The sequence below is a fragment of the Vigna radiata genome, unplaced genomic scaffold (genome assembly GCF_000741045.1).
Source record: "Vigna radiata var. radiata cultivar VC1973A unplaced genomic scaffold, Vradiata_ver6 scaffold_7, whole genome shotgun sequence".
Classification (NCBI taxonomy): Eukaryota; Viridiplantae; Streptophyta; class Magnoliopsida; order Fabales; family Fabaceae; genus Vigna; species Vigna radiata.
Window position 1 is genome coordinate 1207320 of NW_014543262.1, and position 72089 is coordinate 1279408.

Here is a 72089-nt window from a genome sequence, read left to right on the forward strand (position 1 = left end):
TTGGATTGGGAGCTATGACATGCAACATATTTATATATTAAAAAAAGATTTACTATGAATTGATTCACGAATAAATATGTTTTTAGTTTTAAAATTTTATAGTAAAATTAAAATTTATTTATATTAAAAAATTTTGATATATTTTGGTTATTAAATTTTAAAATATTAATTTATATAGTTATTTTAATTTAATTATGTTAAACATTCAACCAAATTTAACGTAATTAGATTAAATGACTATATTAATTTGTTTTTAAAGTTTAGACATAAAAAGGTATCAAAGTTTATAATTTGGTCACAAATTCAAAAACTAAAAACATATTTAACCAGATGAAAAAATTATTCTTATAAGATTAGATTAAAAAAATTAAAATTTTGATACGGATTAATTTTAAATCTGATTACTAAAAACCTAACTCACCCAGATTGAGTCTATGAAGAGTCAGATTGGTTCTTCAACTCACACAATTTTTTATTAGTGAAATAAAACAAAACATTACAATCAAGAAAAAATACATGCAAAAATCAAAGTTTAAAACTAGAAGTAGTAGCATAAAAAACGTTAGATAAGTAAATAGTTTTATTTCTGTAGTTGAAACGGAAACAATATTCTTCATTATGGAAAACTATATTTGTGAGTGATTTCACTGTCACTACAAAAAAAACGTCATTTAGGGGTTTTTTTTTTACGTTTTGCGGGGGTTTTCGCCCTCCGCTAAATAATTTCCGGGGGTTTTTTAAACCCCCGCAGTTTGAGTCGCCACAATCTATCTGCGGGGGTTTTCTGCGACCCCCGGTATCACATTCAATTTGCGGAGGTTTTTCTGCGGAGGGTAAAAACCTCCTATATTACTGGCTATTATTTTGTGGGAGTTTTTAACCTCCTTTATTTTGTGGGACTGGATTCCATAACAATGGATGTTATTGTCTATAATAACTACCTATTTCCACTAACTTCTTTCTTTTCTTCTTAATTTTTTTCTTCAATCTTAAAATTAAGTAAATTTAAATTCTTTTTAAAATTATTAAATACCAAACAAAGATGATTCCTCATAATAAAAAATGATACCATAGAACAAAAGCCCGTAAATATTATACAATTACAGCAGTAAGCTAGAAGAAAAGTAGTTAAAACAACTTTAATCAAAATTTATACTCAATTGATCTAGTTTCCACACTTTTTTTTTCACTTAACATAATGACATGATAGGCTAGAAGTCAATACAATTGCAGAAATAGTTTCAAAGAAAGAAATGTTACTCAATTCATAATAAATTAAGTATAGTTTTATCCAAAACAATATCATAAACTCCTTAAATTCCCTAAATATTACTTCCACCAGATGATTGTCTTGTACCCAAAGGAGACTCTGGTTCATTTGCATCACCAGCTTGCTGAAATAATATAAAAAGAAATTAATAAAATAAACTCAATTACATGTGCTCACATTTTTAAAATAACATATACAAAATTAATCAAATAGAATTCTTTTAAAAGTCATTATTCAAATTATAGTAGTTTTCATATAAGGCAGCTAGGACAAAAAATTAGAATATGATAATGGTTTAACGTTGCCTTCAGACCATATTTTTTGAAGTTTAAACATAATGTCCAATAGGTCCAACAAAGTATGATTTCTGTTATCTTGGTAATTTTTTTATTTTTCCAAATAGGCTTTTGAACAAGACATGACTTTAAATCTTCCAAAGGTCAACTTCAGAGCTACCTAACATAAAGAAAAAGTTTTGAAATATTCATTTAAGAGGGTGCCAAAGGAAAAAAAAAAATCAATTCCACCTCTCATGTATTGGTTCTCCTTATGATTCCAGAAGAAGGGATGCTTTGGGGAAAATTAGTGCAGTTAGTAACTTCGGTTATGCCTAAAGGGGAAGGAAGCCAATCTTTTCTTATACAGTTTTGCCTTTACCCCCTTTAATAAGCAATTGTCTAAACTTGACATATTCAATGAACATAATTTATAATTATTTATTTGGAAACTCCAAACACTATTCCCATAATTGACCTTAAATATATTGACCCTTGGAGTCTAAGTGTGTAGTAATTCTTTTGCAACATGGATTATAGTACTGTTTATATCATCAGATAATTCTATAAAAGTTTAATCATTCCTACAAGTTTTCCAGGTCAATAAAATGTAATTAGTTACTTCATATGATTAAATAAAATATATTGGAAAATCACGACTTATCAACATTTGTTAAACTCATTTCTTAAACTCAATTACACGTGCACATAATAATTACAATATATCATAGTACTTATACTTATTTAGTAACTTACTTGTGGTTGAGGATCAAAGAAGGTAGCCAATTCATCAGGAATCTTTCCTTCTTTCATTATCATGTATGCTTTCAGTGCACTTTCTAAATTCATGTACTTCTCTTCCCATTGATTAGTAGATGTTGATGATGTGGCAGTACTAGATGAACCAATGCTTAAATCTGAAAGTCGCATTCTTGTATTTCTGAATGAGTTAGTAGGAGCTGCTCTCAAACCCATGCATCGCACTCTCCCGGAATGCTCTGGGCCTAACACTCTACCAACAACATCATGAGGGGAAACCTGTGATTCTTCAGTAGTGCTTTGACTCAAACCCACTTCAATTTGTTCCTATAGTATAACAATTTGTAATTAAAGATCTAAATATTGAAGCATAATGTTTGAAAATATCATATTATAGTAAAACTAACCGCTATAACCTTTGCCGCCTCATTTACAAATGAGCCATCTTTTCTTTTACGAGTTTCAATATATAACTCTCCACGACTAGGCAGCTGTCCACTTTCCAAAAGCTAAATAAAAGGATAAGTTAAAATAAATAGTAAATTTTGAAAAATACTAAAACTCGTCATGTGTACTAATATCACTACCATCTCTTGTCTTCTTCTTGAGATGGGTTTAGAGCCACCAGTATGAGGAATTACTTGTTTCTTGCGATTTTCTCTATTTTTTTTACAAATCTCCTATGAAAAAAAACAATTGTAAGTTGACATAACAATCAAAATAATAATATACACAAACAATTCATAGCCTTAACAATAATGAAACTTGTACCATTGTCTCCGGTTTTAGACGATATGTAACAAAGTGAGCCCATTGAGTTCTATCTATACCGGTCGGCACATTGCATATGATTTGATCTTTTGTTTTTGTTGGATCATAGAACTCATTCCATAAACTTTGTCTATGTGCAGCCCACTTCTTACCCAAAGTTAATTTGCAATATCGTTGGGCAGTAGCTTCAGTAGTCTTAAAACAAAACCGAAGCTTTTGAAAAAAAGAAAACATGGTTAGTGAGTAAAAAGTAAGTGTGCGGAATTTGAATACATGAATGATATATACCTGTAACACTTCCTTAAAGCATTCTAAAAAGTAGGTGTTAGGCATGCCTGTTTTTCCAGACCACCTTTCAAAATTAATAGGAAATAAATTATCATCTGTTGCTAATATCCCACAATATCCCGCAAGTACTCCTTGTCCTTCGCCTATAGCCATGCCTACCTCATCAAACTCTACGATGATGCGTTGCCCATTAGGTAAGTTATTTACTTCTCTGACCTTCACCTTTATTTTCTTGATAACTCCTTCTAGGTCTTTAACAATAAAAAAACTTACTCAACCATAAGTAAAACTTAAAAAATTATGCATGCAAAAAAATAAATGACATATACCAATTGCATCGACATTCCAATATGATGAAGATTCACGTCCAACATGTTTTTTGGATGTTGTAGGTTGCTCTATGTTTTCTGTGGGCATCGATGTTGTAGGTTGCTCTATGTTTTCTGTTGAGTTCAATGAATCATGTGATGGGGTTTCATTTGTTGGTGAAGGACTTATTAAAACATGTGATTGTACTTCAATGGATTCAGACATTGTAGGATTTGTTGATGGTGTAGGATTTGTTGATGGTGATTGGTCTTCAATCAATGGAGAAATCACTGTAGCATTTGTTGATGATGATTTTTGTAGATTTCGGAATCGCTTGACCTTTGGCATGGCTACATATTTATGACAAATATTAAAAGAAAGATAATCATTATTGTTATACTGTTTATATGGAAATTAATCATGCTTGAAGTAGGGAAATTAATTGTTGGGATGACATAATCAAGATCAACTTTTCATCAAGGTTTTTTTTATGAGAGAAATGACGAAAATATAAGAAGCCAAATCATGTTAGTTCAAAGATAGTCTTTTCCTAGGGCCCTGGCTCAGAAGTTAGGAAGGAGGCAATGAAGATTTGATTCTAATAAACACCGTCAGACAAATGATGACGCAGAGAACAACAAATGAACAGTGGATTTCCTCCGTAAAGTTCCCTTACATGATGAAGGAAAGCTATTTACAAAATAAGTAATATATACACGCGCACACACAAACATAAATTACAGAGTTCTTTCAGCGCTCCACCATTACTCCAAAGGTAATATGAATTGAACAGGCCCTAGACAAAATATCTGCAAATATTTCACTTCATTCATACCTTTTTATGAATTTTTTAGAGAATGAACCATATCAGGACAGAGCCAAAGCTATCTACAAAGACCTGAGAAGCAATTTAATTAGGTATCGTTTGATTTCATTGGATACCTTACATATATATATATATATATATATATATATATATATATATATATCGGTTGGTTTTCAAAAATAATTTGTCTTACTGCAGAAATATAGTACGCAATTATCAAGAGACTGGATTTTTATGGGAACAGTATGATCAGAATAGCGGTGAGGGAAAAGGGTCGTATCCATTTACTGGCTGGACATCTCTTGTTGTATTAATCATGGCGGAAGAATATGACAGAGTTTAGCACATTATCCAATTCTCATAATGCTATTATACTGCAACAAACCATAGTAAACCTCCACCAATTCCCTAGGTGCGTAATGAATAATGTAGCCATCATATCAATAGAACATACATAGCCCTCTCGATAACGGGCATCACAAGCTATTCAATGACATCAACATACGGTCCAATCTATTGTTCCAATCGCAAGCTTGGCAAATTTATTCTAGGTATAAATATAGTGTACATGCTTGTAAAGAAGTATGTTCATGTTTCAAATTATGTATGTTAATAAAAGAAATTTGATTAATGTGGATATATCTTGATGCACTTTTGAAGTATTAAAACACACACCACTCAATAAAATGCATAAACTTGATGAATTAGACACTTTCCAGTCAATATTCATTTGACCTACAAAAACTGAAAGAAAACCAAATGTCGAACTCAAGTTACTCGTTGATGAAAAACATGATTGAGACTAGGAAGAAGATAACCCACTAAAGTGACGCCATATGAACTCAATAAAACGCTACACCAAATAAAAGCACAAAGAGTTGTAGAACGATGTACCTGCGTGACGTTATGAGCTCCGCTGTCTGCCGGTCCGCAGAACCCCCATTGCAGCTTCGTCCACCGACTGCGAATCTGAAAGGAAAAGGAAACACGGGCAATCCAAAGGAGAAATGAAAGAAATGAATGACAACGGGAAATAGAAGAAGGAAGAAAGGAAGATTGCGTACCTGCGAGGGAGAAAGCGGATGGAATGAAGGGGGAACTGATTTTGCGGATGGAATTAAGGGGGGAACTGATTTTAGGGTTCAGTGGAAGGGAGAAATTGAATCAGAAAACTTTTAGAGGAAAATATACTTTTAGAAAAATAATGGGTTTAGGCATATGGGTTTAAGATATGGAGGGAATAAAATTTTAGGATTGTTAATAGAAAACTTACTCTAAAATTTTTAGAGGGAAAAATGTAAAAGAATTAGAAAATGAAGAAAAAAAAAATATTATTATTTGAGGAGGTTATAAACCTCTCTTAAAAGGAATTAAAACTCCCACAAACATTGTCAGTTAGATAATTTAAATTAAACATCTTAAGTTGTGTTAATTTGAGGGGGTTTTTTATACCCTCCACAAAATAACCCCCTCTAAATAAGATTTTTTTTGTAGTGTGTTAGTGCAGTCTTTGGGTGTGCAGCTGGATGGGTTGGTCTGTGATTTTAGCATTTTTAATTATTCTGGTGTTAATTTATAATCATTTAGTGAATTATTTTAATAAAATATGAAATTTTTGGCTTTGAGACATTATATGTTTAACGTGTTAAAAGTAATTGGATTGATGACTAATAGTGATTGTAACTTGTAAAGATAACGAAGTTAAAAAATAAATAAAATTAAGTAAAACGTTATTCTATTACCTTAACATCCTGGTGGAGGGAGATGGGATCATTCTCTTACTTCTTATTCTATAGTTGCATAACCATGAATTCCTATATATTGGGAGGAAGAAGTTCATGTTATACATCATATGCTAAATTATATTTTGTTTTTTCAACGGAAGAAATCACTCGAATCTTGAAATATATAATCAACAAGATGCAACAACAACCAGTTGATAAGTACCACAGAATCATTTTAGCTTGAATGATTTCCTAAGACTTGATCCAAGTTTAATGGAGAGACTACTCCTGAGGAGGTCGACTTATGACTAAGGCAAAATGAGAAGATTTTTTAGGTGATAACTTGTTCAAAAGAATAAAAATTAATTTATGCATAATTTCTTTTGCTGGACGAAGCCGAATATTAGTGGGAAAGTATGCAACAGATGATTGTTCGTGGTGAAACTATGAATTGGGAGAAGTTTAAGATAAGGTTTTTGGAAAAATATTTCCTAAACGATGCAAAATTTGCAAGAGAGGTAGAGGTTTTGACCTTACAACAAAGAAGGCTATTAGTACAGGAGTATGTGGTAAAATTTAACTATCTGTCGAGGTTTTACACCCAGAATATTATAGAAGAATGAAGATGTCGAAATTTTGAGGAAGGGCAAAGACATGAGCTAAAGAAGGTACTTATGCCATTAGAAATACAAGAGGATCCAACGGTGGTAGAAAAAGCCAAAATGATAGAATTGTTGGAGGTTGATACGAATAGGGTTTTCAGACCTTTGAAAGGAGAATCATCAATGAAATTCCACAAAAAGCCTTATGATAAACCACAAATATCCTATTGAGGAACAATGACGTGTTTTCAGTGTGGAGGAGCACATTTTAGACGCGACTACCCTAAACTGATTGGAGAAAAAACTGAAGTAAAAAGATGTTTCATTGCAATGAGTCGGGACACTTTGCTAATTTTTTTCCCAAGAAGAAGAAAGTGGGTGAACCACAACAACATGATTCTGTTGAAGTAAAACCTCAGACAACAGGAAGAGAATACTCACTATAGCACTGTATATATTTCACTGTAACATTATATATATTTTAATGTAATATTTTACTATAGCATTATACATAAAAAAAAGTTTCTTTATTTCTAAAAAATCTAACATCTTAATTACAATTATTTTCAAGGATCTTACAACCTAAATGTTTCACATTCACCTACATATTAGAGTAAACAATTCAATATCTCAACATTTAAGAAATAAAATTTAATCAATAAAAAACAATATAATATCAATTCAAACCTCTTTCCCTTGTAAGTGAATCTCTTATTTCAAATAATGTATTTCAAATACAATTGCCAATGTAATATGGTTTTGAATCTATGCTCTTCCTACATCACCATAAAACAAAAAATAACAACAAATAATGATATTAGTGATCCATGAAAATTAATACTATGGATGAGTAAAATGAACAAGACAACAACAAAACCTATTGGAAGAGCTCACTTAACATTATACTATTTCTTTTTGCCCCTTTTATGTTCGATGAGAGATCTCACTAATGCAAAAAACAACATATAACATCACGCGTTCAACATCCAATCACTGAATAACTAATGTTAAAAATGACCGGTGGCATTTTTGTAAATAAATGCAATTATTAAACGTTGTTTATAATTGTAATTCGACGTAAAAGGATATAAAACGTTAAATGTCCCAACATTAGACGTTAAAAGGTTAGTGAATTCAATAAAAAATTGAGCGAAAGATTGAAAATTCATTCACTTTATCTTAGCATGAGAGACCATATTCTCTTCTCATACTTTTCTCGAACGAAGTTTAACCATCATCACAAGTAATCTTATTATTTTTGTGTTCTTGTCTTTCATAGGTGCATCTTGTTTTCTCTCTCACGGGTGACGACACTTTATTCCGATGAACCCACCTTTTGAACGTTAGTTTTCTTTTTCATTTTGAAGAACTTATTTGTTGTTTTTTTTTTGTTGAACTTATTAATGGTTGTTGTTTGGTTGAACTTGTTTGTTGTTATTTTTTTATTGAACTTATTTGTTGTTGTTTGATTGAACTTGTTTGTTGTTGGTTATTGTTATTTGTTGCTTATCATAGTTCATGCTTTCTAAAATAATAAAAACTGAAATTTGTTGTTTTTCTACTTTTCAAATCTCGTAGAGTTGTAAAAAGAATCATAATTAATTAAAAAAAATTGACTAACATCGTATATTAACAAAATTCGATGTCAAATTTTTTAAAATTCGATATCAATTTAACATCTCCTAATATAACGTCATTCACAAATTCGCCGTTAAAAACTAAAATATTTGACGTTATACGCGATTCTTACACTAATGTGTCCGCATACAACTTTTTCCACTGTCCTCAAACCAAGGCCCCAAATATATATGAAAATATAATACTTCATCCAAGTTGTTGTCGAGTCCCATATAGTTTTCTCCTTTTTTATTAAAAAAAAATCAACTATTAACTAATTTACTTTGTTGTTTGTGCAATCAATTGTAATTATTGTTCTTCCCACTACAACAATCAGAAGGACGAATCATCAACCAATGACTTTCACAATGACTCACACTATTACTAACGAATCATACACGAGAGGAATCTTAATCAAGTCATCAGAACAATTCGACTTATTTCACTCCCAGGAAATAACAATCACAACGCCAAACAATTACCCATGAAATAAACCTAAGACAATCGCCTCAACAATTTCACAGCTTCCCTCCATAGCCACTACAGAAACCTTTACCCAATCACCTTCACCTTTAAAGAACCATAACCCACAACAACTCAATTAATCTTTTCTCTTGTTTCGCATAAAGAGTAAGACGTTCTCTCTTTTGAGGTAATATTCTCAACATTTTTCATATTAGTCTTTAATTTCTTTTTCTTTTACTACTACTTTTACTAACTAATGGACTCATAATACCATGTCACTGTGTCATTTGAATATCTCACATTAATGCAAATGCCCTGTCAAATTATTATTTTCCTTAGTTACATGGTCATCATTCCCACTTATTTGTAAGATTATTTTACACATTACCATGGAAATACAAAATATTGAATGATACTTAATTTTTAAAGAATATTATATTATAAGCAAAATAATTTAGACAATAAGAAATATAGTTTTAAAAAGTCAAACTCTTGATTAAAAACAAATTTATATTAATATAATAGAACAATGCCTCTACTGTAACATCCCAAAATATGTGTATAATTCATATCAAGTGGAATGCAACCTATTATAATAATAGAAAGCAGTTAAGAGTAGTAGCAGATAAAGTGTATATAATACGGTCATCCAAAATATGATATAAGCTCTACATATCAGCATAGAGTCTTTCAAAAGGGAAAAGAGTAAAGAAGACTAAGTTATACACAACGAAAGAACTGAGCTACACTACTCTGCAGCATCAGTAGTATCAGGAACATCTGGAACGTCTAGTAGCTGCTCCAATGGGGCCTCAGAAACTTCTGCTCACATCCAATTAGGATGATCATTGCAAAAGAAAACAAGCACAAACAAGACAGACGGCAAACAAAGCAAGGGTAAGCTAGAATTCAAAAAGGAAACAAGTTAACTAAGAGATTATCAAACTAAAAGAGGCATTCAAGAATTGCAAGCATGGAAGAACAATTTAGTTAAGTTATGAGTTGTGGTTTTTATTAAGTAGTGTTAGACTTAGACTCGTCCGGACCCAGAATGAATATCGAGCTATGGCGAGTTATGCACTTGTGGTGGCCTCTACTGCTTTGCAAAGCCAATTGTTATGGGTTCCACCCTACCACCACAAGGTTAGTCTTATATCACTCACCTTGGCCCATATAAAATGGAGACAACCAAGACTAGGACCCCCTACTACTCTCACCACATGAACTAATCTTCTCTAAGTGAGATTGAATAGTCATTAGAGTATTAAGGGCAACCCCCAAGACTGAGCTACCTATATTCATTCCAGAAACTTAACTTAGATCTCACCTAGAAATGATACTTAACTCTTTGAATCATAGTTCATACCATACCAACTTCATTGCATTTAATTTCTCAATTTTATACATAAAGATATTATATTACTTTGATTTCATACAAATCCTACATAATTAACTCATACCATACTAAAACAAATCATACAATGCTAGAAATAAGTCATACATTACATGTTTTCACAGAAAAAATCATTTATTAATACCAATTTCTCTATCAACTATAATTACCTATACTTAAGTAATTCAAATGGCTTGGAAACCCTCACCAATGGCTCCGGAAGGGTCAAAAAACTCCAGAACGACCTAAAGAATGTCCAAAACGGACGTCCAGAACCCCCCAAACTATCAAAAACAAAAGCAACAATAGAAAGCTGCGCCCAGCGCCATTTAGGTGCTCCCAGCGTGAAATTTCTGCTGGAAACAACAGGAAATGACGTGCCCAGCGCCAACTTTGGGGCGCCCAGCGTGAACTATGCAGATTTTTCTGCATAATTGAGCAACTCTACCCCCTAAGTTTCGTTTTAGGCCTTTTGGTGAACTTTGGATACTCCTAACTCGAAATACAAGTTGAATCTAACTTGTTTGAAGTCTCACACACCATCCTAACTCAAAACTCTAAGAGATATGCAAGGAAATTGGATCTAAAACTCTAATATTACTCACCTAGGAGCTCAATCTGAATTCTACCACTTAGAAACCATTTTAGGCCAATTATACACTTCCTATAAGTCACAAGTGACTTAACTAAACTGTCTCAAACACCCATTTCAGACCTGAACACCTAGATTGAAAATTCACTACCCAAGTTCCCTAGTTTTAACACAAACGCTGAAAACTAACTTAGCCATTTTTCAGAAAATATGCAGAACTAAATTCTCCTCTTAAGACTTTAAATTTGCAACACGCACACAATCATACAACTCAGAATTTATCTATTATCGGTTCTCATCAATCACAGACCAATAACGTAAATTTCAGTACACATTTTTCATTGATACAAGCGAAAACCATACAATATCATACAAATTCACACATGCAGTTCAATTCAACAAATCTTCTTATAATTAGATATAATAATTTATCACTTAACAACTAAACTTAGATGAATCAAGCTTCCCTTACCTGGGATTCTAACAGAACAGTTTCAAAGCCCCCCCTCTTTCTAGACCCCTCAGGAATTCTGCAGAATTTCGTTTTCACCCTAGAGATCACAAAATGGTGATCAAAACCAGTTGAAATTGGAATGAAATTGGATGAAATTGGAATTGAGTTGAAAAGGAAGAGTATAAACCACATGCAATATGCTGATTGCATGTTCCAGAATCTAGAACAGTGAGGAAAAGAGGGGAAATTGCTTACCTCTTCTTAGAATCAGAATTTAGAATGGAATTTGATGAAGCTTGGAGGATTCTTGGCTTCCAAGCGGTTAAGTAGCTACAAGAGGTAAGTGAGGTGGATTAGTGTGGAGAATTGGTGGAGAGCATACAAGTGTCTGTAACAAACGTGAGAGGAAAAGTGTTGGCTATTTTTCAGGAAAGAAAAAAAAAAGGCATTTGTCTAAAACTTAATTTAGTTTTTAAATTTTCAAATTTCTTAAAGTTGAAACCAAATGTTTCCTTCTCATTTGCTGCCAAATTTTTCAGTCTTTACATCTACACCCCCCAGAATTATACATTATAACTTAAATAAAATATTTTTCAATATGATACATTAAATTTAAAGAAAACTCATAGTTAAAATAAATGAAATAAATGTTCACTTAACTTTTAAAAAAATGAGATAAAAAATTTAATATGAAGTAGTTTTGACACTTTAACGGTTATTTATTGGAGAAAAAAAAAGATACATAAGATAACATGTGTGTATTAAATAAAAATATCCTAATTATTACGTATAATTATTATATATAATTGTAGATTACTGGAATATGGCCCACGTTTAAGAGTGAAAACCAGTTGCTAGCACAAACAACATAAAAAGCAAATAATTAAATGTGTGTGTTGAGCACATGTAACCACGAGTCATAAATTTAGTTACATATATATTGATGACTTTGTGGATTTAAGTAAAAATTAAATGTATCTTCTTAACAACCCCAAACATAGAATTGGACAAATGAGAATAATAGATGGCTTGTGAAAAAGGAATTCATTATTAACATGAAGATGATATCTCAAATATGGCATACCATCCAAACTCACCTTAAAACAAAAACATTTGGTAAGTGTTACACCCTATATTAAGTATACATTAAAAGAATATTATTCCAACATATATATATATATATATATATATATATATTATATTACAAATTTCAAATATTATAAAAAAAATCTACTAACTTCTTCCAATTATGTATATCTAGAAAATTATGAATCTTATAGAATAACATGATCATAGTAATAAAAATTAAATAATGAACTAATATTTTAATTACATATATAATACAATCAATATATAAATTTAATAATTAATTAAATTTTAAAATGGTATTAGCATATTTTTAAAGATAGACATATCAAAATTATTTTGAATATGTGTGCTTCCAATCAGCTTAACAATAAAAGTTGTAGAAGTGATTATTAGTATTGTACTGGATATGGTTGAGTATTTTTCAATCATCCTAGAAAGATGTAGTGCATATTACAACTGAATACGACACTTAAACATGTTCAGTCTCCATGTTATGTGACTACTATTAGGTGACCCAGTCGATTATCTCTCGGTCTACAAGAACTAATGGGATACTGACTATTTTGTAAATGTTATCAGACTATAATTAAACACTTGCTTAATAAAGATAAATGGGCCATTAAGCCCAAACCTATATAAGTAAAGACCTATAAACATAATAATTATATTATAAATAGCACAATCATTAAGATATTTTATTTACACTCTCATGAATTATATATTTAATACTTTGTTGACGTAAGTATAAAAGTGTTTTCTGCAAACACAATCCTCATTCATCTTACGAAGCACAAGTACTTAGGAGAAAGATGAGCATTTTGAAGATAAAAGGTTAAAGACGTTCATGGAATTGTTGAAGTCTTTGCAGGGTATGTCTTCAGCTTTGTGAGAACAACTATCAACATAAAATTAAGTTTCATTCTAAGTAAAATCAACCTATTAACAAAAACAAAATGTAAAATAATATATATATATATATATATATATATATATATATATATATATATATATATATATATATATATATAATCATATAAACTCTCAAATCATAGCCAACTTCTGCATACAAATATTTCACTCCAGTATCAAAGTGTGAGGCCTTTTATTCACTAATGGCAAAGAATCTACCAACTCTCTTTAGGTTTGGTCTCGTAACCAAGAATGTTGAATCTTATGACTATGAACAATAAAATTTGTCTTCGTTTTCAATGTAGAATCTATAGCTAGATGTATTAACTTCTAACAAGTGAAACAAGTTCCAATATTAGGTGGGAGAGAACACAAAAGGGTATAGTGTGCAAATATATAAAACATCTCAAATATGGGGAAAGATACAATAATATTTTCATGCAATGATATATTCCGTATAAAATTCCTAGTTGATTTTGCAAGAGAAACTTTCTATTTGTTGACATTGAATACAAGTAGTTGTGATTAGTGTGTTGATCTTCTATTGCATGTGAAAGTTGCAACATGATTTGGGAACCTTTTAGCTAATAGAGTATAATGTCACATAATTTGTGCTTTGTAGTAACTTTTTGTTTTGACATGTTTTTCTCGTACTAATAATACTGTTTTGAGCAAACATTAGTAAAAAGTTAGTATGCAAGTATAATTACATCAAAAAGCCAGACAATACAAGTATAAGACATGAAACAAATCTATACATGTTACTTCAAAATTATTTAATCCATTTCAAAGCATTATTGATCTAAAAACTTTCAATGAATACATTATAGTAAATAGGTGTCTTATAAAATATTTGTATTAAACATGTCTCACTAAATATTAGCACCTAAACTAATTTAAACACTTTTTGTTTCCGCGGAATCTTTAACTCAATAAATTAAAGTAATTTCATTATGTACAACCAATAATACATAATTGGGATACAATATTTTTTTCTCTCATCTTTTCACCATTTAATGTCTAATTCATAAAATTTAGATCATTAGTAAAACAAAAATATATTTTTTCAATACGGTCTTTTTCACTCATGAGTGGATTTGAGAAGATTTGAAGGTAATTTTTTTATTGTTTATTTGAGGAAATTTAGAGGTAAACGGGGCTGAATTTGGAAGAAAAATGTGTAAGAATTAGTGTAGGATATAATTAATGTGACAGATTAAAAAAAATTACTTCTAAATTTGATAATAATAGCGACGACGCATTTACCGAGGGCTTTCGGACCGTCGCCGGGCCCTCAGTAATGGATATTTAGCGACGGTTTACGGCATTTTCCGAGAGAGTATGACCTTCGGTAATGCCCTTCATTACTGTAATAAACAAAAAAAAATTATTTTCAAATCCTTTTAATTACTCTCCCTCAAATCCATTTTAACGAAGATGGCGTAAGGGAATGGTGTGTTTAAATACTTTAATCCACAAACTAATTCCACATATAAGTATTTGACATAAATCATGCAATCTAACATAACATGCTCAATCACAGTAACTTTCATACAATTACTCAAATGTAAGCCAAAAAAATCTCAAATAGTATATCATTGAACAATTACACATATATATATATACATCAACAAATTAAACAAATAGACATACTGGCTTTACTTTTAGGTTGCTTAAAATAAAACGTCCAAAAGACTCGCCGATGTTTTTAAGTGTAAAAAAGTAAAGAAAATGATAGGGAAGCTGCTTTATTGGGCGGGGATTGTAACCATTTTACAACTCTAATTTTTTTTTTCTTTTTCTAAAATGAAAGGGAAGCTGCTTTATTTTTAGAAGTCTGGTCGCAGAATGCCTTAAAGTTGCGGTGGCTATTAATTATTTTCTCTCAACTTGTTGGTTGTTGAAAGGTCAACATATTTACTGCACGTTATTCAAAGTACTCAATAAACATTTTATTTAAGGAATTACAAAGTAAATTCTACAACCTTAACAAATTATTTTAAGAAATTGTTTTACAGAAAGAGACAAATCTCATTACGTAAAATGTAAAACTAGATTTAAACCAAAAAGTTACCTGAAAAAGCTAAAAGATAAAGTGGCAATCACTTCCAATTGTCATAATTATCATGGAGTTTTTTATGTTTTCGCACACAAAAATTAATCCAACGACTCTTAAGTTAACCATTATTTTCTTTGGGACGAGAAAAAATAAAGATTGGGTAAATATTGAGAAATAAAATTTGAAAAAAGTGTGAAATTTACACTTTTTGAAAAATATAAGATATAAATTCCAGAGTTTTTTTTTCTTCTAATTATTGAGTTGTTTTCTAATTTTTACTGTTTTTTTTAAAATGTTGTCACCTAACTTAAGTTTTCCTTTTTCTTTCAAAATTGGTTTTGAAATAAAAAGTTTTTAAAAAGTTGAACACGACAATAATCAAGTTGAAATTTGACCTTATATAATATATATTTCTCTCTTGTCTTTTATTCTGAAAACAAAAGTTACTGAAATTTGACCTTATAATTGGGTATATGTATGTTTGTATATATAAAAAAGAATAACAGAATTCTCTTCTTTTGCAACAAAATTCCAGCAGAGAAATTGCATGATCACCAACTTGACATCGATGAGACAATGACTATAATCTTTTATATTATTTTTCTTTTCTTTTTATTTAAAATCGATGACTTTAGATTTAAGCTATGAATGGTAATCATGGAATAAGCCAAAAGCAATGGGAATCCATTGATTATATTTTTATATGGTTATCTTCCTATGCATGCTATAGTAAAACACATGCATTGAGGTGACACAATTTGTTAAAATAATATTAAATAATCTATAACATGGTCGTTATCCTATATAGTGATTAACTTGATTAAAATAATTATTAACCTGCTTATGTAAATATAAGAATGATTTCATTAATTATTAAATTGAGAGGGAGGGACGAGGATCAGCCTTTATTAATTTAAAGAGTAGATCTCTTATATATTAAGTATTAACGTAATTATATAATTATTTATGTAATTTTACAGCCAATGACTTGTTAATCTTTTTGAAATATTTATAATTTCTGATAAATATTTTCAACAAAAATAGGTTTTAAAAGAACAGATGAAAAGACTAAATATGGAAGTGGTAGCTTTAATAAAATTAGGTATCCCTTATCCTTGTAAGTCAGATGACCTAATAAATAAGGAAGGGATTGATATGTGTTAGAAAATACTAGAATTAGTGTATTCCCTACGTCATAAATTAAGTAGGTCACACAACCTAATCATGCACTCCAACTATTCATATCATGAGGTACTATGACTAAGTGTAAAAACAGCTCGCAACATTCATATCATTAACAATAATATTGATAATAAAATGTGATTAATTAGATGTTTAGTATAATTAATTTAAGATAATGATTTTCAGGTTTAACTAGTTTTTTTTTTTTTTTGTTTTATAATTGAAATTGAAAGCAGGTTAGAAGTAGGGGCATCACTCGATGTTAATAATGAGTGTCATGCATAATTGACCATTCCTTTTCCTTTTCTTTGGGGTGTCATTCACATCCCGTGCAAAACCTCTCTCAAACAAAATACTGTAAAAAATAAAATAAAAATACTTAACTTAATCAGAATGGAGAGACGTAATTATTAACAAATTAATTAAGATAAAAAAGAAAAAGAAAAAGAAAGTAACGAAAAGAGGAAAAGTAACCGAGACATGATAATTAACATTCCACGTGCAATTTGCTTTAGTTTACGTTGTTTTTGTGATAACCGTTGCTCTTTCACACAAACACAGGGGTAGGCGAGTCAAACCAAGGAAGAGAGAGAGAGAGAGAGAGAGACAAAGAGAGTAAGTGTGTGTGAGAGAGTGATGAAGCGACAAAGCAGCGCGGTGTCGCCGTCGTCGTCCCGGCGAGAAACTCCGCCGGAGAAGCTTCATGCCAAAACAATTGGCTGCATGTCCGGCATTCTCCACTTCATCTCCAGCTCCAATGCGCGTCGCTCTCGGCGCTTCCTTACATTTGGTGCGTTTCGTTTCTCATTTTTTTCGGGCCCACACCATATCTGTTTCGTTCCTTTCTCGGAAAATTTTAGTCACACAATATTCTTTTCTTTTGTCCTTATTCTCAGGAAAGAGGCAGATTAATAAGAATTCCACTCCCGCCGCCGCCGAAAATTCGGGACCGGAAAATTCGAAGGCCGCCGCCAGCGAACGGAAGCTGTCGAGCGAGGTTCCGAGGAGCCCGACGTTGCCCGCGGAGATTCGCTGCTCCGTTATGAAAGCGCCTCCAGAGGAGAGCCGTCGCGAGGGACCGGCGATTGTAGCGCGGCTCATGGGACTAGAGGCGGCTCCGGCGCCCACGGATTCGGTGGCGGAGAAGAGGCAGAAGCTGCTCGGTGCGTTGCAGAGATGCGACGAGGATCTCAAAGCGCTGAAGAAGATAATCGAGGCCGTGCGTTTGGCAGATCCTCCTCGGCAGTCACCGTCGCCGACGGTGGCTTCCGTTGGCTTGGATGATAAGTTGAGAACGGTTTCGGAGGTGAAGTGTTCAGTGGTTAACGGTGACCAACAGCAACAGCAACCGAGTCCTGTGTCCGTGCTCGACGAGTTCACTCGTTCTCCACTCAGTCCGAGTTGCCCCTCGGGACGACATTCATTTGGTAAGCCTCCGCTTAACCGTAGTATCCATTCCCATTGAGCATTTTCATCATTTTAAATTTAGATAAAATTCTTTTTTTCACTCTAATTATAGATTAATGTGGCCAAATAAAAATCTACGATGATTCTACTCATTTGTAAATTAATCTATTATAAGATATGCTTATAATAAAGTAGCTTAATTCTACTTCTGCATGAACTCAAGAAGTGTAATTAGCTTCGTTGATTTAAAACCTACTAGCAATTTTTCTTAGAACGGCTTTGGTTTTACAAATGTTCACTTTTTTCTACATTAAGATATTTATTATGGTTCTATAATTGATTTTGAACTCTTACGTAGCTAAAATTGTTCCGAAAATTCATTAATTTTGTAGAGTAAATACATCCAAACATAAATCACATTTTCTTGAAATCAATTTTATGAAAATTCTCCCATAAATTAGTTTTAGATTTAGATAATACTCAATTATCATCTTATTGGAGCTAGACATGCGTGGTACGAAGACATACTATACTTACTAATAATAATAAAATGAAGAGGATGAGAAAGAGAAAGTGAGACTATAATCCTAAAAAAATGATTCTATAATCTAGTTTTAACTTGTGTGGTCTGAATATTCCATTCCTTGTGACTATTTCGTACTCCATGTTTTTATATCCGTGGATTTTTCAGGATAAGGAATAGGATTTTGATCATTAGATGAACTAATTACCTCTTTTGGTCTCTTTCATCTAATCTTTTTCGCACATGTTTAAAGTTTTTGTTTTCTGATCGGCACACATGTTTAAAGTTGAAATGTAAATTTCCAAAAGTATATTCTTTAGACCCTTGTTAGGTATGAAATGACTAAAGTGGACAAAGAATGGGCACAGCTGGCTAATTAAGCATAGTTGTTATATTTGGATTAGTAGCCGAATTGAAGATTATGCCATGTCAAAAAGTAAAGTTATTTAATTTTTATTATTGAAATCAATAAATAAGTGGCATGTGCTATAATGCCAATTCCATGCATCTTAATTGTCATTTGTGAAATGACATCCAGAATCCCTAACCCGAAAAGTAGCATAGTTTGTAATTACATTCGATGGTGTTAAAGTAGTTAGTACTTACCCTTGAAGAGGAGAGACAATGATGTTTGATCGAAAAGCACACTGCTGCTGCCCTTGATTTTTAGGATTCCATGTTTCGAAATCATAACTTCTTTGTATTCCACACCATCATGACCTTCATAGTGGGAGACAAATTAATTCCCTTTTACCATTCCAATCATCTTGCACCCAATTTAACATAAAGTGATCCAGAGATATCTGTTAAAACCAAACCACTGAATAATTATTCTTCTCCTAATGTTCCTTTTCTGTACTTTTCACCACAGATAAAAATATCTCATTTTCTCTACCCAGCAATTACTATATGTTTTTAGCTAGAAACCAAAATTAAAGAATCCCATAAGGTTGGTTTTATTTTTTCTGATTCCTAAATAACAAAAGACTAATAAAATGTAGTACTTTGGTGGATGGATGGTGGACCACAATTTATTGCTCACTCTAGAGACTGTGCCTCATGAATTGAGGCAGTCAAAAGATGTTCAAAAGAGAAAGGAGGGTGGAGAGAGAAAAGAAACACCCACCTTTGGTGCTTTACCTGCCACCCAGAGAGGCACTTTTTCAGGGATTTGTTAATTTATAGCCCCACCCAAACCACCCTCTCCCCCAACCACCAAGAGCGTTGTTGCTTGCCTGCAGCTGCTACTACATCGGGGATAAGTCCAGTTTTCAAATTATTTATTTTTTATATTAAATGTTATAAAGCACAGAGTACAAATTCTTATTATTATTATTATCTATAGCACTACTTCTGTATCTGTATAATGGATTAAAACATAATATGATTAACGATGATGATGACATTTTTGCGTGCAGCGCGAATACAACAACAAAAACAACAGTTGTTGAAGAAGCCAGGAGAAGAAGAAATCAGCAGTACTTACATATACGAGAGAATGACATGTGAGTCAGGGAACAAGAAAGTGAACTACGAAGACCATTTGGTGATGTGGAGTAGCAAAGGCATGATAAAAAGTGTGGACGAAGTGTGTAGGGACGTTGACTGGGGAGAAAAACGAGAGCTTGGAAGAATCGGGTTAGCTTTGCAAGATTATATCTGCAAGGATTTGATCGAAGAAATTGTTAGAGATTTAGGCTGTTTCTACACTCTGCCTTTTGAGGCCTGTAGGAGAAGACTTTGCTTCTAAACTATACATAATGCTCATAATTATCACTTCTTTTGCTTCTTTTTTCCCTCTTAATCGTTTTTCTCTTGTTAAACATAAACTTATATGGCTTTACAGATTACATTTAACTTAGCAGGTTACTCGTACGCCATAGTTAGCAATTATTTTACTTTTTTTTTTTTATAAAAAACACTAATTTAATGTTCATTCACATCAAGTAATTTTGACAGGAGACAGTCATACAACATTGTTGGAACAAGTGAAAAATAGACTTATTATTAAGCTAGTAAACTTAAGTATATTTTAAAAAAAAAAAAACTTAAAAATGTATGATAAATTGTAAATAAAAGTGATACTTTTATTTATTTTACTTTTCTAAAACATTTAAATTAATATATTTATATATATTATTTTTCTAATAAACTTAAAAATGTATTATTTTTATATTTTTTATTTTTTTAATAAACTTAAATTAATATTTTATATCGGTACTTTGTAATATACTTAAAAAATGTGTTTTAATCTATTCCAAATAATCATTTTTTCACTTTTACTTGTTAATCCTTTACAATAATTTCACTATAACATTTTCACCACTGCATCTAGCTTTAACAACCTACAATACTAACAACATTTTTTCGACAACCACAAGATTCTTCCGACGAGAACACGATTCTTTCGACAACAAAACAATAGCTACAATGAATAATTTTTTTTTAATAAGTGAAAGGTGTGGATATTCTATTTTAAATGATAAGTTTTTTCTATAAAAGTGAAATGATGGTGTAGAATACGAGTATTATATAAAATGAAATTAGAATGATAAGAAGAAAGAAGTTCAGGATAAAATTATACTTCTAAATATTGAAATTAAATTACTAAAATTTTTACTACAAGGAGCATAACTATTTTAACATAAAAGTTACTTACTTTAGGTCAAGAGAATTTCCTCTATCTGTTGTTTTCAGTGTAAGTCCTACAGTTTTGTAATAAGAAAAAAACAAAAATAAATTACAAATCTAAATATAAAAATCAAATTACTAAAATTTTCACAACCACATATTTTTTGTTATTTCAATTTTTAAAGAATTTGCAACTCATTTTGAAACGCTTAACGACAAAAAGAAATGTAATTGCTAAAGTATTTTTTGTTTTTTTTGTCATTAATCTCATACCTTGTACAATTTGAAATCAATTTCAAAGCTATTCAAAGGACATGAAGAGCTGAATTTCCAGGCTGCTCATACTCCGTTGTCGGCACGCGAGCAGAAAATTGGGGGCAGCGGCCGTGCACTTTTGCTGCAATTATTCATTCAAATGAAGCGTGGAGCAGAGAATTAATATATATATATATATATATATATATATATATATATATATATATATATATATAATTATTGCATCTCATATTTAATCAGATAAGGTTTATATATACACGAAATTTTACTTTGATTTTTTAAATGTAGAAATAATTTATGATTACGAATTGATTAAGTGTTTAGAATTATATGTAGTGCATGAACTCTTAAACACCTTGTCTCACTGGAATGGATATGAATGGGAGTAATTGAGTGGATTTGAGAGGATTTAAAGATAATTTTTTTTTTTATTTGAGTGAATTAGGAAGTAATCGAGAGTAGATTTGGAAGTAATTTTTTTTTAATCTGTCACATAAATTAAATCTTATACTAAATTTCACAAACTTTACTTTCAAATTCACTACCGATTACCTCCAAATTCACTCAAATAAACAAAAAAAAATAATTATCTTCAAATCTGCTCGATTATTCTCTTTCAATTCCACTCAAGTGAAGAAGACAAAAATGTTTAGCATTGATAGTAACCAATTACATAATAATGAACTTCAACTTGTAAAAAAACATACATTAAAAAGCTCATATAAAATAGCATGTATTTAATATGTTTATAAAAAATAATTCATTAGTGAAAGATAAAATTTATTAGCACATATATATTTTAGAATTTTAATTATTGAAAAAGTATCTATAAAATTTATTAATAATATATAATTTATCAATAAATATTTTCATCGATAAAATGCAATTCAAAGGTTTTACTTTAATTTTGATTATATTGTGGTAAAATTCGTTAGTAATTGATAAATTCATCTGTCATTACTTTTAAAATCTATAAATTCTTCAGTAATTAAATTTTTGAAAATTTAAAAATCTTTGGATAATTGTATATTTTTTAAATTGTTTGATAATTTTTTTGGTAAAATTGTCACTAATATAGAAATTAATTTTTGTATCAAATATGATGAAATATATTTTATAAATTAAGTGAAGATGAGTGAGAAGAGGAAGAGAAGAAGAGAGAGAAGAGGAGAGAAGAAATTGAAGACAACAATGACAAAGGAGGTAGTGATGTGCAACAACAATAACAATGATGACATTGACAACAAAAGAAAATGAAGAGGGATGAACCAAATAAAGTGAATACAAAAACGAATGACAATGATGACGATAATAACATATAACAACAACAAGACCAAGGAAAAAGGAAGGAGAAGTGAAAAAAGAAGAAAAAAAATGAAATAAAAATGAGGAAGAGAAAGAAGAAAACTAAATTATGGTATATACTAACAAAAGAAGTTATTAATTTAAGTCGTCCATAATTATTAATCGACGAATGTTTTGTCATAGTTTTGCTTAATTGACGAATTTTTGTGTTTGTAAACATATTTATTTTCATTTAGTAATACCGTACTTTTTTAGTGTTCCTAATAATTTGAACTTAATTATTCTGGCGAGATAAATTGTGTAGTTGATGTGACTTTAATGATCATTCAAGTTCCTATATAGTTAAACATGAGAGGTTTTGGTGTAATATGATGGGAAACCTTGGAGTAGGCTTGGATTATAGTTAATGAGTCATATTTTAATAAACTTATATATTCTTAAATTATTTATACGATTAGTGAAACATGATTAATAATTCTCGTTCTGTCAACCCATAAAAGCTGAAGACATCTTTTATATACTTCATACTCAAAGAAAAAGGTCAGAACTACACCAAAATTTGCATATGATACGCTTAAACAAATGGGTATAAATGGGAAGAAAAAATGTGTATAAACTTAATGAAATAATTAAAAAAAGGAAAAGAAAAGAAAAAGAAAGAGTATGGGTGTTGAGAGTCTATATCAAGAGATCAAAGGAAGAAAAGGAGTAAGGAGGAAGAATGAGAGTCATGTCTGAAGTAGGATTCTGGAGAGAAGTGTGTTGTGGAACAATCCTGTTTGGTTCTGAAAACGAATTTTCTTCTTTGACGTTAGGCCCTGTTATCACTGTTTTCGTTGCTCCATATGATTTAACCTTCAAATCCATACAAAACCTAAACTTCTGGGGATCACTGTCAAAGTTTACAACCTTTATTCTCAAATACTTTTTCTTCTCTGAAGGATTTCTGTATTCGATTGCTGATGCAACTATCTTATCGGAACTGCTTTCAAGACTTGAATCTAGCAATGTTGCTCCACTTGAACTGCTAAAAATATGTTGAATCCAATAGCTGGGAGTTCCATAGCTCTGGTGAGAGTCAAATACAATTGCATCCGGTGTCCACCTTCTGTCGTTTTTGTTTACAAACAGCGGTGCATAGCTAACCATGTGGACGATGTCACTGTTTGAAGAACAAAAATATATAATTTAGAAATAAGGAATGCAGTTTGAGCCAGAATATTGAAGAACAAAAGGAGACATATAATTAACCTATTCTTTTCCAATCCAATAAGGAATGCAGCTTCAGCCACGGCAGCAAGAAGAGTTCCATTACCAGCGTCCGATTGCCAAACTGCATACTCACTCACAAATGCCTGCCAACACAATCAAACTTCATCTTCCCTCTTCATAATCATTCATATCTCATAATCATATATAAATATAAATGCTCAAACCTTTGGACCGTATCGTGGTGCATCATCGAATTTCGTATGCTTCGAAAACATGTCGTTCGCATTTGTATAAATCTGAAAATAATGTAAACATTAAGAAAGAGTTGTTGTAGAGATAAAATTATTATGACATTCCAAGAAAAGTTTTTACATGAAAATCGTAGAAATCAGCTGGATGATCCAAAGGTTTTTGAGAAGCATCGCAGTTAGAGATAATCTGAATATCTGGATAAGCTTGCTTGATGGCATCATAAAATTTGAGGTAGTTTCCTCTATACTTAGACATGGCGCACTCTTCGTTTCCAATGGCAACAATTCTGAGATCGAATGGGTCGGGATGTCCCATGGAAGCCCTTAGAGATCCCCATTTTGACTTTGCCGAACCCTTTGCAAACTCAAGTCCATCCAAAGCTTCCTGTTACAAAATTCACTCACAATCTTTAAACTACCTACTAATCTAATAAATTTACAATAATTTCTATATAAACAAAATCAAGAAACTCTCACTTGAATGAAAGGTCCGATCATAGAAGTATCCACTTCGTCAGTGAGGCTGAGACCTATATATATACATATATTGGATTAGTATGAAATCTGAATGATATTTTTCATCTCACAAATAATGTTTTTACGTAACGAAATATACCATCGTTAAACACCCAGATTGGCAATGCACCGATATCCTCAGAGAACTGATGATGGAGGAGAAAGGAAAGAGAAAGATAAGATTTCTCTTATTAAAAAGGAAAAGAAAAAGAAAAAGGAAAAGTATAAGAAAGAAGGTACTTGAAGGCCCTCAAAATAGCCAAAACCATCATCGGTCCAATAACCCCAAACGTCTCCGAAGTGACCAGGTCTCTCCTCCCATGCTCCCACGCTGTCTTTCCATCTGAATGCGTTTCTCATATAACCTCCTTCAACGTAACATCCACCTAATGCAATTCACCAATACTATTATTACATATATTCTCAATACAACCTTTCTTATCATTAACTTTGAGCTTAAAACCTACGTACCAGGGAATCTGAAAAATTTTGGCTTCAAATCGGCCACCCTCTGAGCAAGGTCCTTTCGGAATCCATGACCCTGTGGGAACACAATGTTAACAAAAACTCACAACAAAAGTAATGCATTGCATTGGTGAGCGTCATGCATACTTACCTTGAACGTGTCTACTGGCATTGCTGAAACTTGATCTAACCATAAAACTCCTTTCTTGCTTGTCGTTATTTGGAGACTTGCATTGTGGTTAGTGGCCTTCGCTTCCAGTACGGTCTCCATCCTCGTCCACTCTGTAACATTGTCACCGAAAGACCCAATGCTGTTTGATGCCAACTCGGTATTATCGGATCCCACAAACGAGACCTGAAGATCAACCGCACCACTTGCTTTGGCAAACAACACTACTTTATACTTGTGTGCTTTCTCAATATTCTGATGGAATATTATAGATATCAGAAACATTTAAAAAGAAGAAAAAAAAAAAAAAAAAAGAGTTGTGAGAGATGAGAAAAGGCACTGACCATGCCCCAGAAACCAGGATTGGAGATGCCAACACCATCTGATGGGCAAGATTTAGGTCCATCACAGAGAACATCCATACGCAATGCAACTTTGTTTCGATCGAAGCAAGAGCTACGATCAGTTGAGATCTTTATGGTTGAATCATCTCCCACCATTGTCCATGGAAATATATTTGAGGGAACACTTGACCCTCCTTCTTCGAAACCTCGGTTTCGAACAAGCTCGGCCCACAATCCTCCAGCTCCTGCATGGTTTATTTCCTCAAAAAATGCTCCGAAAAAGGTATCTGGAATTTTTCTCCCAGCTCCTTCCGTCCCATTTATGTGCAATGTTGACCTTTGCTCTGCATAACAGCATAGTGTGAAGCAGCTCAAGTAGATAAGAAAGATCTTCATAGTCATCTTTTCTCTGATTCTTGGTTCCAATAATGGCTTATGTTGGTTCTTCCGTGCTGTATTTATAGAGTATGAGTGTACCAGAACTCATCTTCAAGTTAATTATTTGATCAGTTTAAATTTTCTGATAAACCAGTTATTCGGTTGAAATTCTTCAGTTGTACGTATTTTCTCAAATTGAAATAAAACACTTCAAATTTTCTCCACATTTATAAACTAGGACAATATATAATAATAAAATATAAGATGATAGATAACTTTTTTATATTTATATAGAAATCAGACTTCACGTTAAAATAATTATATGAATTTTGAAAAAAAAAATATCATCTTTCGCATGTCTATGTATTCACAATTTTATCCTAAAGAATCTCTTGCAATTAAACTAATATCCTGAACCATAAACAAAATTTGTTTATATTTTCAGAATTAACTAATTTACAATTCTTATGTTTAAATATAAACGATATTTGAAAAAAAATTAAATGTATGATATGAAATTAACATTTCTTTACACATGGTTATTTTAATTAAGGCTTGGTTTGATTTTAGATTATTTCTTAGAGTTTAATGGTGGTATATATAGTATAAAAATGTATTTTCAATCAATTTTTACTACTATTAATTTATGATAATTTTTTTTTGTATAATTTATAAGATTATAAATAAATTTAGAAGGTTAGAAGTTCATAAAACATGATTTTTAAGAAAGTGATCGAGATTTCTTTTTCTTAGGTTCATGCTAATTATGCGAATATTAATATTGTTATATCATTATGTATTATTACAAAATTAGACTTCCATTAAAGGATTATAAAGTGTTAGTTTTTTTTTTAATTTTCTAATAATAATAAATATAAAATATGTCGTTTAATAATATTTTTCTTTTTCTTCATTTTCTAGATTAAAGTGATAATTTTCAGTTGAAATCGTTGTTTTTCTCCCAAAAACATTTTATTTAATTAGTATTATTTTAGAAAAAAACTGAAGATATTATTTAGTTTATTTTTTTTATCTAAAACAATTTTAACAGAAAAATTCACAAATTTAAAATTGTGTTTTAATAAACAAAGTAATACTATTTTTTAGTTCAGAATAACTAATTTTAATTATTAATTAACTATGTGTATAAACAATATAAAACTTCAAAACTAAACTTTATTTAGATAAATATCTAATAATTGCGAAAAAAAGGCAAAAATGAAAAATGTTGATTGTACAACTTTCTTTTTTTTTTGTTCTCTTTTTGAGCCATTCCTTGTATCTAATGTCTTTATATAGAGCGACAGGATTGGAAAATAATAGTTTCATATTGAAATTGAAGTAACAAATAAACTTTCGGTTTCAGATTGATATTAAAATAACTTTCAGTTCGCAGTATTTTTTAGAAAAGTTATTTAAAACTAAATTATTCTCTTAAAGTTCTTTGTTAAAGAGATTTGCAATTTCATATATAAACTAATTATTCTTTTAAAATTCTTTATTAAAACAGCTGACTATATATATAATATTGGTGGATGATAGGTATAAAATAAAAACAGTTTATCCCTTTTATATATATATATATATATATATATATATATATATATATATATATATATATATAAATTCGTTTTGATGAATCTCTTAAATTTAATCATTTAAAATATAAAAGACTTAACACTACAAGTCTTACATTAGTTTATTAATTATAATCAATCAAATTCAGTTGGAATCTACCAAAACATATGTAATTTAGAGAAAAATATAAATTTATTTTATTAAAAAAAATTATGTAATATCTGATTTATATGATGTTATAAACTATCAAAATTTATATTTGGTAAAATATATAATTTAGTTATTTATATTTATTTAAAAATTTTAAAATAAAGTTTTCGGTAATTTATATTGTTTTATTACCTAAGATATTAGTAACATTAAAAATATATTTAAAAAACTACATATTTAAAAAAATATTCAACTCAACATACTAGAGAGAAAAAAATTCAGTTTTAAAAAATAATGTGTTAACTAATTAATAAAGTGGTTTGCATTATATTTTTCTATTTTAATTCTACTATTATTGGAATTCTATTGACAAATTATTTGAAACTTGCCGCAATTTGTTAAATCAATTTAAACCACAAAAAAAATTATTTTTTTTAAGTGATTTAAAATGTAAAAAAATTGTGAGATGATAATCATAGAATAAAATAAAAGATATGCAATATATCTTATAAATAAACTCTCTCTCTTAATTATCCACATTACTATAAACTTAATAAAGGGTATGCACAATGTATAATGTATTTTAAAGTACAACTTTCACGTACACAAAATAACTAATATACGAAAATATTTAAAAAACAGTTTAAAAAAATTATTTATTGTGCTTAAAATGTTGTTCTTGCATATTTCTTTATCTTCGTGTACATAGTCCAATTATAATAGTTCATTACATAAACAACAAATACAAGAATAAATGATTGAAAATAAATTTCTAACGTAAGATAGAGATATGAAACAACTTTATTAACAATTTATAAAAAGTTCAATTTCAATTAATTATAAACATGTGACAACCATATATACAAGACATAGATCCATACAATAAAAGATATGATATTTAATAATAAAATATCAACTATTGGACATATTAAAGACTAACATCCGATTTAATGCATAAGACCTAAATTTATAAGTGAATTTAAAATATTGAATAAGGATAAATTCATTGTAACTTCACACGTAACAATGTATAAAAAAAAAAACTCCCTTTGAACTTTTCACCACCTCATATGTAAGTATATGTAACTTAGATTATCAATAAATAAAGGAATTTCTTACTATAAATACTCAATACAATTGTGAACTTTTACTAATAATTTTGGAAGCCAAAATAATACATTAAATTTATATATTTAATCACTATCATTAATAAAAAAAAAATCAATAATTGAATCATTAGGATCATGTTTCAAAATAGGTGGAAAGATTGGATTTGCGTTATTTTCATCTTTTGAAGTGATTGACTCTCCGAAAAGCGTTAATAGATATTTTTCTTGAGAACATATGTATATCTATGGATGATTTAATTGAAAATGTGTGTACACAATGCATGCATCTATCTAGTGGTAGGAAAAGGAATTATAGTAGTTTTTTTATTAATTATTATTATTCTCTATCATAAACTTGGGTATGATAATATTGAGTTTGTTTTTTTTACTGAATAAATGTTGATACCTATTGAGTTATTTGAACAACCTCATTTTACTTAGTGAAATATATTTTATTTTGAATGTTATATTCAAAATACTTTTCTATCACTTAGTTAAATATATTTTATTTTGAATGTTATATTCAAAACGGTAGTGTACCAGCCATCATTTTTACTGCTTCATTTTTATCGTTATAAGAAATCTTGTCATGAATGAACCAATGTATTTGTAATAGCAGAAAAAGTTTTTAACGTTATTCTTTATACATTTCATTTTTGAATATCCAACCTAAATAATATAAGTGACATTTTCATAAATAAAACAACTATTTAGACGTCAGTTATGGAAGATCTAATGTCTAAATACTCATATACGTCGACTCTTCTGAATGAACGTCAAAACTAAACGAAAAAGTAAAAAAAAAATTAATTTTTTATTCTATTTAGACGTCGGCTATGGAAGGTCCGACGTCTAAAGGATAAGCCCAGAAATCACAAAGTTACTTTTTGACTTCATTTAGACGTCTGATTCTACCACCTCGACGTTTATAGTCATTTAGACATCGGCCACCCCTATCCCAGACGTTTAAAGTTTGTGCCAAAATAAATTTTTAAATGCTTTAAACATTGGCTAGGCAGGGGAGCAGACGTCTAATGGTCTACTATTACCAAACCTACACGCGAGGCAGCGATTACGTGCACTCACTGTTCATCACCTTCCTCGTGTTTTCGCTCAACAGGCTACGATTTTAAGGTTCGTTTTCTCACTTTTGAACCGATTAAAATGTGTTTTTATTGCGTTTTGGTGCAATTTTTGTAACACCCCGAATTTTTAGATGTTACGAGTTTACAAAAACTTTTAAAAATTTCACTCAAATACCATCAGAGAATACAGATTATATAAAAACTTCTATTTATAACAAAAAATGCTTCATAAATCAAATGTAACCTATAAAGTGTTCATAGAATTTCATTACAAAACTAATAGTGTTGAAATTCAAATCCCATAATTCTCCTACGTATTCATCGCTTAAGTTCGCTTTAGCTACACCTGAAACAACATCTACTCCCGTAAAAGTACGATCATCGTAGGTGGAAACCACAACCACAACATGCAAGAGTGAACTAAGGAAAACAATTCATCAAAACAAATCATTAACAACTATTATCAGAAATCAAAGTCACCTGCATATAATCGTACAATTATTTCATCAAGTAACCAAATCACACTCAGACTCACTCGGTCACTCACCAACTCATACCTAATTTGTTGAACCATTCACCATATATATTGAATCACTACCGATTACTTATATACAACTTGAAGGTTAAGTGTCACCCCCCACCACTCTCTTACAGAGCTTCACCGGGCCAATGCACTTTACCAAACCCTTACACAATAACATCTCTCATCACTCTCTAAAAGGCTTCATCGACAAGTACACCACTTCCCACCACTCTTTTAGAGCTTTCCCGAACAAGTATTGCTTTCCACCACCCTCTTGGACTTCACCAGACAAGTACCCCCGTTCAAAAATTGGTCAATATAAAAAAAAAAAAAAATCATTCTTTTCAAACCCAATCCCCCTACCATAAGTCATATTCTCACTCAGTAATTTTTTTGTCTCAACCGTATCAAATGATAATCACAAACATACTTATTATATGTACATTTATTTTAGAATGTAATAATAACTTACAACAAAACATTTATTAAAATTACTTACATACGTCTTATTTTATTTTTGTTTCAATTGGTTAAATATTACATGTAATGAATAATTAGAATTTAACTAAGCTAGTTTAGATGTTGCAACATTCCAAAATTTCTCTGAAATTTTATCACATATGGAGACAACTCATGATGAATTATTTGTATGATAAAACTAATTTAATATTTTTTTAATTGTGAAATTTGATATGTTTAAGTTTTGTAGCATCGTATTAACAATAATGAAAAAACAAAGTAATTTAATATATAACTTATTATTAGACCAATTATATGGTATTTAATATAATACAAAACTTTCAATACCATAAACAAAATAAACTAGATATTATAGTAGCAAACTTTAATGACATTAATTGATGGTTTATATTATAGTATATAGACACACTCACACCTACACATCCACTCTCATACCCACACACACAATAATGTAATGATTACTATGATCGATATTTTTTATTAATTTAATATTTGATGTATATTATTAATTACACATTCATTTATATTTTAAATGTATAATAACAATTAGTGATGCAAAATAATATTAATAATATAAAATCGCATTACTTTAAACTTATTACTTAACATAATGTTTTGATTATTATTCCTATAAATTGATATAATATATGATTTTTAATTTTTTAATTAGCTTTTTTTAAATATAATATATTTAATCAAATTAAAAAATAAATTGAAATATTTTTCTTAAATACTAAAAAAATGTTACGAAACTTATTAAGTGAATAAATATATTTAGTAATAATAATCATAATCTTAAATTAAATATTAATAATTATTAATTGTGCTACTTTAAATGAAATCATTCAACATTAATTATCATTAAAAAAATTATATTAGTTATTAGTAAATATATTAATTATTATTTAAATTAAATAAATTAATTGTTAATTATTTTTATTAAAATGAAAATAATTAAAACATTCTTTTAAATATTAAAAACTGTAAAAACAATACTTAAAAAAATTGTGTAACATCCAAATTTAAAATAGAATAAGTTATTATAATATGGTATTAATAAAGTTATAAAAACCATAATAATAAAATGTATTTAATGCAATTAAAAAGTTCACACCAATAAAGTGATTATAAAAAAAAAAAAAAACACACAAAAAAAACAAAGAAATAGGGTAAATTAATGTATAAAAGAGTTTATACATCACTCATTTATAAAACAATCATATCACATAAAAAAAACAACTCATACTAGACTCAGTTATTTGAATACATGTATTAATATCAAACTTAGTTATCTGAATACATTTATTGATATCAAATTCTAGCGAGTTGTGCATTTTTGATAGGCTTTATGGAAAGCAAGTGTCAATGAGTTTCACCCTACCACACAACATTAGTCTCTTAATATCTTTGACCAAGATAAAGCTCCTAGACTAGGATCTCCTGTACCTCTCACCACATACCTCATCCTTCTCTACTGGAGATTGGATGATTATTAGAGCGACAAGATAACTTATAATACTTAATCCATATTTCAATACATATACTAAAAAAATTTCACCATAGAATCTCTCTACAAGATCTCTGAAATTACGCCAAATACATACAATGCTCATATCCATTAGCAAGCTCGTGATCATCACAATTTCATACACTACCATTATTTGCATGTATATTTATCTATAAATCTACCAACAATTCTCAGATAAACATCATAAACCAACTATCATTTATACATCATATACTCCTACATTAATCATACTAGAAGAGTACATATAAACTATTATCGAACTTTGTTAATGTTGCTCAATAAGAACATCTACTCGCTCAGCGAGTAGTGCCTGAAGGCCCACTCACCCAACGACCAAATAGATTGTTTAATGAAATTATAACTGGAACTTATAAACTTAAATTTTCCAAAAGTCACTCAACGAGACTTGTCTCGTCCACCTATTGTCAAGTCAGTGATCTCTCTCTAACTTTGACTTCACTCAACAAGTATATTCTCGTCTAACTACTTCTAAGTCAGTAGCTCTCTAACTTTGACTTTGCCAAGCAAGAGTGTATCGTCGCTCAACGACAACCAAGTCTGAAGTTCATTGAGTTTGGCTTTGTCCAACAAGTATATTCTCATACACCGAGTCTGCATAATTCTACATAATATATAATTGTGCAAATTTATGTCATTCTAACTCTACAAATTTATCATTCCAGCTTTGCAAATCCAATTCAATAGCAAATGCATATATCAAAGCATACCAAATTTGAATTATACAACCTTCACTAACTCAAATAATCTCATCTACAATCTAATCAAACAACATTTTCAAATTTCATCATACACACACTCAATCCATACAATTTAAGAACCTAACCACAATTCAAACAATCACACTCATCACACAAACCAATCATTTAGTCAATTCAATCATAAAATTAGACATTTCAAGGTATAACTTAAAAATAGTGCAATTAGCTTTCTTAACCCACAACTCATACGACCCTAACTAGTGAAACTCCTCCTAACTTATAGGATCTTTCTATCTGTTTCAAATGTGAGCCCAAGTCTTACATTGGGTAGAAATGAGAAAGTAGAGCAACATATAAGGATGAAGACCCATTAACCCATTGCCTTAAGGTTTTGGGTAGAGAGTGATGTAAATCCCTTATGTGATTGGACTCAAGTTTCATTGATGTTGTATCTCTCCAATGAATCATCTTCCTAAACCTTATAAGAAAGTCTTCCTAACAAAGGATTCTAGGTAAACATGTTCCGTTAATATGAATGTCGATACCAAGAGATATTCGTGGTTCAGTACAAATTAAAGAGTTTGTCACAAAAATCAATCATATTGTTCTTCAATTAAATGAGGAGAGAGAAGTCATATAATTTTAAAAAAATGATTTATAGAAAAATAATCATGTTTAAAATAATAAAACTCGTTTATAAGATGATTACTTATATTAAAAAAAATTAATATTAAAATAATTGATTCTATCTCTTTTTAAACCACTGTCTCTTTTATAATTTTTTTTAAGTGTTCACCAATTAGATACCAAATTTACAATACCAACATTTTATAAGTTATTTTGATGAGATTTTTATTTAGTTTATTGTGGATTTTTTTATTTAGATTTATTTTGGAAAAGGAAAATCTTCGTTCTCACGCGTGAACCTTAATAATATATATTTTTCGAAAAAAAAAGTTGGTCAATTAGTCATATCTGACTTATTTATTAATTTTGAAATGGGCCATGGAATAAAATAGGAGAACAGTTGGATGGAAAATAAGTTGTTATAGAAAAAAACGGAAACAAGTCAATTTTATTTACGGTAAAGAAAAAAAGATAAAACGGGAGGTTTTGTCGGAATAAGATTCAAACGCTGTTTTCTGCAGTTTCTTCGTTTCTCTCTCTCTCTTTCTTCAGAAAAAAAAGCAGGAAAAAAAAAAACCATTCAAAGAAAGAAAGAGCAATTCATACCAATTACAATGGCAGATCAACTCACCGATGATCAGATCTCCGAGTTCAAGGAAGCCTTTAGCTTGTTCGATAAGGATGGCGATGGTAACTTCCCACCGATTACTTCTCTTTCTTTTTCAATTTTTCTGTGGATTTTCGATTCGTTATCATAATTACTTTATTCCACAGAGAAAATATTAAATGAAACACTTTATTAATTTTTTCCCCTTTCTTGTTGGTTTTGCTTCCCAAAATGAATACCTTATATATATATATATATATATATATATATATATATATATATATCATGGTTGCAATCGGAAAGAACTCCATCCATGTTTTTGATTCGTTTTTTATGAAAACATGAGTCTGTTTCTTTAAAAGAAGTATTGTTGTTCACCTTCGTGATGGTAAATTTTATTGATTTTTCAAACTTTAATGTGTACTTTTTAATTTGTTATTTACAATAATCCTTTCATTTTTCAATGTTTAACCAGATTTTAATTACAGGATATTTTAAGAACAAAATAACTTTCAAAATATTGGATGAACTTGCAAGAATTGTTTTAGCTTGATTAATGTTCTGTAGTTTAAACCTGGGTTATATAGTTTATTGCCTCCAGTAGAAGAATTATAGAACACAAATATTTATTTATTTATTTTATTGCTTTCAAATTTTGTTTTTGAAATTCTAGGGGAAGGGATCTGAAAAGTCCAAATAAAAGATAATTTGAAAGACATTTAAGTTTTATGCAGATTGCTGAAGGATTTAAAACCTTTTCATTGTGTATGTGGCATCCATCCCTTTGAGCATGATTAAGATTTGCAAGCATGAATTAAATTCGGATTATTTTTTTTCTGGTGATTTTTACATGGTATTTGATGCTGTTGCAGGTTGCATCACAACAAAGGAGCTTGGAACTGTCATGCGTTCTTTGGGTCAGAATCCCACTGAGGCAGAGCTCCAAGACATGATCAACGAAGTGGACGCTGATGGCAATGGCACCATTGACTTCCCTGAGTTCTTGAATCTCATGGCCAGAAAAATGAAGGACACTGACTCTGAAGAGGAGCTGAAAGAGGCGTTCCGAGTGTTCGACAAGGACCAGAATGGGTTCATTTCTGCTGCTGAGCTCCGCCACGTGATGACCAACCTTGGGGAGAAGCTCACTGACGAAGAGGTTGATGAGATGATTCGAGAGGCTGACGTTGATGGTGATGGCCAAATAAATTATGAGGAGTTTGTTAAGGTCATGATGGCCAAGTGATGGTACACCATCTCTACTAAATCCTGAATTGAATTGATGAAAAATTCTGAATTATGACTGTGCTATATTGAACATCTAGTCCTTGTCTACCTGTCGTTTCTGTCTTCTTTCTAAATTTTTATATGATGCTTTTTGAATTCAATCTTAACGACGTTTAGTGGAAATCACTGCTGCTAATGGTAATTGTGTTGCAATGGTGTCTTTTGATGTTTTTTTAACTCTGGTTTCTAGTCATTGTCTAAGACAAGGTAAGTAAAATAACTTTGAAATTATTGTAATCTAGACTAAAACATGGTTGATATCCTCGCACAAATATTTGTTTCATTGCATTGGAACATACAACCTTTTGAACTCTAGGATTTTGTTAATTCTAGGTTGTAATTCTGATTTTACCATGCTTCCTTGGTTTTTCTGACTCAACTATCTGAAACAGGAGTAATATGATAAGACTTATTCCTTATTTTCATTGATGACTCTCCTATGAGCATGTTATAGTTGCATTGTTTTAGTAGGCTCCAATCCCTATACCTCCATCAACTGTTATCTGTGCTAGCTTTCCACCCTTTTAGCAATCGAAGCAAAGGTAGTTTCCCCATTTTTGGTTTGTCTTATGCAGTTGAGTACAACATTGTAGGTTTTGATGTTCTATGTCAGTCCTCCGTGGCATAGAGAAGAATCATGAAATGTAGTCTTCAAACTTGACATTGTAGGATTTGAATCCCTCCTTTTAAAGTGTCCAAAATGATAACATATACCAACAAACAAAAATCCCCTTTCCAATGTAACTTCCAGTCAGACCCTATTAATATATACATTATCTTTTCTACTATCAACTGAATGCACATCTCCGATGAACTCCATGCTTTATTCTTGTGTGCATATTCAAACTCAAATCAGCATTACTTTTATGATGATTAGATATAAGATGCACTGCACATTTTCTAGTACCCGATTTACAATTTCAACTTCGTTCTCCATGCCTATATTAACAGGTGAAATACCATATCGGATGATTTCATTAACAACATTTAGTTCCTCAGAGACCATTGTCATCTGATCATTTACCAAGTCGAAATGATTTTTTTTATCTGGGTCAACAAAAATATCTGTTTTAGCTAATCACACGAACAGAAGTTAACGTTAATTTATTATAACGGCAGACGTAAATTTGTAATCAAGGACGGTCCGAATGATTACCCCTAAAACGTTATTAACCAAAGAAAAGTAATATGATATATATGATTATCTGTCTCACTTAGGTTTGGTTGTGCTTTAATGTTTTTAAAGGTTTGGTTGTGCTTTAATGTTTTTAAATATTGATTTTCTCATAAAATTTTCAAAGTTTAATATAGAGAGAAGTGAGAAAAAAAATAAGACAAAGGGATGTTTATCGTAAAGGTAAAAACAGAAAACTATAGCAACTTCATATTAAGATTCAATTCCATAGTAGAACTTTATTCAATCCACCATAATATGATTAAAGAACTAATATTTTTATATATCTTTTTATTAAGTAAACAACTGTTAAATATTGAATTCACTAAAATAGTACTAATCAATTCATATAAGTTTTTTTTTCAGTTATTTCACCGTATATAAAAAAAACTAATAACACATTTTTTTCTATCGTATATAATATAAGTGTTTTAATTATTTTTTATATGTTTTCCCATAATACATTAAAAAAATTATTGTTTTATTCATATCAAACATTACTAATTAAATATTAATACAAGTTTTATTAATTATTATACATAAAATTGATTTCTCAACATTATTTCAAGATAACCTAAAAAACAATAAATAGAACTCAAGATAAAAAGAAAAAATAAATAAACCTAATAAAAACATAAAATAAAAAACTCTTTATATTTACTTGAACCTTCAAAATTCAATATTGAAATTATAAGAAAATTTATCTCAAAATCCTAAAAGTCCATGGAAGGTAAACATAACATAAAATAAAAGAAAATAGAAGGAAGGACATTGATGGAGGCCTGGCCAAATGAAGTCTTTTTATATAAAAATTGAACTGAAATTTTTTTTGTCTTTTTTGTTGTATTAATATTATGTTATTTCGTAGATTTAAAAGAATTTAAGAAGGTATTGTCAAATTTAAAAGGATTTAATAGTTACTATCTATTGATATTTTATGATATAATTAAATAAAATAATTATTTAAAAATATCAAAACAAATATCTAAAGATAGATTTGTTTCGAATTATCTTTTATTAAAAGTATTATCAAAGTTTCTTCAGTTGAAAAGATAGAGAAAATCACCTAAAGAATTTTTTGTTGTCTGTCCCCATTTCTTGCTTTTTTTTTTATACATTTTTTTTGTTATTTTCATATGATTCTTAGCTTGACTTATTGAGACCTTGATTATTTTATAATTTTTGCTTAATTTTTAGTTGAATTGTACTAACATACTTCAAAATATACAAACAATATTTAATATGTTATTTTTAACATATTTTACTTATGTTCAATAAGCTTAATTATAAAAAAAAATTAATTAAAAAATATTTTAAGCACAACAGCTAATTAAGAAACCAAGATTAAAGGTTAAATGAAGATATAAACTTGCACTCATTAAGAAGATACAATTATTGTTGTTGATCTTTAAGAAAACATTGTGACTAATGTGAACAAGTGAGTGGTAAACGATGATATAGTGCAAACAGAAATTTGTTTATCTTTCATACTAGTTTTGGAGATGCTGAAGAACAAATAACAAATGTATCTTGGTGATTCTAACACACAATAAATTATAAGAAAATAGACAAATTATTGTAAAACTCACATGGAAAGATTCTAGCTTTAAGTGATGTGATACATACATCCTCAATTAGATTTAATTAAATTTTTATAGAATTCACAGGAAAGGTTAGAAAAAAGTGTTATTTGAGTCCAACAAGATTGTTAGGACAAAAAAGTAATGTATTTAAGGGAAAAGATAATTGTAATCAATGTTTATTTGTACTTAATCTTTCTGAAGTTGTTAATAAGTCTTAGTTTGAATAATTTTCTTACAGCTCTTATTATGTGTGGCATGCTAAAGCATGTTTATAGGTTAATTAATTAGATAACTTTTGTATAATATATAAATAACACTACTTTATTACATTTTTTTTTTCATTTTCTCTAAAGATATCTCTCCACTAATTTTCAAGTTAATTTCTCATTTATAATTCAAACTAAGTTTGTGATTGTCTTCTTCATTCCTTCCTCACCCATCTTCATAACATTTACTTCCAATAACCCATAGTTCACCAAAAGTAAATATTATCAATTTTTTAATATAAATTACTTTTATTATTAATTAACAGTGCCTTTTATATACATTTAAATGTTACTATTGAAAATATAATTATTTAATTTCAAATATAAATTATTTTTAATATCAAGATATTATATATTTTTATACATATATATAAAAAAAAAATTAAATTGCAGAAATTTAGTGTGCACGACCTCTAGACTCCATATTGTTTTACTTTATTATGTTAAGACTTAATTAATACTTTGATAAGGAAAAAACAAATTTTTCAACGTGGAACGATGGTTAACAGGAAAAATTGAAAGAAAAGAAGCTTATAGATTCAATTGGAAGAGATGGTGATGAAAGGTAAAAGGAAATGAAAGAAGATATTAAATGAATTTTGACTTAAACATTAAGTTGTTGCTGTTGTTTCTTTTATTAGTTCCAGAGCGTTTAATATTTCATTACTTAAACTTGTCTATAAACGGCAATATTTTAATGAAACGTAAAATCAATGAGTGAATTATTTTGACAATTTTTTTTTTTTTAAAAAAAAAGGATAGTTAGAGGGACAAGGAATAATAAGTTAAAAAGAGGTGAAACATTATCAAAGTTTTGTTTTATAGCATGTTACTTTTGAAATAGTAACACCACTCACTAATGTTTGTTTATTTTGATTGAAAAGAAAAATACCCACAACCACCTTGATAGGGAACTTCATGAGTAAACCAGAGTGGAGCTTTGTCAAATTTGGCAGCGTTTGGATTATCCTTGGTTCATTAACATGTTGAGATTGTCCTTGTTTTCATAATCGGGCTATTTTCAACTAAAAACATCAATCTAAAACGATAGCAGTTTGAATAGAAAGGAAAATTTCTTTAAATGATTTGAATCAACAAATAACCTAAAGACAAGAAGTTCAATTTCATTCATTTTACTCCCAATGGAAATAACTCATTCATTGTATAAAGCAAATGTTGAACCCATCTTTCCCAGAAGGACACATCTCCCTCACTTCTCTTTCTCTATGGAATTGTAAAACTAAGCAACAAATAAAAACCTCAACAGTTTGAACAATTTCATTACAATCTTTTCAAACTTTTCTTTCTGGCATCTATCTTCTTCTTGTCCACCAGAGCTTTTGCTTCCTTCTTCTGAGGTGCAGAAGCAGTAGAAATCACTGTAGCAGAAGTAATCACAGAGGTGGCAGCCTGTTCCTGACTATTTCCTCTTGTTGCAGCAGGTACTGGCAGTGGCAATGCAGCACTCGCTGAAGTGGTTTTAACGTCATCACCAAGTACAGAGGTGTTTGTCTGATCAACATTCAGAGCAGTAGTTGATTCAGAGATAGCTCCACTCTTGAATTTGGGCTTTGGTTTTGCATGGATTCCAGTGTAAAGCCTGCATGCCACAATTGGGGAGGGAGAGTGGTAGGGGGTTTTATGAATCATGTATGAAAAGTAATGTTAAAATGCCAAATTAGTATGGCTGTACAAATTCAGGAAAATTGATCAAAACTAACAAAAAACGTAAAAGTTATAAATTAAAATTAATGTACACCTCCATGAAAACATAACCAATGATATGTCCTAAGGTCTCATTTCAACTCGTGTGAACTTAGGCAGCTAAAGAAACATAGATTAAATGAGGTAGAGCCTGTTTGTTTGAGATACTTTTCAACAGAACACTGGCCACAACATTGAGATAACAACTTACTATGGCTGGGACCAAATTCAAAGAATGAGTACAAAATAAGGAATGAACTCTTTTCTCTCAAACACCAGAGGTGTTGGCCACAAAGGAAAAAACAAGTTGGTATTCAAGATCACAATGGTAAGTTTAAATGAGGTAATACAGAAATAGATATATACAAGTGTGCGGCTGATGAACTTCAGCAGACAAAGAAAGCAATCATTATTTGAAAGACTTCAAAGCATGACTAAAACAAAGGAGGATGCAATTGAAAAGGAACGCATTTATTATATTAAAAACCCTATCTTACAAAGTATATAAACTGCTCCATAGCCAATGTGTTAGGTTCCTGGGTTTGGAACCTAACACAATGCCATTCACCCACTCATTTGTAATATTCTAAACTTGGTAAACACCAAAAGTTTCACATTAACTTTTCGAATTCCCCATAAAGAAATTATTTGACAGGAATAGCATCCTTGGACAACTTACCTAGCATGTCTAGCATACTCGTCATAATTTTCAAGCAGCATTTTACCAGCCTGTTCATTTAGGGCTGATTCTGGATATGGTTCAATCAATAGACACCTAACAACCTGTTCAATTTGGGAATGGGTGTTAACATATATGAAGACCAATCTAGCAAAACTTAATAAATGAAGAATATCTAAAGCACTTACAATAAGAACATGACGTAACCCATTGCTAGGATTCCAATCCTTTTTAAGTGTGTTGACACAAATCTCTCCATTGGTTGCAATGTTCGGATGGAAAATCTTAGTCAAGAAAAAACCTACAAAGTTGAATTCAATGGTTACATAAGTTTAACAGCTATAGCAGCATACAAAGAATATATGTGATCCTGTAGAGCATATATATGTCATTTTGTTAAATACACAATAAACTCCACCAAACAAAAGAGTCTCCAAAAAACAAAGAATAACCAAATTAAAATCTCAAAGCAATAAACTAAACAGTATAGTTCTGTCTAAATAATGTAACTAGCAGATTATAAGATTGTCCATAAGGGAAGTCTAAAACATACCTTTTGGTGGAGAATGAGGAAAATCATGAGACAGCAAAAGCTTCATGCGGAAAACTCCATTCTCATAAGGAGTTCCAGCTGCAAAATAATATACTCCAGTTCATCAAATTCCATACCAAATGATGAACAATCTCACAACATAAACATGAAGCTACTTACCCGGGCCTTCAATGTCAGCAAATATAGTTGAAAAATCATCATCGTTTACTACAACTTTAATACCATCGGGAGGGGACTCATCAAGATTTTTCAATTCCTTGGCAAGTTGCTTTATAACATTTGGTGGAAGATTTTCATTAGTGGCCTAGAACAAAAGCATCATATTACAATGTAAAAATATTAAACACCTTAACAAAATGGAATTTAAAAGCCGTGACAAATATTTAATAATAAAATGCCAGATTAATGCTCCATGAGCTGTATTAAGATAGCTCCAGTCATATGAGCAAAACATTGCTTACCATCGGTACAAAGAAACCTGCTTTGTTCTGACCCTAACGAGGAGTGGCCCTTTTCAAACTGAATTCTCAATTTGCGGCTTAGAGCAAAGAATCCAAACAAAGAAAAGAAAAACTGCCTGCAGATGCATTTTTATCAGGAATGAGAGAAAAATTCAGTCAAATTATTATGCATAATGATGAGACTCATATATACTAGAATCAGAACTAGGGGGGAGAATTGGCCATAAAATGAGTTGAACGGAAAATCGTGAATCAAGAATCTCAAATAACCTAAAGTAATAAACTAAATGAAAACCAGTAACCCATTTATCAGTAATTCCCCTTCAGAAAAACCACCGAAACACAAATAATCAATAGTAAGTTGTGAATCAAACTCATTTTTTACAATCAAAAAACCCACATGTACATTTAAGCAAAAAAAAGCAATAGCAACCAAAATTGAGATCCTGACCCGAATTACATCACTCACAACAAAACCCTAGATATACTCAAGATTTTATTTTTCTAAGAGAGGAACTCACTTTAATGCAAAACAAAAAGATATTAAAAGAAGAATTAGAAAAAATGAAAGCCTTATCTTTTAACAAGAGGGCAAACGACAGGGGCAAAACCCTACTGGGTAAATGAAACCCCCAGAATCTCAATAATCCCAATCTAACAAGAAACAAAACATCCCACAAAAAAAATTACTTATTTGATTAGAAAAGCATCAATTTACAGGGCACGACACTTAAAAAATTCTGGATATCATCCACGCCTCCAATTGAACACAGATTTCAACCCAAATAGGAAAAATACATATGAATGAAACCCAGTTCGATGAAAAAAATGCAAAGCCCACTAGAGCAAAATCAAATGAAACCAGATGAGAATTCACCTGCAAAGAACAGAAGAAGCTTTTGGAGGTGCCAGAGGAGAGAGAAGAACAAGAGAGAGTGTGAAAGAAAGAGAGAGAGAGAGAGAGAGGAGGCACAAAAGCGATCTCTCCTTGGAATGAATGAATGATTGATTGTGTTATTTGATAACACAAAGTTTAATATTTATTCACAAGCTGGGAAATAAAATTGAGATGCCATTAATTATTTAATTAATTAATATTTAAAATTTTAGTAAAGTCATTCAATATCAATATGGATATAGTAATTTTTTTAATAAAAATATTAATTGCTTGTTCGAAAATAATGTCTACAAAATATTATTTTTGAAAAGACTTGTTGCTTAACCCAGATCTCCTGAATATGTAGACGTTGGCTACTTCTTGTCTACTTAAATTAGATGGCTCCTCCACGCGCTCTGTCTGCTTGTGTATCCCACTTTCACTTTACAACCGTAGGATTTATTAACGGTACAATGATTTCAAACTAGGAAAACAATTATTTTTTTTAATCCTCTTTCCTGTTTTAGGATATGTATTAAATAAATATTGTCTGTATAACAAATGAAAATATTCATTACATATTTTGATTGGGTTAGACATGAAAAATGTAAAAAATAACGTTTACAAATATGAAATGTAATATGGTAAAAAAAAATGAAAAAGGTCAAATAAGATAAAAAAAAAATATTATTAAAGTATTGAAACTGAGGCGACTTCTAATAAATTGCTACTTGGATTAAATTAGAAAAAAAAACTATAAATAGTAATTATGTTAATGATCTAAAAGATTTTTTCTTTTAATAATGTGTAGGTTTTTTAAATCCTATTCCTCCACAAAAATTTTACAAGTTAGGTTTATTCAATTTTGTGCCTCAAAAATCTTATTTTAAAATTGTATTATAAATATTGTTAGGCGATTGATTAAATAAAATTAATATAATTATAAATTAATTTTTTTCTGTATTTCCCATATCATGAATTTAATTTTGATAATTTTTAATACAAAATTTATATTAAAATAATTATAAATCTTAAAAACATATTTATAAATAGTTAAGAGATAATCTATAATTTATCTTGTTTTGGTACATCTTCTTTTATATGTACTTAAAGGTCTTTTCTCCAAATATGTAAATGAGTCAAACTATTGAATTTATTAATTAGTGATTTAATAAACTAAAACGATAAATAAACTTTTGATGATACTTGACTAAGATTTAAATCCAAATTTTAAAAACACCATATAATGTACTTAAACTTCTCTATTATTTATCTTTACAAAATTTTGTGTTAAAATAAAAAATTTAGAATGACATTTAAGATATTATTTGTTAAAGTTAGGAAATTGTTATAAAAAATTGGTAAGAAAATAATTGACATATAAATATATTAAATAAACCGAAGTCAAACTTAACGTATGTTTTATAAGTTAAACTTAAACTTTTAATTAAGCTTAGTTAAATAAACGGGCTAAATTTAAGCCAGTAATTTTTTTTTTATGAAACAATCTCCGTTACTGATTTCAATGGTCTAATTATCACTTAAAACGAAGGTATATTACAAAATAAAACTAAAAACAAAAATTAGATCAAAAACATAGTTTTACTTTTATTCATTCAAATTACATATACATTATTTCATATTATAAATTTTATAAAGAATTCAGATATAATGTACTTAAAGATTTTATAAATTTTTATTATTTATCTTTAACAAAATTTGTGTTCTAAAATAAGATTAAAAGTTTAGATTGACATTTCAGACTAAACTTAGGGAGTTATAAAAAAAAATTATGAAAATAATTGATGATATAAATATATTAAAGGTTTAATACATTGTTTGGTCTCTTCTATTGGGGGTTTGGTTCAAAATGATCTCATGTTTGAAAAAAATTCACTAATGTCCTATGTTTCATTAAAAATTGTTCAATATCGTCCTTTTGGCAAACGACATTAAAATCATAACTGTGCAGATGCTAGCGTGGCGAAAAATTACTGACCTGTTTAAAATGATACTTACGTGGCTTTGTATTTAACATAGAATCAGATTTTTGTGAGACGAGAGGTTCTCCATCCGTCCTTCATATTGTGTTTCCCTAGGATCATCATTAACTATCATAACTTTTCACGTTTAAGGTCTTTGATGAGCTCTCATGTTTTAATGAAAGGGCTATCATTAAACTTTGAGAGCCTTGTAACCATTCTTTCATATAATTTCTCTTCGCGCCTCTGTCTCTTCATTTCCTCATTTTCTCTGCAATTCTTCATTTCCCTCGCTCTTTTTCCTCATTTCTCTGTCATCAAGCTTCAATCTTTCTCCCAGGCCCATCTTTTTCTGTTTTAATTTATCCCCTCCACTAAAGTTATGATCTTTATGCCGTGGGTTTTTATACCCCCAAAATCAGAGTCAATCGTTGAAACATTTAACACAAAATCTAATTAAATCTTAATCCCCAAATAAAAAATCAACAACATCAACTAATTAGGTTTAGATGATGACCCCTTACCTCACATCCGTACGATGTTCCATTTGCTTCTTGAAGGAATCAACAGTAGAATTAGCACTTTCACAACAGCCAAGAACAATGACCAAAAATCACCACTTTCACAGCAGCCAAGAACCCAAAAATGGTGTATTCAGTTTAGGGTAAGGGTTTATTTTAATCTTCAATATTTACACGTTTAAATGACTACATAGAACCACGTAAGCATCGTTTTAAACAGGTTAGTAATGTTTCGCCATGCTAGCATCTGCACCGTTATGATTTTAACATCGTCTGTCAAAAGAATGATATTGAACAATTTTTAATGAAATATGGGACCTTAGTGAATTTTTTCTAAAGATGGGATCATTTTGAACCAAACCCCCCAAAAGAAGGGACCAAATGATATATTAAACCTATATTAAATAAATCGAAGTCAAACTTAACTTACTTTTGATAAGTTAAACTTAATCTTTTAATAAGAGTTGAATATATGGGAAAAATTTAAACCATTAAATTTTTTTTATGAAACAATTCCCGTTACTAATTTCAATGGTCTGATGATCACTTAAATATGCAATACAAATTAAAACAAAAAACAAAAATTAGATAAAAGAAAATAGTTGTACTCATTACGTTTACATTATTTCATATATTTTTTTCCAACTAAACTTACAAAATTAAAAATTAGTTTAAATATGTAACATATCATTTTAATGATATAATACTAGTTTAAATATATAACATCTCATTTTAATAATATAATACTATTAATATAAATATTACATATTTAATAATTAATACAGATAATTTAAAATTTAAAGTTTGTCATTACATTTATCCCAACAATAAAACTATAGCAATATATAATTCTAAGGAAACTTAGCAAAGTAACGAGAGTCAAGGTCTTTCAAAAAGGTTTTATAAAATAATAACTATAGTGACTAGATAGTTGAATGACAATTTCTCTCGTGAAATATATCAACTTATGTTTTTCTGTTCACGTTAATAAAAGTCATTATTGTAAAAAAAAGCTAAAGCAACAAAAATAAGGTAAGTTAATTTTCAAAAGAGGTACCATATATCAAAATTCAAGTTATTACAAACTTATTAACATTCACAAAGACATACATTTCATAAATAAAGATTATTCTATACTTAATTATTTGGATATATGCATTGATATCTGATCTTTGATAGTTTTTCACTTGTGGTCACCTTTTCTGCTTTGCAGAGACATTGTCAATGAATTTTACCCTACCACACACAAGATTAGTCCTCCCACCATCATATAAACCCTGAAATTGTTCGAAGACTAAGATCTCTTACTACTCTAACCACGTAACCCATCATCTTCTATATGAGTTTGGATAGTTATTAGAGTGTCAAGATAATCTTCAGTAGTGAATCCTTACATCAATTCATACACTAAAGAAACTTAAGTCTAATCCACCTTGGATCAGCATACATTATTTTCAAACAGTTCACATACATAGATAATTATAGTACTAACATTCCACTATCATTAAAACTATATCATAAACATAATTTTAATTATGTATTTATACTATTTTATACTATTATATAAAGGAAATATTCTTTTGGTTTACATATCTTTTTCATTTTATTTTTTTAATAATATTTTATTTTTAACTAAAATAGTACATTATCAATTTTATGATCATTTTTTAAATTTAACCCTTCTTTTTTATTATATCATTTTCTAAATTTAATCATTTTTTAAACTAAAATACTTATGTATAATAGCAAATTACATATAAAATAAGTAAAATTATTTATAATAAATGTAATATCCCATAGTAAGATCGCACTACTAATTAAATTGTTACATAATTAGTATTAAATTGTATAAGAACAAGGAACCAAGTAGATCAAAATATGATTATACATTCCTTCTTTAAAGATATAAAACTAAAATAAGTATCAAAAGCTATAAGACATAGAGGTCTTTTATAATACATTATGTCATATGAAACAAAACATAAACGAATCTTTTATTTCTTCCTTGTTACCAATAAGGAGTATTGGTAAATCTTGAAAACAATTGTTTTGATGATGTTGCATGAAGTCTTAGTTGAAGAAGAGTTTAAAATTATTTAAAAGCAATTTGTAGAAATTAATTGTAGTAGGAAAGTCTTAAATAAAGTGTAAACCTTGTATTTTCTACTGGAATAATCGATTATGGGCAAGCAATAATCGATTATCACAAGTCATACAGGAATAATCGATTATCACCTCATATAATCGATTATCACATTTTGAAAAACCTGTAACGGGCTTAAGTAATCAATTATCACTTACAATAATCGATTATTCGTGGCAGTTGGGACTTGACCTTTGATATTCAGAGCAAATGGCTATAAGTAGGGATTCTGAGAAATTCAAATGTAACTTTTGAACAGAGAGCCTTTGTAGAATACAGTTTGTCTAAGGAAGTTCTCAAAAGCTAGTTCAATTCCCTTGCCTGGTCTCGTGAATAGGAGAAGTTCGCGTTTCGTGTGTCGATAGTCGGAGCGGTTCTCTTCGAGTTGACAAGGTGCTCTGCCTGGTCTCATGAATAGGAGAAGCTCGTGTTTTGTGTGTCGATAGTCGGAGCGGTTCTCTTCGAGTTGGCAGAGTGTTTGCTTCCGGTTCGTGTGTCGAAGGAAGCACTTCTAGTTCGTTTGTCGAAGGAAGTTACTCAATGCACTCTTCCGGTTCGTTTTTCGAAGGAAGGTGTTTTCTATCCCTTACTCTTTTCATTATCTTGTAATTTGTACAACTATATTTTTAGTTAAAATAGTTAATCACTTTTTATAGTGATTAACAACTGGACGTAGAATCTTTTGATTCGAACCAGTATAAAAATCATTTGTGTGATTTTTCTATTCCCTACACTCCTTAATCTTTTAGCACTCCAACTGTTCGATAAAAGTTTTACAAGAAATTTAAAACTGATAAAGGAACTATTTTTGTGACCAAACACGCTTTCCGCTTACTTTAAGTTTAATTCTGCTGCGTCATACTCTATCTCAGAACGATATCGATTGTTCCAACAATTGGTATCAGAGCTTGCTTTGATAGTTTTTCAAATTTTTCGAAAATGGGCGGTCATAACCAAATGTATTTAGAGGGTGCTTCTATTGATAGACCTTCTTTGTTTACGGGGGAAAATTATGCGTTTTGGAAAATAAGAATGCAAATATTTTTAGAGTCAATTGATAAGGGTATTTGGGAAGTTGTTTTGAATGGTCCTTTTATTCCTACTGTAAATTTAATTGGTGTAGAGGAAGAAAAACCATATTTGCAATGGACCGCTGAAGAGAATATACGAGCCCAATTTGATATAAAGGCTCGTAATATAATATCCTCTGCTTTGGTATTAGATGAATTTTACAGGATCTCAGTGTGCAAAACGGCTCTAGAGAGGTGGGAAGTTCTTCAAGTAACCCATGAAGGAACCGATGATGTGAAACGTGCTAGGAAGAACACCCTAATACAGGAGTATGAAATGTTCAGGATGCAACAGGGTGAAACCATCGCTGATGTGCAAAAACGCTTCACACATATCGTCAACCATCTTTTTGGCTTAGGTAAGAAATTTGACACTGACGAATTAAATGTTAAAATTTTGAAATCTTTAAACAGGATGTGGCAACCAAAGGTTGCTGCGATAACTGAGTCTCAAGACTTGACGTGCATGCCTATGGTTGTGCTTTTTGGAAAGTTGAGAGAGCACGAGCTCAAGTTGAATAGACTAAGTGTTGAGGAAGCCCAAGGAAAGAGGAAAACGTTGGCCTTCAAAACTGAAAATTCTAAAGGGACAAGTTCAGAAAAGGATGAGGAATCTGAAGACGAAGACTCAAACGACGAAAATATCATTCACATGCTTAGAAAATTCAACAAGTTCATGAAATTGAAAGGCAAGGAACAAATTAAAAAGGATCAAAAGAAGAAACATCGGTCTTCTTCAAATTACAGGTGTTATGGTTGCGGAGAAAAAGAACACGTTAATGCGGATTGTCCAAACCTTAAAAAGGGTGAAGAAAAGAAGTCATTCAAGAAAAAGAATGTTTATATTGCTTGGAATGATAATGCTTCAAACACTTCTTGTTCAAGTGATTATGTTGAAGAAGCGAATTTATGTTTGACAACTATTGTTGATGACACTACAAGCCAAGTAAGTTGCTCTAGCCTTGACACTAGTGAATTTGATGTACAAAAGGATTTTCTTGAACTGCTTGATGAATATGAGATATTGAATGTTGCTCATAAAAATTTGAAAAAGGAGTTTAAAGAATTACAAATTAAATATAAGAAGGCATTAGATGAGGAAGTAATTTTGAGAAATAAAATTTGCAACTTAGAAATGAAAGAGTCTTCAAATGTTGAACATCCTGTTGAATGTCTTTCATGTAAGAGTCATATATTTGATATTGATATTCTAGAAAATCTGCTTGAAGTTGTAACTAGAAATAATAATGTTGAAATGCCTATACCTATAAAAAAGGTTTATAAAAACAAAAGGGTTTTTAAAAGTAAGAACAAAATTAAAAGAACTCGAAGGGTATGGGTTGAAAAAGGAATTGTTTCTTATAGGAACCCAAATGCTGTCAAATGTTTTTATTGTATGAAAAAGGGGCACACTTCTAACAAATGTAGAATCAAACATTTTGATATTCCTAATGGAAAATATGCTTGGATTCCTATTATTAAGTAATCTGCCTCTAACATCAAAGGACCCAAATGAGATTATGGGGACAAAAACTCTATTGTTTTGTTTTGTAGGTGAAATTTTCTAAAGGAAAAGAAAGCTCTATGGTATCCTGGTATTTTTTTAAGAGCTTTGAAATAATTTATGAATGTTAGATGTATCTTAGGTTGAAAATTTGGCCCAAATTTATGTTGTTCGAAAATTAATGTAAATAATCGATTACCAAGGGATGATAATTGATTATCTCGGCCTCAAAATTTGATTTTTGAAAATTTGGATCACAAATAATCGATTATCTAAAGTAATAATCGATTATCTTAAGTCCCAGCATAAAAAAAAAAATTTAAATTTTTTCTGTTTTTTAAAAGGGGATTATTACATTTTGGGGGAGTACTTTTAAAGGACTTAAATCCTTTTTAATTTACCTATTTTATGGGGAGCATAAACTTTAGATGATTTTTTTGAAAAGAGGGGGTGAAGCTTTTGATTGAGAACTTTTGTGATAACTGGAGGATACGAGTCTTACCCAGAAAGCTAACTTTGATCAAATTTATGAGTGGCAGCAAGCTCATGAAGATTATATGGTTGATCAATTTCTTGACATTGATGTTCATCTAGGAAATATTGCAAATCACCTCAACCTTCAACCACCCGAGAGATTCCGAAGTCCTGAATTTTAGAATTAGGATTTTATGTTTGTGTGCTTTGTTGATTGGTTGTTGTTCTTATCTCTATGTTATATTTCTGCACTTTTATTACTCTTTATGATGTTAATGTAATCCTTCCTTTTATGAGTAAAATGATCTCTTGTCTTTATGCATACATTGTTTAATTGAGGGGGGGATCATATTTAGGGGGAGCTTTTTACATAAATCTTTTTGCTTATGATCAAAAAGGGGGAGAAGAATACTATAAGGGGAAAAGTATAATACAAATTGATACAGGTATTGGTAACTCTGTTGTTGTCTGTTAGCTTGTATGTTTTGCAGGTAAGCCAAAGTTGCTTTTAACATTGAATTTTTTATCATCATCAAAAAGGAGGAGATTGTTACCAATACGGAGTATTGGTAAATCTTGAAGACAATTGTTTTGATGATGCTGCATGAAGTCTTAGTTGAAGAAGAGTTTAAAATTATTTAAAAACAATTTGTAGAAATTAATTGTAGTATGAAAGTCTTAAATAAAGTGTAAACCTTGTATTTTCTACTGGAATAATCGATTATGGACAAGCAATAATCGATTATCACTTGTATTTTCTACTGGAATAATCGATTATGGGCAAGCAATAATCGATTATCGCAAGTCATACAGGAATAATCGATTATCACCTCATATAATCGATTATCACATTTTGAAATACCTGTAACGAACTTAAATAATCGATTATTCGTGGCAGTTGGGACTTGACCTTTGATATTCAGAGCAGATGGCTATAAGTAGGGATTCTGAGAGATTCAAATGTAACTTTTGAACAGAGAGCCTTTGTAGAATACAGTTTGTCTGAGGAAGTTCTCAAAAGCTAGTTCAGTTCCCTTGCCTGGTCTCGTGAATAGGAGAAGCTCGCGTTTCGTGTGTCGATAGTCAAAGCGGTTCTCTTCGAGTTAGCAAGGTGCTCTGCCTAGTCTCGTGAATAGGAGAAGCTTGTGTTTCGTGTGTCGATAGTCGGAGCGGTTCTCTTCGAGTTGGTAGAGTATTTGCTTCCGGTTCGTGTGTCGAAGGAAGCACTTCCAATTCGTTTGTCGAAGGAAGTTACTCACTGCACTTTTCCGGTTCGTTTGTCGAAGGAAAGTGTTTTCTGTCCCTTACTCTTTTCATTATCTTGTAATCTGTACAACTATATTTTTAGTGAAAATAGTTAATCACTTTTTATAGTGATTAACAACTGGACGTAGAATCTTTTGATTCGAACCAGTATAAAAATCATTTGTGTGATTTTTCTATTCCCTACACTCCTTAATCTTTTAGCACTCCAACTGTTCGATAAAAGTTTTACAAGAAATTTAAAATTGATAAAGGAACTATTTTTGTGACCGAACACGCTTTTCGCTTACTCTAAGTTTAATTCCACTGCGTCATACTCTATCTCAGAACGATACCGATTGTTCCAACATTCCTCTCATAATCACCTTTATCATTGAGCCCCACTATCTCTTGCATTACCTTATGTTCACATTTATGACACGATCATAGCAAGTAGACACACACATGTATCAAAGCATTTCAAATTTCATATAATTAATATATCATAGTTGAATTCTCTTATTGTTAGGTGACACTACGTGAGTAAGATGTCCTATCTCACCCAGTGAGTAAGATGTCCATGCTTCTCTAACTTTCACAAAATGTGTTCCCGCTTAGTGATGGAATTTCTCACCCAACTAGTGGAACCTCCCTTGCCTCTTTGAATTTGCAAATCATGCTCTCGCTCAACGAATAAAACACTCACCTAGTGAATCTGCAAATATGCTCTCGCTCAAGTGGTGTTTTCTCTTCTCTTTAAAAGCCAAAACAACTTATAACTTAGCAAATGCACCAACTGAAACCAATTACGTCAAGATTACTAATGCTTGAAACAAATACATCATCAAACCCAAATTTTCTCGTATAAAACTCTACTAACAATATCAAGTCAACCAAATCACAACATCAATTCCTCAAACAAGTTAATTCATCTCATTCATCAATGTAACCAATCCTAACCAGATTTATACTACAAATCCTTTCTAAAAAGAACTCAATGTTAAATAACTTACTTCTCTTACCTGACTAAGAGCACAACATAGTTTTCTTTATCTCTAAGCACCTGAAATCACAGAGAAGTATCTGCATAAGAAATATTCAGATCAATTATCTAATTTACCGTAACAATCCTAATTAAATATAAATTCATCAAGATAGAACAGAAAGATAGGCCTCGCCACCAAGAGTCTTAGGATACTCTCTAATATACAAACATGCAAGTAGAAGGTAAGAAACTTTAGAAAGAAGATAGAGGAGGAAGAACTATCTACTTTTTAAATAGATAGTAGCTTTTATATAATGAATTTAATTTAACATATTTTTATTTATGTGAAAGCTTTTTAATAATAAAATAATATACTATTTATTATAAACGTTGTATCTCATTTAAAGTATTTTTTAGGGTTTTACAATAAACACATTTTGTGTAACGACCTAATTAGCAAAATAATTACTAATTATATTAATACATAGTTGATAATGAAGATAAATATAAGTGTATATAAGATGTATCTATAGTCTTATATGAGAATTCATAATTTCAAACTTTTAAAATATATAAAACTCCATCAAGATTAAAGGATATATATAATAAAAAATTATACACCTAAGTGATAGATACTCTCTAAACGGACAATTATCACTACTATACATATCTTTCACTTGCATTATCTTCTTCTCACGTATAACATATTATCATAGCATGTTGGCAAACCATAACAACAAACAACAAGGTAAGGTAGTTAAAATTTTAAGAATTCAGATACTCAAACACCACCAATTCAAGCATTCAAAATATATATATATATATATATATATATATATATATATATATATATATATATATATATATATATATATATATATATATATATAATCATACAATTCATCCTCAATAAAATCTTTATTAAAGCATAAGTATACTCTAGACTCAAATAAAGCTAATCATATACCACAACTTATTTAGCATACACATCATATATAATAAAACAAAGACAAACTACCTCCGAATTAAGCCAAACGTAAGAGATTTTGCCATGTCATAGGAATCCCAATAGATTTCGGCTCATCAAACCATGGATCTACCCTGCCTTCCTCTATGGCAAGGTTAGTTCACATATGATAGCCAAAAAGGGTCCCTTCATAAGCATTTCCCGTCATAGGAACATCCATTGACTCTCACTAACTAGATATCTTACTTTATATGAGTTTAGATTGTTAGTAATACACAGTGGAACATTTAGTGAACAGACAACAACCAAGAGGGGTGAATTGGTTTTTCGTTAAAAATAAATTCTTTTAAAAAAAAATCTTCCATTTTTATAAAGTAACTTTACATAACATAAAATCACTTCAAATAAAAGCAAGTAAATAAAAAAGTATAAGGAAAGAGAAACTTGTACAAGTGATTTTGATACTGGTTCAGATCAAAAGATCCTACATCCAGTTGTTAATCTCTCTAAAAGAGATATTAACCAAATAACTAATAATAAACCAACAACTTACAATATGAAGTAGAGTAGAGGTTTAGAAAAACACCTTTTTTGACAAACAAGAGATGAACAACAATTCCTTTTGACACACAAAAGGATGAACTAACTTAAATTTGCTTAGTGGATATGCTTCTACACTTAGACACACTAAGATAAACACTTCTTTCCACTTAGCACCAAGTTCACAAGCTCACTTCAAACACAGAGAGTTCAAGCAATGTCCTTAGTTCAAAAACAATTTAAGTAACTTTTAAAAGAGCTCAGGAATGAAGTATTTATATTCAAAGTTTGCAATTAAGTTAAAAGATCAAAAGTCTTCTTGCTACTGCCGCAAATAATTAATTATTTTAAGTGATAATCAATTTCGAAAGATAATTTTCTTGAGATAATCGATTATCTTAAGTGTTAAAAAAGTGATGCCTTGTATCTCAAGCCAAGAGAGGGAGTGAATTGGATTTTACTTTAAAAAATTGTTCTTTCAAAAAAATTAGTAAACTGTTTGAACTTTCTTGAAATCTTAAAGCAAGTAAATATGAATCCACAATAAATGAGAAGGAGAGAAAGATCAAAACAAATATTTATATTGGTTTGGTCAAGCCTACATTCAGTCTTCCTTCAACAACCTTAGTTGAAGGGAACCACTATAATAGAGTTTACAAACAAGAATACAGAGATATCTCCTCTCAGTGCACTCTCCTTTCCCACTCGATATCACTTACAGTACAAGATGTGAACACCTCACAATCTCACAAACCTAGAAAATAATCCCAATTTTCTGTACACCTTGAGAGCAATCCCAACTCTCAATGCACCTTGAAAACAATCCCAACTCTCAATATAGAACACTACGATTCTTCCTCCAAGCTAACAGCAATAGGAACACAATTCTCTTTATTGCAATGTAGAAACTGATCCTCAAAGAATGCACCAAAAGTGCATAATTGATCGGCAATGTATCAACACAACTTTCTTGCAAGAATCTTTATGAATAACCCAAATGAGATCTTTGATTCTTCAAGACTGGTTCTAAGACGCTCCTACAATCAATACTCAACGAACAAGTTAGTTATGATAGTGTAAGTTCATGTAATTATATTGAAACAGCGCGCAAGTCGTCTATTTATAGGATTTTCAAATTCTGACGCAATTTAATCGATTATGTTTTTAATGTAATCTGTTAATTTTTTCCTTCTGCTTTAATAGTTTTACATTTGTTTCAAATTTAATAGATTAAACAACGCATGTAATTGATTATGCAAATCATACAAGCTAATAACAAACAAATATGACCGTTATAGGTAGTTATGGCTTTCAATGAAAATGATTTTCACAAGATAAACAATTTAACCGATTATGAAACTTATGTAATCGGTTAAGTTTCATACTTAAGCAAATTTCAAAATCATTTTCCTTTCCAAACATGTCAATGCACTTAGCAAACACATGTTGGCAAAGCAACGTGTTTTAATCGATTACACAACTAATGTAATCGGTTAAAACATATTTTTCAAGTATAATAAATTATCCTTAGAGATAATCAATTAACTTTGAATCAAATAATTTCTAGTTTTTGTTGGGATAATCGATTATTGTTGACTGCAAAACCAACGGCAAGTGCACCGGTCGCAGCGTAGCAAGTGATAAATATCGTTCTCTCCCAAGGGACTTGTGCAACACATAACAATTCTTCCTTTTAAAATTCAATTAGACATCAAAGTGCACAAAACAACAAGAAACTCTTTTTGGTATTTTATCAAATAGTTGGTGTGCAAGAAATTTAACATAGTGTATTTACAATTTTTCAAGACTAGAATTCATCCATTTCATTCTCATGCATTCACAAACATCTTAATTCCATCCAATAGGTATTCAATTTCAATTCTAGGTTCAATCATATTTCTCAATACATCAAGAACCAAAATTCATGCATGGGTGATCAATCCAAAGTAAGCATTAAGCACAGAAATTGAATACTAACAAGAATTGGAAAAGCAAATATCACTAACATCACAAAATACATAAGAGTTCCATGTTTTACAACTAATGTCAAAATGTAGGAAAAGCCCTCCATGGTGGAGAACTTAGGGTTCTACAAAATTGAAGAGATAGGGAAGAAATTGGAACCAAGGAGCAGATGCACAACCTTTCCCAAGGTTCTTGGCAGCTATTCCATGCTCCATTTGTGCCTCCCCTTCACATCTCCATCTCCAATTTGTGACTCATCTTCTTCCTCAACCAAAAAGGGGAAAAATCACCATTGATGAAGTTGAAGACCCAAGGAGGAGTATGAGAGCTTCCCAATAGCCTCAAAGGGCCTCTCCCAATATCTCTAGGTGAAGAATGAAGTGTAGGAGGAGAAGAATGCCCAAAAAATCGCGAGACTCGTGTTTAAATAACCCATTTTGACACATCAGCGTCATCACCACTCAGCTGCACCCCAACGGTAGCATTCTAGAGAGCAGGGCACTCAGCTGCACCCTAGCTGCACCCCAGCGCCAGCATTCCAGATAGCAGGGCGCTCAGCTGCACCTCAACTGCACCCCAGCTATAGCATTCCAGAGACATATAGCTCAACTGTCGCTCAGCTACAGGCTGTTTTGACAGCATTCTAAACTTCAAGTTCTTGTGCAATTCCAAAGTTGTCCAACATGGGTGTTTGCTTCAAATTAATCTTTTATTGTCCCAAAACATGTTCTCTTGAGTTCTTGCTTGTTTTCCTCCACTAGAATTGCTTCTTATTCATTTATTTCACACACTCAAACAAAGATATTAGAGGTAAAAACAAGCATATACTAAATAAAACACAAGAAAACTAGGAAGCACAGTAAACTTAAGGATAAAACAAGGTAAAAGCTATGAAGGAGTTGATTTGTTCACAAATATACACACACGAACACGTTAAATCAACCGTTATCAATTATCCCAAGTGATAATCGATTATTCTAATAAGTTTTCTGAAATAATGCAATTCCTTGAGTCTAATGTGTATCTAGCTATTATAACTACTTAGCAATTACAAAATGAGTATTACAAAAGCTTTATTTTACACCAATCCAAATAGCATTAGTTGCTTCTAGTCTTTCAGCACTTCATCATCAAAATCCTTTTTTCCTTACCCAATACACTTAGCACAAGAGTGGAATGCTCTTGAAAGCCATTCCACATTCATCGTATTCCAATTTCATATCATCATCTCATTCAACATTTAAACATCAATAAAATTCTTATATAATCTTAAATCATCAAGTCATGTCATACATATGTATTTTACCTAAATCCAAACTCATGTCATAACATAGTTCACCTATTCTTTATTTCAAATTGTATGTTAATAATTCATCATTCATTTTCTATTACATTAGTATAACATTCAATTACAATATTTCCATCAAGTACAACAAAATGCGAAAAGCATTTCTCTCACTACATATTTCTAACTGAAAATCCCAATTGTCAAAATGAAGAACCATTTGTCAAAATTTCAGCCTGATCCAATGGTTAACAAATTAGGAATCAAAATTTTACGATAGTCCAAGATCCAAAAAAGGATGGTGCCCAATGCCCTTACCCTAGCGCCCAACACCTTATCTCTTAGTGTTCCCTAGATTTTGAAATGTGTGTTATGCCTGATGGTTCCTTGGTGGCGCTCAACGCCAACAAGTCAGTAAACTCACTGACTTTGTTGCACATAGTGATATTAAAGTTCTTGTTAGTATTGTGGTGTGAATCTGAGTCCCACATTGGATAGAAATGAGAAAGTAGAGCACCATATAAGATTGAAGATCCATTAACCCATTGCCTTAAGGTTTTGGATAGAGAGTAGTATCAATCCCTTATGTGGTTAGACAATGGTCTCATTGATGTTGTATCTCCCCAGTGAACATCCTCCTCTATAAACCCAACAAGTGGTACCAGAGCCAAGTTAAGCTCAGACGAGTACAATGGTCCATGTATCGGAAGTCTTCCTAGCAAAGGGTTTCAGGTAAGGGTGTACCGCCAGAATGAATGGCAGTACGAAAAGGGATACTAGAATGCTTCTGCTGGATGGGGAGTGTACCAATATGGAAGGGACTCACCATTGAAGGAGGATATTGTTAAAATTCTAAGTGTGAGTCTAAGTCCCACATTGGGTAGAAATGAGAAAGTAAAGTATCATATAAGGTTGAAGATCCATTAATCCATTGTCGTAAGGTTTTAGATAGAAAATGATGTCAATCCCTTATGTGGTTGGACTCAGGTCTCTTGATGTTGTATCTCCCCAGTGAACCTCCTCTTCTATAAACCCAACAAATGGTAACAGAATCAGGTTAGGCTTAAACGAGTACAATGGTTCATGTATCGAAAGCCTTCCTAACAAAGGATTTCAGGTAAGCGTGTCCCGTTAAAATGAACAACGATACGAAAAACGATACTCGAATCCTTCCACTAGAGGAGGAGTGTACCAATGCATAAATGACTTATCCTTGGGTAGAAATGAGAAAGTAAAGCACCATACAAGGTTGAAGATCCATTAACTCATTAAGGGTTTTAGGTAAAGAGTGGTGTCAATGTCTTATGTGGTTGGACTCAGGTCTCATTAATTTGGTATATCCGCAATGAATCTCCTTCTTTATAAACCCAATAGTTCTGCCCAATGCTAGCAAAGTAATTGGCCACTGTTTAAGTGGTGTCCGACATTGCACCAGAAAGTTGTGATTTTTCTATGAGTTTTAGTTGATCAATTTAACTTTTCTTGAGCAATTCTCCACTAAATACAACTTATAAAATTATAGTTTAAACTTTCTTTAGCTCAAGAATCCTTAACTTAATCAATCACAAGTCTTAGAGAAAAATTTTCATCAATAATCAAGGTTACCGAATTCTAAAACAAAAACCATATTCAATTTCACCCATTCACATAACTACAATTTTCTTAATTCACCAATTAAATTCACAATCTACATTAACCAATTCATACCATACAATTAAATTCCAATTCACAACTAGCCAAAATTTCACATCAAACACAATCACCTTTAAATAACTAACTTCTCTTTCTTGGTTAAGGGCACAAAATAATCTCTTTAACTCTAAGTACTGCTGATCACAAAGATAGTCAATATCTACACAAAGATAGCCAATATCTACACAAAGAAGATATCAAAAATTTGATCATACTCTAAAGATCCTACTTGAACATAGACTAGTTAAAAGTTCCTAAACGATACATGCAACTTCATGCCCTATACATGCAACCCAAAACCAAACTACTCTAAAGAGAGTAAAAGAAGAACTTACTCTATTCAAAAAAACAATCGGATAAAATTGGCAAAAATCCTACTAAATACTCTAATATTCAAAAGGACAAGTAGAAAATTAGAAACTATAAAAAGAAAATAGAAAAAATAATGAATTCTTCTTATATAAACATAGTAATTTTTATAAAATATTAGAATATATCTTATAAAAAGTTTATCTCCATTAAAGAAATTTTAAGGGAAAATGTGTTTTCCCTTTAAATAAATAAATCAAGACTGATTTTTTATCTTTAGAATTGTTGAAATAAGTTATGAAAATAAAAAGTATTGACACCAAATACTTAGAATCAAAAGAATTATTTTGAAAAAGAAGACAACAGAATCAATGTTCATAAAATGTGCATCACTATTATGTTTTTTTTGTTGTCAAAAATAGTGTTTACGGACAATATTACTTTTATGAAATTTAATATCTATATTATCTTGAATGCATTTTTTTTATTCGAGTTCAAAGTAAACAAAAATGTAGTAATTCTCTATCTTTTTAATATGTAATAAATAAATAACTTAATTAAATACCTATGTGTATGAAGCATATTTAAATTAATAATCTAATATACAAAAATTATCATTATTAAAAGATTAAAACTAAATTAACTTTTTTTGAAAAATTAAGAACTTAAGTGGGGCACAAAAAGAGGCCATAGAGTTCCATGAACAAGGTGAACAAATACTTGATATCTCTTAAAAATGATGGGATAGAATGAATAGAGGTCCCCAAGAAGCCACGGTGTATGCAGCTACTACGCAGTAGTAGGCTTGCATATCCAATACCTACTTCCAAGTCAAATAAGATGGTTGTTGGAATACATTAAAAAAATAAGGTGGGTGTGGGTAGGTAGGTACAACCTTTAGTCTTCATAAATTCCAGTTCCTACAAATATGTCAGTTTCTGTGAGGCAGAGGAAAAACAAAGATGGAAAGAGAAAATGGAAAGAAGCTCAAAATACTTTGCCTCCATGGATTTAGAACCAGTGGCAGTTTTCTTAAAAAGCAGATCAGCAAATGGGATCCTTCTCTGTTCACTCAATTTCACATGGTACTCAATACTTTTTACTTTTTTACTTTTTTACTTTTTAATCTTCCCTTTGTTGATGATAGTGGTGATTAGCTCTTATACCCAATAATTTCTAAGTATAATAATGTCAGCATGTAAGATATGGAACATCTAAACTGTATTAATGCCACAGGAATTCCCAGATGGTAAATACCCTGCTGGAGGGAAATCTGACATAGAAGGAATCTTCCCTCCACCTTACTATGAGTGGTTTCAATTTGAAAAGGTAGAAATACTTGATCCTCCAATTTGTCAAACTTCACTTGCCTTGGTTTTACTGGAAATTACTGAACATATATGTATATACACAAATATTGGCCAGGACTTCACAGTGTACTTTAACTTGGAAGAATGTATCACGTACTTATGCGAATACATTACAGCCAATGGTCCCTTCGATGGCTTTCTTGGCTTCTCACAGGTAAATGCTCATCATTGCTCCAATATTCAATCCCTTCTGGATTTCGCAGATTTATATTACTGTCAGAAAAATTCCTAATTTGTGATAGACACAATCTATCTCTATAATTCAGCGTCAGCGATCCGATGCAATAAATACAAATGTTCAGCTAGCCTATTATCCTAATTATGGAATAAAATATGTACGAGAAATTATCCTATCCTGATAATTATGGAATGTAATGAATTCTCTACTGGGGAAATATTATCCTGAGCTCATTCCTATTGACTCTGCCATTATTTGAGCATACTTTAGTAGATTCTGACAATTACTATTATGTATAAACTACAACTAAACTCAGCTTTCTCCCTTCTTTATGTAAATCAGGGCGCAACTCTTTGTGCACTTTTGCTTGGTTACCAGGCACAGGCAAGTAAAATATTTCTATAATTTGATCTTTCATTTAATTTGAATCACAAAATTCTAACTATTGAGCACGAAATTAACAGGGAAAAGTGCTAAAGGAGCATCCACTCATAAAATTTTTTATATCAATATCAGGAAGCAAATTCAGAGATCCCAGCATATGCGATGTTGCCTATAAAGATCCCATCAAAGCTAAATCTATTCATTTCATTGGGGACAAAGATTGGCTAAAATTGCCTAGTGAGGATCTCGCATCTGCATTTGACAAACCCCTAATATTGAGGCACCCCCAGGGTCACACTGTCCCACGATTGGGTAGGTTATTGATCTTCTCTCCGTGTTTATTGGTAATGCTTTTTACTCTAGAAACTGAACTTTCATTGTCTTATCGCAAACAGATGAAGTGACCACCAATCAATTGAGAAACTGGATTAACGAGGAAGTCCTATGCCAGCCAAAAGTTGGCGTCTCAGTTATTGAGCACGGAAAAGATCATGAAAAAGAAGTCAGGAGTACCAATCCAAACAAAGTTGAAAACGGTGTATGAATAAAAAAGGATTCTGGAGATCAGGATTTCCAAGGGAAAGCACATGAATTTCATATAAATACTATATTATTAGGTGATTCATATGGACCTGTTTTCTGTTGTCTTGTATTTAATAATGTTATTATGCATGACTGGTTATTCGTATGTACCTGTTTTGTGTTCTTGATATTTAATATTGTACGGTTGCCTTACTATTTAACATTTTACTACGTATGACTGGATGGTCTTTAATGACTAAAAAGGAGAGGGAGAGACCTTAATGTACTCTGCTCAGATATATTCAGCACAAAAATAAAATTAGACTAATTCCCCTTGAATCAATCATGAATGTTTCAAACAATTATATTTTATAAAACAAAAACATGAATCACAAGTTGGGTCTCGATCTGATTCCACTATTGGTGCAATACATCCCTAACTCTCCACAATAGCTACATAAATTCACATGACAAAACTGCAAGCTGGGACAACAAAACAGAACTCTCGCGACAGACCACGGTTTAACCAACTCTGTTGCTGATAGTTTGATAAAGAGATTTAAGTTGTGTGTTCCATTTGTCTACGGCAGTATACTTCTTCATTCCTTTCGACCTGAACATGCATTTTTAATGTTAATAAAAAAAAGTTTTATACTGACAAAATTAAGAATAAACTAAATACATTAGAAAGAAATCAAACATAAAAACTAACCGATCAGAGCGTTCTAAGAGCCGGTTGACTTGATCAATGTGTCCTTGAATTCTGTTATCCAAGATAAGCGATACCAGTAGCTGCTCGACATCATTCTCGGGCACATTAAGTTCCTGCAAATTAACAGGTTTTGTTGCATAAAATCTATTAGACTAACGGTACCTTAAGTGCCTCTTAAATCAACTCGACAAATAAGATGATAGAGATCATAAAGGAAGAATCCACAGAATAATCAGAGACTGGATGGAAAAGCTTTTGTCAGCATTTACTGACTACTTTTTATAGAAAAAGTGTATCTGACTCTTCAGTTTCCTTCTGATGAAAGAGTAAAAGTGTAGTGTGAGTACATTTTTACCTTAGATATAAACGGGATCCTGATCCTCGTATATGGTTTGATGAGCTTCAGCAAGACTTGAGTTCTGATATTCTTTAGCAGATCCTCAATGTAATTTCTAATAAATGGGTCATCCATGATGGTTCGTCTGTTACTCTGGAAAGAAAATTAACCAATATCAAATTCCAACAAATATTTCATAAATACTAAGAAACATTGAAGGTCAAATTAGTGTAGCCAATTCTCATGCAAGACTCGATAAAAATACCTTCAAGATTTTCTCAAATTCCAATATTTCATTCCGCTGATAAGCTGCTATCAAATTTGTCATTGCCAAAATTTCAGGGTCATTCTTGTATCTGTAATATGAAGTGAAAATAGAAAGAAAGCCGGGAATTGGATCAGAGAATGGGAAAAATAGGCAAGTACAGGGATAAATAAAAAAAGAGTAAATTATACTCATTTCCCAAGAGAGTTGCTTAAATTACACCCCTCCTGTTAGGTTCCTGGATATGGAACCTAACTTAGACAACCCACTCACACACTCACAGCAAGGAAATCAATTGTAAAAGAATGAATATTTGTATTCACATCAGCAAATGTACGGTACAATCAGTAACCGAGAGCCTAACCTCCCTCCACAGGCAAAAGTCCTGTCTCTACACAAAGAATACAATGAATCCTCCCCCCTTTACAGAACTCACTTCCTATTTATAAAGTTTCTCTTCCCCTTCCCACTAACTAAGTGCCAAACAACTCTTCCCTCCTAACTGCCCTCCTTTCTTAAACCCATTATAACCTATCACCTTATATCCTATCACCTCCTCCCTCTTGTTTTAAATTAGGCATACATACAGTCCCTTCCCCTATGAGAGGAATATAAGTTACACTTCAATTCTTTTCAATATAGACAAATCACTTAATAGAGGTGAATAGCGATGAAAGTGTCGCCCAATTATCATAGCTTTCTCTACAACTTTTAGTGTCACAACAACGAATTTTAAATACCTTTATGTCATCAGCTTCAAAAATGTCATCCAAAAATATTTATATCTTCTTCGAAGGTCACTTAATTGATAAAAATTATTCAAAATTATCTACTAATCAATGTTGAGAATCACCAGATAAGAAACTGATATCACTAAAATACTCATTTACACTAAATTGATTTAAATGTAACACATAGACCTTTAACAGGAGGGATGTGTATGTTCTAAATATGAGAGAAGGAAATGTAATTTAAGCATCTCTCAAGGAAAGACATAGCTACTCATAAATAAACTGATTAATTAAAGACAGAGGACTTACGGTTTAGCCTCCTGCCCATCAAAAGGGTTTACTTCAGACTCCATCAACATGTTGGCAAGAACAAGGTATCTGCCATGTAATAGCAATTAGGTCCAAGTTAAATACAAAAAAAAAAGGTTGTTTGAATAGCTTATTTTGAAGTAGTCGGGCATAGATGCTAAGGACAATATATCATACTGTCACAAAAATTACTGCCAAAATTGATGGTTCAGAGTTAAATGGAATTTTTTTTCTAATTGGCATTTATACAGAAACATCTTTTTCAAATTGTTTAAAACTAATAACTAAATTAAAAATTTAAATATGCTTACTTCAAGCATTGGATACGCCTCTGATTCCCAGCTTCATCATAATTCTTAAAAGCTTCAAAAAAATCCGTAGCTGCTTCAGCCCACTGTCGCTCTGCCATATGCATTTTTCCCCCACATTCATGGATTATTCCCATTATCCGCGGATGGGGAATTGCTGACTTAATAGTGAGTGCTTTCTGGTAAAGTTGCTGCATTTAATACAAAGGAGAGTGATAAATACTGGTAAAGAACTTTCTTCAGCATAAGAATAGTTTAGAAGGATGCTCCATGTCACACTAACTAGTTCCAGAGTGCATGACTTTCTGGGTCTTTGAAGAAAAAAAGATAACTACTTTTCTTATATTTTATTTTGCTTAGATGAACCTCTATAATAGAAAGCTGATGCACTAAACGTTCCTACATCAACCTTTGGTTCAACAATTTCTGCATAAAGACCACTTTCACTAACATCAACTCCCAAAAACAAATGTCTTTGTACAGCATAGCATGTGCATGCTTGGTTTCAGTTGGAAAATCTCCCAACTATGCTAGGCCAAAAACTCCATCTCTTGTAACTATTTGCCCAAACCGTGATTAGATTGGAAAAAAAATTAATTCTTACAGGAAATGTCTTGTAAATAATTAAATGCTATTTGAGAAATTGAGCTCACCCCATAAGAAGTAGGAAAGGTCTTGTAAATAATTAAATGCTAAATTGCAGGAAGAAGTGGTAATAAATTGAAAAGACACATTATTACTATTATCCATGTAGCAGAATAATAACTTATTATCTAAAACAAATGCTGACCTTGAGTTTTTTGTTGTTCTTGGTCTCTGTGTACATTTGAATTTCTATTGCATAAACCTCCAAAAGTTGGGTTCCTTTCTTATGGTCATCCGTGCCATCTTCCCTTTGACAAGATTTGTGAAGTTCTTTCAAGATCTGACAGTGTTCAACAAAATCAATAAATTACTCAACTACTGGATACCAATAGGTAAACAAACATTAGAATTGAGTTCGACAAAGGCTACATCATTTACAAAATAATAATGCATTACCTTACTCATCCGTCCATATTCCCCAATATCAAAGAAGATCTTACAAAGCTTAAGATTTGTTTTAAACCATAATCTCTGCGAATAACATTAAAAAAAACAAAAACATAAGGCTGCAATAATGAAATATACCACTGGCCAAAGATAATGTCTAAATGTATTGACCTCATTCTTTGCTTCTTCAAGAGCTTTCAGAGTTGTCTGGTAGAACTCCTGCAGAAGACCAAAGTTCTGGCTAGCTGAACCTGAGACATAGTCCATAATGCTGTTTATGCATTTTTCACTATAGTTACGAGTCACTGCTGACTTAATGTAAGTCAACATCTCCCTGTAGGCTTCCATCATCTCTTTATACCTTCCAAGTCTATAATAGAGCTTCACAGTTTGCTTTAGAGCTTTAAATCCCCTGGTAAAGTGTAAGATAAAATATTAAACGTGATAGATGATGGTTTATTATCATTGTGGAATAATTCTAATACATAATGTTAAAGAGCACTACATAAATAAGTACAGGAATCAAGAGAAGGAATCCGTGAAACAAACACAATACTTGTGAGTTGTATTTATTGAAGATAATCTAGCTTGACCAAATGAAAAGGAAAGAGAAGCGTTACTTATTCATATAAAAAGAACAGCAATAGATCGTGGAATTAATAATGATACAAGAAAGGATGCAGCACACACAATCGTATGATCATTTAAGCCGTTGAACTCCAAAACATATATCTCTTTTTATTATATACCTTCTTTTATTATACAGCAGAGGGAATAAAATTCTTACCATTCTGCCTTTTCTTGTTCCATGCGCACAACCTCTGCAAAACCAGCAAGTGCACCTTCTGGATCAGTTTCAACCAAACCTGCATACAAACCAAATAACATCCTCAGATGTCAGTACAAAAATTGGATCAACCACCCTTGGGCCACAAATTATGAAAAAACAATTCTTTACAAAAATACGAGAGATTTAAACAATAGAAAGTATTTGAATAACTCCTTTTGTTAATAATTTCAACAAGGAAGAATCGTAGCATGGTTCAATTAATACCAAAAACAAAATGATTTAACTTTGACTTTTGGAAGAACTATCAAGCAACAGAACACTAATTTGAAGTGAACAAAGTAGTTTACAAGTTACAGCCCAATCAAATCTCTAGAACTTTATCTAGAATCCTAAAAAGAAACCAATATTCCCAAACCATAAAAGCTAGGGATTATTTTTTGTTTCTTGTAAACAAAGAGAAGCAAACTAGAAATAGTTATTAGAAATACCTTTTGAATTGTAATACTGATTCTCAATATCTACATCTTGCTCCTCTTGCTCCTCATCTGAGTACTCAAATCCATAGTCCTCCATATCAGCATCTACAGAATATCAGAAGAAAAAATGAAACCCGCAACTAGGATATGTCAAAGAAGCACGACTAGAAAAACTTCTCCAGCAAATAACACCCATCTAGCAGGCCTCAGGGATCATCCTTCCATTTATAACCGCCGAGTTTCAAATCATGAAATTCGCCGTATAATGCTTACACATATCACTTCATAAAAGTTAGGGACGGAGGGGAGTGAGACTAAAAGCATGCATGGAGATAGAATCCAAATCATAAAGATTCCACAAGTTAACTCAGCTGGCAACTTTCCAAAACCAGACACTCTTTTATCCGAGCTTGGAAGCATCCGCACCAAGTTTAGCAGCAGAGGAAAACATATAGGAAAAGTCAAACCAAGTTTGATAAGGCTTTTTAGTTGTTTCTTATAGCAAGCATATTGAGAAATTAACCAAAAAACCAATAGTCAATTGCATTATCTCCTAATAAAACCCGCAGAAACATTCAAACATTAAAATCATCAGAAAACCCTGTTTCACTCAAATCTTCAAAGTCTTATTAATAAATTCTCATAGATTGCCCTCGACATTGATTCGTGTTGCCAGCCACGCAGAAATGGATGACACCAACAAAACGTTATCGATTGCCAGCTTCTCACAACTCAACCTAGGGTTACAGAGTTTGTGCTCAATTGCGCTACAACGAAGTAAAATCCAACAAAACCCCCGTTGTTGCGATCTAGATCTTTCCGTAGCATAAATGACGAACACAAACGAATCGCGATTCAAATTTCAAGGCTCTTGAAGTCGAAAAATAAAAGCATCAAATAAACGAAGCGATTTACCAAACGAAAATTAAACTACAAGAGAAAGATTAATGCGAGGGCCCGAAACATTAAGTGTTGGGGGAAACGGATAAAAAGAAAACGCACCCGAAGCCATGGTGTATGAAATCGACTGAATCTGAGGATCCGAGTTAGGTTTTAAGGTCGGAAGCGGTGAGTCAGAGACTCCGAGTTATAATATGAGCTGAGAGTGAGAATCCGGTGAGTGAAGCGAAGGAGAGTAACGGGTTTGAGTAGCGTTTCAGCTTCTTGCACTATAAAAGGCTTAGTTATCATTCCTTTCAAAACTCACCATTTTATAATTTTAATAAATTCCTATATTCCGGAGTATTAGTGATTATATTAAGACTTAAATATATTTTTAGTGTCTATACTTTGAAGTGATTTTGGTTTTAGTATATTTTCAAACTATGGTATAATTTAGTTCTTCAATTTTATAAGTTATCAGAGTTTTCTAAAATTGAAGGACTAAATTGTACCATAATTTGAAAATAGACTAAAACCAAAATCGCTTCAAAGCATAGGAACTAAAAACATATTTAACCCTTATATCAATTTATTAATTATTAATAAAACTAAACTGTATAATATTAATTCCTACATCCCATAACAGAGTCTTGTCATCAATTACTTAGACCACCCACACAACTCTTAATATTGTTGTTATGTAGGACGAGACATTTTAAAGCATGGATTCATTTATTTGAAAATTTTGAAATTCTTTAATAAAATGATTTGTTTGGATGAAAAAATTATAAAAAGTTAAAACTGAAAAAATTTAAGAAAATATTTCAATTAACTAAAATATTGAAATTTAAAATTTACTTAGAGAAAAGAAAAATGAAGTTTCACAAAATTATGGAATTCCTAGTTAATTAAGATGAAAAGAGTTCACGACTAAAATCTTTTATTGATTTTTAACTTTGATTCGAATAATTTTGACATCTAGTTTAAACAGGTATAACTCGATTATGAGTCTAAATTAACTTAATTTAAAATTCGGACCAAAAGTTGAGTTAACTAGGTCTAAGTTAATCGTTAAGATGAATGGACCTAAGTCGAACCTAAGTCACCCGGACTAAAGGATGAGTCTTGTCGATCCATGTCGATTTGGCTTAAGCCAATTCAGGATAAATTGAAGGTCAAGCCAATTGATATAAACCAAAGGTCGAATCGAGTTAGTCTGAGCCAAAAGTCGAGTTGAATCAGCCAAGGTCGAAAGGCTAGCCTAGTTGGATCGAGTTGAAGGTCGAGTCGAGTTAGCTCTGACCAAATGTCGAGCTGAGTCATCCCGAATAGAGTTAAGCTAGTTGACTTGGGAAAAGGTCGGGATGAGTTTATCAGGGCCAAAGGTCAAGCTGAATTGGTCTAGGTGGAAGGTTGAGCTGAGTCCACACAGGTCGATTATCGATCCAAGTCAGGCTTGGTTGAAAGTTGAGCTAAGCCGAGCTAAGTTGGTATAGGTCGAAGGTTGAGTAGGATAAATGTTGATCCAACCTAGGCCTAATGTTGAGCCAAATTGTCCCTGGCCAAATCTCGAGCTGAGTTGGCCCAAACAAAAGTAGAAAAGAGTCTTTCCAAATTGAAAGTCGAACTAACTCAACTCAAACTCAAAGCATGGAGTTGACTTTGACTTAAAATAGAAATTGAATGGGTTAAATATGTTTTTGGTCCCTAAACTTTTAGTGAAAATTGGAATTAGTTCCTCTTCAATTAGAAGTTTGTTTTAGTACATCTTAAAGTCTCTGCATTTATTAGAAGTTTTGACTAATCACTTGACATAGGTAAAGAGTAGAATAGATATGTATGCACATTCTTTTTTTCTGATCATTTTTGTTGTTTTTAAATGTTAGAATTTGATCTTTTAAACATTTGACTAAGATACCAAGTAGTTTATGAAGTTTTCATCATTGGATGAAAGAAATCCTTTGGCACAAGGTATCATCTAGCCTATGTAAGGCTATTACTGAAAAACGTTTCTTTTAAGTTATCTTTGTTTCATTCAAAAACACATTTAGCAAGGTGTCTTTCAACATAAGTTTTTGGATCATTGTTTAAGACTTTTAGCGTATCTTCAAAAAACATCTTTTGACATTTTATCTATCAAGACATATTGAGAGCTTGTTTGAGCATTGCTTAGCAATGTATAACGCGAGTGCATTTCGCAAGACTCTCACTAACGCATTTAATAGGAGAATCGTTTAGCAATGCATATGTTCATGTAATGACATGTTTACTAAAACTTTTCTCAAGGTATTTAGATTTCACAAAGATTTTTCATAAAACTGCTTATCTTTTAGCTATATTGTTTTTCCGAATATAAAACTCTATCATATGTTCATTTCGTTTATTACTATTTGTTAAACTTCAAAACATATGAAAACGCTTAAACAATTCAATATTATAGACGATCTTGTTTTAACATAGCTTATTATGATATATCTCCATTAATGCACTAACATGCCTTTTAAGAACAAAATCAAATAAAATCATCAAATTAAAAAAAAAAAACAAATATATATATATATATATATATAATAATATAATAATATTAAGACCTAATCTAAAAAAAACTAATTATAACAAAAGATAATTTATTAACAATATTTTAAGAAATTAATCTTAATATAATAATAACTTATTAACAAGATTTGAATTTAAACTAATTTTAGCAAATGATAGTTTAACAATAAACATTTTGAATCTTAGTTAGAAAAAATAACAATATTAAGGTTTTTATGGTTGGTTTAACACATAGAACCAAAGTGCAATGATTTATTAGGTTTACATATTCTTAGGTTCGTTAAGATAAGATGTACACTTTTTTCATTTCTTGTCTTTCAAGTTTTCTTATTTTAGTTGATAGCTACATTGCTTCCTATAGATATTATCTTACGATTTAATCTTCATTGAATCGTTAAATATTTTTCAAGTCCAAAAGAACTCCATTCACATCCTACCCTAAGCTTATGAAGAAAGATATGAAATAAAACATGTTAAATCTAAAAGGAGTTAGATGAAGCTTAAAATGATTTTAGTTTCTTTTTCAAAAAAATTGTATTAAACAACGGTTTATGGTCTATGGTTTGGTATTTGAAAATGATTTTCACAATTAATTTGTGAATGATTTTCAAAGCTAGTACTAGTATAATAATATTTATATTAATTATCTTTCATTGGACTACGTTCAACTCTCTTTTACAAATTATTCGGGTTCCATTAATCAACTAACGATTACAAGTATTTAGTTTAGAACAAGTACATAAAATCAATTTTAATTACCCCTTTATATTTCTTCAAGATAAAAAAAAAATATGATTATTTATGTTTTCATTAAGTCACTTATAACTTTTCCAAGTATTATTTAACTATCACGATTTGTATAATGAAATAGTTGTTTTAAGATATAAAGATAACTCTTGAAAGAGAGGATAAGGTTAAAAAAGTGAAGGTTTTTCAAATAAAGAACATTCTTTTAATATCACATGTAAAACAATATATGATTATCACTATTAGAACTTAATAAAAACTGCATGCAAAACATGCTCATATTTCATGTAAAATTGCTAATTGGTTTTGCATAACAAATTTTTCTATTTATAGGTCTTTGAATAAGACCAGTGTGATTAGTGTGTTGATCTTTTATTTGACATGAACCATAATCTAAGACAAGTCTTTTAAGCTGAGTTGTAGTTATAGTTTATTACCACTTACTAACTTTCATTATCCATATAATTTATTATAAATTATAGACTACGATTCTTCCAGGAGTCATAGTCTATTATTACTTGTATACAACACTTCTCTTAATATTGTATTCTATTATCACTTTTAAATGATGGTTCATAGTTTATTATCATTTATAGACTACAGTTGTTCCAATAATTGTAATTTATTATCTTTTTGGTATTTTTTTAATATTTGTTTCATTTTAGTTTTTCTTATCCTAATTAAGTAACCTGGACATAAACACAACTAGAACTAAAACCAAACTAGTAGATCTTAAAACTAGAAAGAATTACATTAATCA

At 30.8% G+C, this 72089-nt stretch overlaps 6 protein-coding genes across 6 annotated transcripts; 3 read left to right on the top strand and 3 right to left on the bottom strand.

Annotated features, from left to right (window-relative positions):
* The first annotated feature begins 16933 nt into the window (after nt 1–16933).
* Nucleotides 16934–20310, top strand: LOC106753818. Its single transcript, XM_014635676.2, has 3 exons — nt 16934–17374; nt 17481–18011; nt 19933–20310. Exons 1-3 carry the CDS (start codon nt 17221–17223, stop codon nt 20262–20264), a joined length of 1017 nt encoding a protein of 338 aa, XP_014491162.1. The 5' UTR covers nt 16934–17220; the 3' UTR covers nt 20265–20310.
* A 3040-nt stretch (nt 20311–23350) lies between these two features.
* On the bottom strand, nt 23351–26094 carry LOC106753718 (alpha-L-arabinofuranosidase 1-like). The gene is made up of 10 exons (XM_014635570.2): nt 25684–26094; nt 25322–25594; nt 25177–25246; nt 24946–25091; nt 24806–24851; nt 24667–24719; nt 24311–24574; nt 24163–24234; nt 23978–24081; nt 23351–23888 (listed from the first exon to the last, which is right to left on the bottom strand). The coding sequence occupies exons 1-10, from the start codon at nt 26083–26085 to the stop codon at nt 23405–23407; spliced, it is 1914 nt and encodes a 637-aa protein (XP_014491056.1). The 5' UTR covers nt 26086–26094; the 3' UTR covers nt 23351–23404.
* An 8229-nt stretch (nt 26095–34323) lies between these two features.
* Nucleotides 34324–35915, top strand: LOC106753881 (calmodulin-7). Its single transcript, XM_014635746.2, has 2 exons — nt 34324–34550; nt 35340–35915. Exons 1-2 carry the CDS (start codon nt 34475–34477, stop codon nt 35711–35713), a joined length of 450 nt encoding a protein of 149 aa, XP_014491232.1. The 5' UTR covers nt 34324–34474; the 3' UTR covers nt 35714–35915.
* A 3961-nt stretch (nt 35916–39876) lies between these two features.
* Nucleotides 39877–43200, bottom strand: LOC106753879 (ubiquitin-conjugating enzyme E2 22). Its single transcript, XM_014635743.2, has 7 exons — nt 43052–43200; nt 42175–42290; nt 41873–42017; nt 41714–41791; nt 41349–41461; nt 41161–41264; nt 39877–40377 (listed from the first exon to the last, which is right to left on the bottom strand). Exons 2-7 carry the CDS (start codon nt 42175–42177, stop codon nt 40059–40061), a joined length of 762 nt encoding a protein of 253 aa, XP_014491229.1. The 5' UTR covers nt 42178–42290; nt 43052–43200; the 3' UTR covers nt 39877–40058.
* A 17443-nt stretch (nt 43201–60643) lies between these two features.
* Nucleotides 60644–62527, top strand: LOC106753880 (esterase OVCA2-like). Its single transcript, XM_014635745.2, has 6 exons — nt 60644–60815; nt 60967–61059; nt 61156–61254; nt 61621–61662; nt 61743–61974; nt 62058–62527. The coding sequence occupies exons 1-6, from the start codon at nt 60693–60695 to the stop codon at nt 62204–62206; spliced, it is 738 nt and encodes a 245-aa protein (XP_014491231.1). The 5' UTR covers nt 60644–60692; the 3' UTR covers nt 62207–62527.
* A 40-nt stretch (nt 62528–62567) lies between these two features.
* On the bottom strand, nt 62568–68333 carry LOC106753878 (COP9 signalosome complex subunit 2). Its single transcript, XM_014635742.2, has 12 exons — nt 68147–68333; nt 67157–67249; nt 66666–66744; nt 66050–66290; nt 65888–65962; nt 65637–65771; nt 64850–65037; nt 64539–64607; nt 63499–63589; nt 63252–63386; nt 62897–63009; nt 62568–62797 (listed from the first exon to the last, which is right to left on the bottom strand). The coding sequence occupies exons 1-12, from the start codon at nt 68154–68156 to the stop codon at nt 62707–62709; spliced, it is 1320 nt and encodes a 439-aa protein (XP_014491228.1). The 5' UTR covers nt 68157–68333; the 3' UTR covers nt 62568–62706.
* Nucleotides 68334–72089: the final 3756 nt, after the last annotated feature.

Excerpts from the sequence above, each read along its gene's own strand:
- LOC106753880 (XM_014635745.2), top strand. The coding sequence starts at position 60,693 with ATGGAAAGAGAAAATGGAAAGAAGCTCAAAATACTTTGCCTCCATGGA. Across the intron at positions 60,816-60,966 it reads TGTTCACTCAATTTCACATG|GAATTCCCAGATGGTAAATA; the intron begins GTACTCAATACT and ends TTAATGCCACAG. Across the intron at positions 61,663-61,742 it reads TGCTTGGTTACCAGGCACAG|GGAAAAGTGCTAAAGGAGCA; the intron begins GCAAGTAAAATA and ends CGAAATTAACAG.
- LOC106753879 (XM_014635743.2), bottom strand. Across the intron at positions 41,265-41,348 it reads GGTTACGTCATGTTCTTATT|GTTGTTAGGTGTCTATTGAT; the intron begins GTAAGTGCTTTA and ends CAAATTGAACAG. Across the intron at positions 40,378-41,160 it reads GAGTATGCTAGACATGCTAG|GCTTTACACTGGAATCCATG; the intron begins GTAAGTTGTCCA and ends TGTGGCATGCAG.
- LOC106753818 (XM_014635676.2), top strand. The coding sequence starts at position 17,221 with ATGAAGCGACAAAGCAGCGCGGTGTCGCCGTCGTCGTCCCGGCGAGAA. Across the intron at positions 17,375-17,480 it reads TCGGCGCTTCCTTACATTTG|GAAAGAGGCAGATTAATAAG; the intron begins GTGCGTTTCGTT and ends CCTTATTCTCAG. Across the intron at positions 18,012-19,932 it reads CTCGGGACGACATTCATTTG|CGCGAATACAACAACAAAAA; the intron begins GTAAGCCTCCGC and ends TTTTGCGTGCAG.
- LOC106753881 (XM_014635746.2), top strand. The coding sequence starts at position 34,475 with ATGGCAGATCAACTCACCGATGATCAGATCTCCGAGTTCAAGGAAGCC. Across the intron at positions 34,551-35,339 it reads GTTCGATAAGGATGGCGATG|GTTGCATCACAACAAAGGAG; the intron begins GTAACTTCCCAC and ends ATGCTGTTGCAG.
- LOC106753878 (XM_014635742.2), bottom strand. Across the intron at positions 66,745-67,156 it reads TCAGTATTACAATTCAAAAG|GTTTGGTTGAAACTGATCCA; the intron begins GTATTTCTAATA and ends GTTTGTATGCAG. Across the intron at positions 64,608-64,849 it reads AGGCGTATCCAATGCTTGAA|ATACCTTGTTCTTGCCAACA; the intron begins GTAAGCATATTT and ends ATTACATGGCAG.
- LOC106753718 (XM_014635570.2), bottom strand. The coding sequence starts at position 26,085 with ATGACTATGAAGATCTTTCTTATCTACTTGAGCTGCTTCACACTATGC. Across the intron at positions 24,720-24,805 it reads AATCTGGGTGTTTAACGATG|GTCTCAGCCTCACTGACGAA; the intron begins GTATATTTCGTT and ends GTATATATATAG. Across the intron at positions 24,082-24,162 it reads CACCACGATACGGTCCAAAG|GCATTTGTGAGTGAGTATGC; the intron begins GTTTGAGCATTT and ends TTGTGTTGGCAG.